Source organism: Pangasianodon hypophthalmus, chromosome 5 (assembly GCF_027358585.1).
Source record: "Pangasianodon hypophthalmus isolate fPanHyp1 chromosome 5, fPanHyp1.pri, whole genome shotgun sequence".
NCBI lineage: Eukaryota > Metazoa > Chordata > Actinopteri > Siluriformes > Pangasiidae > Pangasianodon > Pangasianodon hypophthalmus.
The window spans coordinates 10,793,763-10,844,282 of NC_069714.1; the positions used below are offsets into that span (position 1 = coordinate 10,793,763).

General features: G+C 41.1%; 1 protein-coding gene across 4 annotated transcripts; it reads right to left on the reverse strand.

The window, feature by feature from the left end:
* Positions 1-14,209: 14,209 nt before the first annotated feature.
* Positions 14,210-45,076, reverse strand: tbc1d4 (TBC1 domain family, member 4). Of its 4 annotated transcripts, XM_026948049.3 has the most exons (20): positions 44,015-45,076; positions 34,698-35,243; positions 33,901-33,990; positions 33,374-33,478; positions 31,749-31,881; positions 31,571-31,662; positions 31,379-31,489; positions 30,729-30,839; positions 30,396-30,446; positions 28,556-28,761; positions 27,583-27,729; positions 23,510-23,658; positions 22,747-22,953; positions 21,253-21,414; positions 20,918-21,076; positions 19,941-20,185; positions 19,230-19,389; positions 18,904-19,073; positions 18,351-18,527; positions 14,210-17,550 (listed from the first exon to the last, which is right to left on the reverse strand). In XM_026948049.3, exons 1-20 carry the CDS (start codon positions 44,396-44,398, stop codon positions 17,329-17,331), a joined length of 3,627 nt encoding a protein of 1,208 aa, XP_026803850.3. In that variant the 5' UTR covers positions 44,399-45,076; the 3' UTR covers positions 14,210-17,328. The 4 variants fall into 4 exon arrangements, with proteins under 4 accessions (XP_026803850.3, XP_026803866.3, XP_053090239.1 ...); XM_026948065.3 differs by lacking the exon at positions 27,583-27,729 and having other exon boundaries at positions 44,015-45,075; XM_053234264.1 differs by lacking the exons at positions 27,583-27,729; positions 30,396-30,446; positions 30,729-30,839; ... (5 more) ...; positions 34,698-35,243; positions 44,015-45,076 and adding an exon at positions 29,141-29,707.
* Positions 45,077-50,520: the final 5,444 nt, after the last annotated feature.

Consider the following 50,520-nt stretch of genomic DNA (forward strand, 5'->3'; position numbering starts at 1 on the left):
TAGATAATACAGCACTGTGCTAGAATATTTGGTCAGCTATTCAATGGAGACAAAGCTCCTGGACTGTCTTGAGGTAGACAGAGTGTCAGAGATATTGCTGTGGAATTTTAATGGCATTTGTTTTACTCTGGGCATTGGTGAAGCAAAGCAAGCACACACCCTTTTGCCCATGCTGTGTAAGTTAATAAGTCTCTTTCCCAGCACTGAAATAAACAGTTCAAGGGGAACTATGTGGAACAGTGGTATGCTCTTCAGCAGCAGTGTTCAGATTTATAGTCATGCAATGTATGGCGGAGTCCACATAAGGCTTGGTGCTGAATTTAAGTCATGTTTGCATAACCCTGCATGACATCATTCTATATAAGGCTCTTGGCTTAGCAAACATCTTCACCAATATATAGACTACATATGAAAGCATGTCCATAACCTCACAACCCCCCCCCCCCCCCCAACCCCACACACGCACACACAAAAAAAAAAAAAAAAAAAACTGTCATTAATATGATTACGTATATAAAATAGTGACTAGTTGGCACGTCCGCCCAACAGACTAGGTGTATGTGCGAATGTTCACTGATAAGTTGCTAGGAGAAGCTAGTCTTTCCTCTCCCTCTGTGTGTCAGTGTGATTTTCTTTATCTGTCAGTGTGCAGCTTGCGCATGGAATCTGCCCTGAGTGTACTGCTGCTCCAGCGTGGGAGGGGAGTGGGCGAAGGTGCACGGCATCTGCCACAGTTCACAGCCTGAGGAGAAACAGCAACACATCACATTCAGTCTCTCTTCCATGGCAGGCTCTGCACTGTTAAGCAGCAGAGATAGCAGCTCAATGCCATGTAGGCTAGGTTTCAATGAATCATATTTTGGCAAGGAGTTTTCTCCTCACAGCTCCCTCTTCCTTGAATACATTCAGAATGGATAAAACGAGGCAGAAAATGCATCATAAAGGCTTCTTGGCAACTATCAGGCTAAAATGAAAAAAAACTTTAGGTATGAATGCAATTAATTATGGCTAGTTGTATTTTTTATGCATTTAACCAAATTACTTTCTTACTGCTATTTCCAACTTTAGTTAATGCTATATCATTACTATTAAATTAGCGATATTTCTAATTAGTATCTCTACACCTTGTTAACCTTTTTGCTCCCTAATTTTTAAAATGCCATTGAACCATATGTGCAATTAGCTGTGTTGGCCAATTACTGTTGTCATTATATAAAGAAGTCTGGAAGGCAGCTTTGTGAAATAGGACATTCTCTATTCCAATATACACTGTTGTTTTTCTCTTATGTTGGCTTTAGCATTGGTCTTTTACTGCCAGAATACCTCTATAAACACTCTTTCTTTCTGAAGCACATATCCTGCAGGATTCACAAAGATAGAGAGGTCCTTTCCCCTATCATATGACATATCATTTCACATGTCACTCACATCTCTGCCTATTTGTTTTATTGTTAAAATCAAGCTGAAGGGATATTGCAAGATTTTGGCAGCATTTTGTGTAAAATCACCTCATCAGTGCCATTAAATCTGCATGCTTGAACAGTCAAGCAGGATGAATCTAAAATAAATCCCATAATGAATTAAGGCTCTGTCTGTAGTTTAATTTCAATTTTCCCAAAGTCATATCATCAAATCATTTTTTAAAAGTTTTCTTAAGGTCTGGCATTTCAACAAAAATTTGACAAATTAGGCATTAGACAAAAAAAAAAAACACAACTACACTTTAAACTTCATTATGAAATCCAGATTTCTTAAATATATAAATTGGAGATGCTGCTTCCCCACATGTACCCAGCCCCCTTTCATGCTGTTGCATGGTCTGCATTTGCATACTGGAACATGATTGGCTGTAATGTATTATGACACAATAACACTTGCTAATGATCAATACAAACAGATTTCAACATGAGGGTTTTAGCTCACCATTGCAGTGACCGTTTTTGCATTTTCTCACTGTGCACTGAAATTATTTTTCCCTTAAATTGTCTTTTTTCTTTCCTTAATAATTCTTATCCTTAAATTACATCTTGTTTGGTTTCCATGGAGGTTTCCCAGAACACTGCCTGCTGCAGTCAGGTTTAACACCAAACACAGTGTGGAGTGTGTGCTATTTTTTGAAAAGGGCCTACTCCCCCTGGTCAACAGGTTCAGTGGACACTAATGGAGAAGGAAGAGCTACGTTTACGAAAAGTGCTGCTAGGTTTATGGAATTCTTCAGACTGTAAGAGATTGTTTGGTAAAGTGCCTGGAAAGATCTTCCCCACTGAATATGTGCCAATGTGAATCTTTAAGGACTTATGGTTTAAATTATGTGTACAGCCACATACAAAATGGTTTATTTGTGTCTACTCCAGCTGGGCTAGATATTGATTATAATGCTGTAAAGAATATATGGACTCACTGAAAATCACATTTCCTTCTGGAAATGAGTAATACCAACAGCTTCATCTGTGTACCTGTAAGGCTAGAAGCAAACATTTAAAAGTAGTGCAGTGTGAGAGAGCTGGAGGGTGGAGGAGTGTAAATGCAGTACACAAAGAAAGTTGTTCTGTCATATAAGAATTACATACAATGTTTTAATGTCATTTTCAATTATATGTTTTAAACCAACGCTTATGAAATTAAGTTTCATTACTATTTCTAAAATAAATTTGTTCCACTTATGTCAATCCACTCATCTACAAACAGAATTTACTAACTTTGAGTGAGATTGCCTTGGGATCTTTTGGAAAATTGAAAAATTTACAGTAAGGGAAGCTGTGTATACATATGAAATGATAGATGTGTGAAAGAGGATTCAAGAATCTACCAAGTAATTGTCCCACATCCATTAGCACACAACATAAACACGTGTGAGCTCATATTTATTGGAGTAGCTTGAAGTCCATTCAAGAACACCCCACACAGATGCATAATCCCCTTCAGTCTTTGGACAAAAGTTTTCAGTTTACTAATCATTGCATAAGGTGACATAGTGAAGGTCCCCAATATTTTTTTTTCATCTTTTCAGTGTAATACATTAATAAAACAGAACACATAATATAACATGGAAATGGGGCTTCAATCAACCTGCTGGAGTTCCTGTAACTCCACCTTACAGTGGGTTTAAGCTCACATTCTGAAATAGATGGTGGGGAACTGAATTGTACAATAATGTACTAATCAATTATTTACTCTAATATAAAGACTAATTTTTAATTACTTAGTTTACTACTAAATATGTGAAACCAAAGTGTATTTTTCTTTTGCAGTGTGACATATTTCCAAGTGAAATGGCACATTTGGGCGGGCAGGACTTGTCATCAAGATGTTAGTCTGCAGTAAATTGTTCAGGATGATTTACTGATTAAACGAGGGGGAGGCAGCCAAAATGTTCATACTGCAAGCAGATGCAGATTGAGTTCTGGGAGTAAGGCCATATGTATTTGAGCCTGTACTTGCAGCTAGGAATGAAGGTAACTAATATTGAGGGCAAAGTTTGTACTCACCACCACGAGTATTTCAGTGCACCTTTACTGATTTTTTGTTTTTGTTTTTAATCCCACTCGCAGCTGTCACAGTGACACAGTGAAAAGTCAGAGCCCATTTAGAGGTGGGAAAAAGTCACTGAGATTTAGTGGAAGATTACAGATAAAGAGGAATTTTGTATTTGAAGTGATTAGTACTGATGAATCATGCACAATCTGGCCAAGGGCTTGAGCTAACAGGGGAAGAATGTCAGTTTTGGTTTCAGAATTTCGTTAAAGAGAATAATTTTGGCACTTTATAACTGGTGAGCTGGTGCTGCTACCAAGTTTGACCATACTTAAATTCAGAAGCATGGCAACAGATCAACTTTGCAATTTGTAAATCCTGAAGAGTTTAAGTGACCCCACAGAACTTTACTCATTTAAACAGGAACAGAGGGGGTACTCCAGTCAAGCCAGCGAACCAAGGCTGAGTCAAATGGGGCCATAGTGAGACCCTTGAACTGGGCACAGTGTTGCCAGATTAGTATATATGCAACTGCATTATACTGAAAGATATGGCCAATTATTCATTATTAATATTGGGTAAAGTTAAGGTTACACATATACTGTTTGTGGATTTGCAGCCTATTGTCAATCCAGAAGTCTGCAATATCCAAATGAGCTGTTCAACCAATCACTAAATAGTTTAATATGTGTTGGCGGCATGCTGACCAACCTCAGTGGCCTCTTTTTCTCAGGGAGTTCAGTGAATCATGACAAAACAGGGCTCATTGAGCTGGAAATGGTTAATCCAGGGAAACAGTCAAACCTAGCGTGCGCTTGCATGTCTGGAAGAATGTTCTTGTTGTGCTCTTTTATAAGCATAGGAATGTCATCATCTAATGACTCAGCAAAAGAAGCTGTATTGGTCCCTGTGTCGGTTTTATTCAATTGTTTGGAAATTTAGTGCTTCTGTGAGAGACATTAACGGCATCAGAGACCTCTCATTGAGCCAGTGTATTACTGTATTACTAAACACTCCCAAAACTCTGTGAATAACAAACTGAGTTTGTAGGTATCACAGTGCTCTAACTAAGGATGTAATTGATGTAAGTCGTCCCTTGAGCATTGTCAATTTGAATGAACTGCTGTCGTCTGAAAGTCTACTTTGTGGGTGCAGGAAGGCCCGGGTGTCCCTCAGAGCCTTCAGTGAGGCAACCACTAAAAACACCGTGGTTAGTTAAATACTTGGACAATGAGAACATGTGGTGGCCTTGGCTCAAGGCAGACTGGACTGCCAGGGAAATAGCAGAACTCAAGTACAAACGAGCTAACAGTGGCGAATCAGCAAGAAACACACACACACACACACACACACACACACACTGACCTGGTTTTAATCACCATGGATTTTTATGAAGCTTGTGGAAAAAGTAAAACAGTACTGTAATAATAATGTTTCGTTTGGCTTGCTCCAGGGTAGAAGTATGTAGCCACTACGTCTGAGTATTTGGGCAACCTTCTTGAGATGTTTGCTCATGTTGCATAACATCATTACTAACAGGGTCTGCACATATTTGCCAGTTAAGATTGGTTCAACTGTATGGCTAAAATACAAAAATATGAAGCACAGATTTAACTGTAGAGCTACTTTATTAGTCACTGCCTACGTATATAACCTTGACTATTTTTTGCAGCTTGACTAATTACTTAAACCCAGGAAGTATAGAAGTGCTAAACTGTCACACAAAATTAGAAAGCAAATGAGTGCTGCGTAAATCAGTGCCATATGTTTTAATCAGTCTATTGTGAGATCATTTGACTAAATTCGGAAAAGAAAGGAACAGCTGTCTGATTGTCAAGAGTGCTGCCCAGTTGTTTGCCTGCTGTAATAAAGTCTGAGGTGTTTACTGAATTACATAACTGTTCTGGATAAGGCCTAATTTGGGAGCAAAAGTGATTGGGCAATATCATACTCCTAACATTTGGATTGGCTTGTGGCTGTCTTAATCCCTTCCCAGATTCCACAGTGACAAGACACTTAAAAAGTTTTTCCTGGCCACACTGAGGTAAGCCCAGGATCATCATTACCACGCACGCCACACTAATAAAAACCATCACTGCTCCAATTTTCCATACCTATTCTTGCTCATTTTTTCCCCTCTCTCAATCCCCTCACCCCATATTAATCTGAAAAATTTCGAGGTGGTATCAGGTCAGCAGGTCTGAAATCCAACTTATGTTTTATACCACATTATTATAAGTGGTAAGTTCATCAGGATAGAAAAACAGCCATTTTCTGAGCTCCAGTGGCTCCATGGAGAGACTGAGATTTTTGTAAAACTCTGGAGTTCCTGCAAGTCTGCTGGGGGGATGTAGGGTGGGGGGCATCATCCATGACTCAGTCTTCCAACTGTAATGTGAGCCAAGACATCTGCATAGCTAGAGAAAAGGGGATGGGCCACATTTTGTTACACACACTATAGAGAATACAGGCAAGTGAAACAACAAGATGGCAGATGAATCATATAGACGACCTATTTTTTGGAAATCAAACAGTTAAGGAAACATTAGGATGCTATATAGAGGAGGTTTTTTTGTAATGAGGCACTGTATTTTCCTCAAGTTCTTCCACAGTGTGTGACAAAGTCCACAGCCAGGTGACTGTGCTGAAGTTTTCATATTAGACATTATCAATGCAATTTTGCTGTAAAAGCAAGGAAGTGTTACATCACTTTAGTACTATTTTATTGTATTGTTTCCTTTTTTTGGGAGTTTGGGGTTGGGGGGGTGGGGGGTCTTTTGGTTGGCTAGGAGTGTCTGGCCATAAACAAATATAATACTAAATGCTTCTTTTTCAAAGTGGTAAAAATATACCAACATATGAAAGAAAAAAAAAGAAAGCAGATCTAAATATCATTGTTGCCTTACCATTGCCTTTGTAGTCAATACTGTTAGTGATTCACTCTCAGTGTTATATTTGTCTTTTGTTAATGAATTTCTGAAATTAAATTCATTTAATTTTAGTCATTTTTAATTTGTGCATAAATGAACAAAGGGGAATAAGTAATAAAAATAGCTATAATATGGATAGCTTTCCATTGCCAGCATTTGTCATGCTTGCATGTGTTATCAGTCCAACGATTAACATACATAAAAAGAGGGTTAATGATATTCCTGCATTCCTTATACGTGAGACATGTGAAGAGTGGAGATTGGAAGAGCACATTCTGTACTTGAAGCCTAATATATATTTCTTTGTCTGTGTGTGTGTGTGTGTGTGCGCGTGTGTCCGCGCATGTGTGACCTCCCATATCCAAGAGTGCCTGCCACCACACCCCCAAGCACTCACTGTGTATATTCGGCCTTAGACTGAGCCAGGTTGCCAGAGCTACACAACTCCCACCCATTAGCTGCAGGAATCCAACATAACCATGGTAACCAGTCTCTCACCCCCAGGGAGACGAGCAGCAGAACTGAAAGGCTCCATTCAATTTCCACATCCTCAGCCCACTAGGGCTGACAGGCTCACAGTTGCTCTTGTTGCACTGGACAGGGATATGTGCTCATTAAAAAGCCAAAACACTCTCCCTCTTTCCTGCATACACGGGCACACATGCACTGATACACAGTCATGTGCACACATACATCAGGTAATCACTATATTAGGTCCCACTTACCTTTCTGCTTTTCATGCATTCATGAGCTGCATCAGGTCACTTAGATACCCTCACAGTAGATGTGCTCTGTTTGATGTCTGACCTCGCACACTAACTACCCCGTATTGTGTCTTTGCCACTGGAATTTTCTGGTCCGTGCTCGTGTTTTTCTACTAACAGAGAGCAGTCAAATAGCTGCATGATTGGTGGTAGCAGAGAAGCAATGGATCAATATATTTTTTCCATCTCTACTATATCTTCTCTTCAAGAACCCTGCCCTGCATTCAGATATTATTTGTACTGTGATTCTGTCCATAAAAATAAATGCCTGTTTCGGATGTAAAAGGATGAAATAAGATGGCTAACTAAAGGACAGAAAGAAGTACACCTGAGGCACACCAGTCTACTTTAAGTACACAAGACGGCATAATTGCAGGGCACATTATCAATCCGCAATTTGCATGTCTGCAATTAGTCACAGAGATATCAAGAGGCTCCATCTCCTCCCTCACGCGATGACGCAGTCTGAACCCTCGCCTCGACGCCACCATGATGAATCTGGCCTGATGAGCGCCAGGAAAGGTTAATGAAGCACAATGGGAAATCAGTTCTCCTCCACCCGTGTTCTGGAGAGATGCTGGAGGAGTGGGTGGAGTGGGAGACAACAGAGCCTGGCTCTCTCCAGCGAGTAGAGGCATTGCTGCCCACACAGGCAGTATTAAAGCCTGACCAAACCTCCTGGTGAAGCTCCAGAAGTGGGAGAATTATTAGGCAAACAGAGGACTGGAGATGGCAGGGGAGAGATGGGCAGGAGGTGGTTATAGTTATGAGATTACATGGCTGAGCAGCTCAATTTTAACCTATATACAGGACATAACGGACAAGAGTCAGTGTCGAAGCCTGAATAAGATCAAGGCTTTCATTGTTTCTAGAGTTCCACCCACTGCAGGTTTTCCACATACAAGGTATTTTTGGACAACACTGGGCATCTTTGAAACGTATTTTATTTCTGTATTTTCATTTGATATGTAAATTATGCACATTTTCTGTGAACATACATTTATTACTAGACCCTTACAAAGTATTGGTTCAGTCACCACACCCATTTCTCCATGTCCATATTAATTTCACTTTTTCAAACCTCCTTCCTGAGCAGTACCTCTCAGTGAACACCTCTCTTGCCCCACTTATAAATAGCGCTGGATTGCACTGGCACTCCCTTCTGATAGAGGAATCAGTTGTATAGTGAGACGAGATGAGAGAGGAAGAGAGAATGAAAGAACGGGCCCCCAGCCAGATGCCTGAAACCTGAGGGAGCTCAAGCACTGTTCCACATTGCCTCCTATAATCAGGCATAGTTTTCTCTCTCTCTCTCTTTCTCTCTCTCTCTCTCTCTCTCTCTCTTTTGCTCATTTCAGCAACTCCATTTGCTCTATCCAGAGAGGGCATTCGTTCATTTCACTCTCTCCTAGTGCATCTAGTCACCTCAGACAACTGCAGCAAGGAGAGGAGGCACTTTCTGTGCTTGTGAGTAAAGCAGGCTGCACAGTGGTGATATTGGGGGCTGGGATGTGTTTTTTTGTTTGAGTAAGGGCGTAGGCTGTTTGTTTCTAGTTAAGAGGGTGTGATGGCCGTGGTCTAAGATGGAAGGAGGTTGTGAAATAATCTGAGGGTGTGCCCACAGCCGAAGCAGTATGTGTGTGTTTTGTGTGTACACCCTTGTTACAAGTAGCACAGTACATGCTGAACACTGTCAGAGTAAGTTTGTGTAGCAGACTCACTCCTCCCAAACCAAAGTTCACTGAAGAGATGCAGCATGGGAGATGAGCAACAGTCCACCGGTGGTGCCACAGGCACCACTGCCAGGAATAAGGCAGAACAACAAATATTTGCCAGCAGCCTCCACCCCCAATGCCCCCAAATGCCCACAGAAGGGCCTCTTCCATCAACGTGTGTTTGTGCTGCTTGTGTGGAATATTCACACCCATCACACCATTTTCATTAAATTGCACTGTGTTCATCTCACACATCAGAGCACCACAGAGTCACCCTGTTCTCTCTCCACCCACTCCAACTCAATGGCTATGGAGTAGCACCACTGACTATGGGAAGTGCTGATGATCTCACATTCATAAACTTCTCTCACTGATGACCGACTAAATCTCCAGAGCTGAGTTCCTCCCTCCATCGAGTTCCGAAAGGAAGTCCTAAAAATGGCCTCCTCTGCTTTTGATAGTGATAATAAAGAATAATAATATGTAAATTTGTGATATATACTCTTGGGGAAAAAAAGAAGGGTTAAATATGTTGCATGTGCTGTGTATACACTTACAAGGTTTTGCCAATCACCACAGTTACTACCTGGAGCTATAACAATTGTTCCAAACATGTTTCAAAACAACATAGTGTTTTATATAAAATACAGCATGGACATCTAGAGTGGTCTATCCTTTCATTTACTTTTCACACTAGCTCACACAAAACAATGGGCTATGATCCAATCAGTTGCAGAGCACTATTTCTGGAGATCTTGGATTGTTGATGTGGTGATGAGGGGCCAACTGGGGACTAGTGTGTATGCCCCACTAACCCCAGACCAAGATGTGCTTTGTCTTGGCCCCCAAAAGGGAAGCAGGTTAATTTAGTGCTGTATCAGGTAAAGCCAGTGATTTTTCCAGCGATGCTGTAGCCGGTCCTTTGGGAATAGTCCCGAGCTTGCCAGGCAGTTGGGGGATGTGAGAAGAAGTATAGCTTGCAAATGGCCTCCAGGCAGGAGAGCAGCCTTGACAGGTACACCACCACAAGCACTGATTGCATTCAAAATCCGGCCCTGGCCGCAAACCATATCAAGGAAGATCTCTTGTTTGTGTGTCTTCCGCGTCCATCCAATTTCCCTAGTGTCACAGTGAACTGGACTGTTATTGTTAAATAGGTTAGATACTTTGGATGTTGGATTATACATTTGCCTTTTTCTTGGCTCTTGGCTTGATTGTTGGCTTCATGTTTTACAATAGTACCTAAACTCAAACCTCTTAAATTTAATACAGTGTATAATACATAATTCATGCACATTGCCTGTGTATATTAGTACATGAACTACCAATGGAGAGAGAGCTGAAGGCATTTGGGGGGCGACCAGGATGGGGTATGGAGGTCAGGAAGCCCCTGTGGGATGTAGGCGGTCTTAACTATTTGTCCTAAGCAGACGATGCACACCTGGGTCTCATGAATGCCAGTTCCCTCCAGTCTGTGTCTAGTACCTGCCCTTTATATGCTGAGCCTAAACAGCTCTACTATAGTGCAACTCTTAGACATACAGATCATTCAGTACCATACACTGAAAAAAAATAAATAAATAGATCTAGATCTCTTTCGTAAGCTTCTCCCTCTGGAATAACTCTTAAAGGTTCTATCTAGAGCACTACAACAAAGTGTTTCCGTCTGAGAGAGTTCCAAGTAGAACCCATTTATATGGCTAAGAACTATTAAAGGAGGCTTCCACCCTTTTTAATATTTAATATGTTTATTTTGAACTACTTGTGAGGTGCATAGGGAAGGTAGCGGTTGTGCATGATGCTGACATCATTGGGGGACATGCTAGTGCAGTTACAGTGGTGATTAGTAGGAGGGAAAATTTTCAACCATCTCAAACATAAGAGATAGCAGTCAGGTTCTGCTGTTAGCTCCTAAAAACAAGAGCAAGAGCTTCTTTTCTCACGTGCCATATTTCAGTGACATTCAATGTGATATTAATTAAAAAAATGCAATGTAGAAATGGTCAAGATAAACACTGGACTCAAAGTTCCAGTATGTAATGCAGCTATATATTGTATTTGCTCTGATTTATTGCAGAGACTCAGCTTGGCTAATTAGCAGTCTACAGGATCACAAGTATTGTGATGGTGCTGAATGAGGATGCTGATATTAGCGTGGAAGTTGAAGTTTCATAACCCTTTGTGTTTGAACCGAGTGTAGAGATGAGGAGGTTTAGAGATGAGTGTAGAGATGAGAATTCCGACTTGTGCCACAATCAGCGAGCAGTCAAACAGCACTGTGGGTAATGTAGGAAACCATTAGACAAAATAAAAAAAAAAAATAAAAAAAAAGTCAACTCAGAATTGAATCAAAAAATAAACCTCTCAAAATTGATCCTATAAATTGATATACAAATCATTAAAGGTGGATATCTAGAGAATATCCACCTTTAATGATTTGTATATAGGGCAATGAGCAAGAAGTGTAGCCTTCTTCATTGTTAAACCTTAAATTTTTAAGGCATAGAAAAAGAGCAGTGGTATTCGAGATGTAGATTTCTTCTTTTCAAGTAGAAAAGCTCGTGCTTTTTCAAACTTATTTAAATATTAGAATCAGGCCTGTATGCTTCGCAAGCTTAAGAAGCAAGAGTCTTGTTTAGGCCTCATAACACTATAGACACCTAGACACCACAGTAGTGTGCTGCTGAGGGTATGTCTTTTTCTTTTTTTCCACCATTCTTGCTTGCTGCATTAGATACCAGTCTACTCTGCCACAAGCCATGCAGTGTGAATTACCTTATAAGGCAGGAGGAAAACTTCCCTCTCTCCTCCTCAGACACCAAACAGCCTCCCCAACACAGACGGCTAGTTTCTAACTCTACTCTCATGACCAAGACCTTGATCTGGCTCTGCCCACAGACACAGACTTACTGCTGGGAGATGCCAGGCCCAAGACAAAGCCTGGGATTAGGAATCATAGGGGTAAAGCAATACAAAAAACCCACAAAGAATAGATCTTGTTCTTTCCATGTGTAATGTGGAAGTAAACATAGGTGTTTCTGCACCATTCCTACTGAAGATCCCTGAGAACAATAAAATGAGTCACCCTGAATGTTCCTTATAAACAGGAAAAAGAGAAAACCCTAATCTAAATCAAAAGCACAGGTGTCTGCTGTTATGCAATCAACCATGTATAATTTGAGGTAATGCTATTTCCTCGCTTGTCCTTGTAAAGAAATCTCATTTCTCACAAGCCTGGATGATCCACTCTGTTCCCAAGCACTCGAATGGCCTTTGACATCAGCTCCTGTGCTGTATATCTTTATGGTAGGGAGTGCAGACATGGTACCAAATAAACAGTAGTGATAAGGCTATGTAGAGGAAGTGCTGTGCACGGTAATCCTTTGCTGCCTTGCAGCATCCGTCCAGGCACTTCCCCTCCACAGGGAACGCCGTCGCTCTGGAATATGCATGGAATGTGACCTTTTGTTTGGAGTAGGATATTCGTTAGGATGCTGCCCCATGAGTGCCGCTTTGAAAAATTTTTACTCCTCTAAAGAAGAGTTTTGAAGTAGAAAAGCAAACTCTACAAAGGGCTGAACAGCACAATGTCTTGATATCTCAGGGCTGGTCTAATGACTCACGCTGGTCTACTTTCTGCAGGAAAATTAACTTCAGCAGCGACTTGTGACCATAGATTTTGGTGATGCAGCACAACATTAATAATGACAAAGCCTCAAAGCCTTATGCTTATGCTAGACTATCTAGTACTATCTAGTGAATTTTCAGAGTAAAATTTTTTAAAGTCAACAGCATACAGCAGTTTATTTTGAGCAGTGTTAGATGTACCTTTGTTCAACAATGTACAAGGTAATATCATTAACTAGGGTTGACACGTTCCAACCTAACTATATCTCAAAAACCACAAACCTAAAAGACCTAAAATTGGCTCATTGTCATTGGAAATGGGAGACATTTTTCTTCTTTTTCTCAGCCTTTGCACAGGAAAAAAGTACTTCACAGGTAGTTCTGATGTTTACAGACATTATCCATTCCATAATCCTCCTTTCCTTCCCCCAATCTTTCCAATACATCTTACAATAGAAATAGTTCTGTACATCATAGACGCAGTGTCTGCACCTTGATTTAATTCTGATGATTTGCTATAAAACATGGTCTTTGTAACTGTGGAATATTTTTAAACTAGCCCAGCAACATTAACTGTCATTTAAATCATTAACTGTCCTTTCCTCTACTCCACCCACAAGCATGGGGACGTGTCATTCCTGCCCCAATGGGCCTCTATTAGCGCTTGTTGCAGTTTCCATTTTTTGACCACTCTGTGAATTAATAAGTCCAGGGAAGCAAAGTGGGGCAGTGAGCACGCTATCCACAATTGTGCAGGTGAGCAAATCAATGGAACATTGGCTTACATCTGTCCAATAGCAATATTTTTTAGAATCACTTGCCACTCAAAAGAGGTAATTAGTAGTTCAGTGGAATTTAAAATGTATAGAGTTGTGAATGAGAACTTTATGAAGATTAACATTTGTAGTAATGTAATTAATAACTGTAGTACAAATTGTATTGCACATGACTGTCAGGGAAAAAATGTCCTTCCAAAAGACCAAAAAATAAAAAATAAAAAAACAGGTGGCTGAAGGTTATTTTTTTCAATGTCCCTGAGCATTTTAGTCCTAATTTTAAAAATATTCAGCACATTTCATTTCAGTGAAAATGTAAAAATAATAATAATAATAGTAGATTAAAAAAGAGGCCAGTTCATGTTTTTCCAATCATAATCATTATGATCTGATGATGTTTTATATGATCCATGATGGAATAAACAGCTTGGCTCATGTTACATGCCACTGAAATAAAGAATTTTGATAGAAAAAACATTGATATGTAATAGCAATCTCAGGCTTAGTTTGAAAATGGATAGTTTTTCACAAGAATCAACAGCAGGTGCACTCAATCCTTGTAAGCAAAGCTCAATCACTGCAGCTTAAAGTACTCAGGTTTTGGGAAAATTTTGCCCTGTCTGGAGATAAAGAGCAGAGCCAGTCTTGGCTATAGTCCCAATATACTCAGTCTAAGTTTCTTTTAACCAGAGGTAACATATTGATTGTTAATAACACAGTTCCATCTTAAACTGATTTCCATCCTCTTTCGCATATTGGAACAGCCTTTCAACACCCTCTCTTTAACAATGTGTATAGCAATGCACTACTATTCCACCCATGCTCAAATGATTTTCCATTCTTTACTTTATAGAAAATATGTATTTTGAAAAATATTCAACATTTTGTCCTCAGATAATATAAAAAAGTCAAAACTCATGATGTATAAAAAGCCAGTGAAGAATGTTTTAATAAGGCATCGGCTCTTGATTAACATACAACAAGTGGACCACAGAGTCCACAGATTTTTTTTTTTTTTTTTTTGCATTATTCAATTGTATTTACAGAGCAACAATCATTAAACATTGATGATTGACATTGACACACTGCAACTCCCCAAGCATGGACATGGTGGAAAAATATTCAAAATGTAACCTGGTGTCAAGTTTAATGAAAGACAAAGATTGCATTCTGGCATCTTCTTTAAAAAGAAAAAGAAAACAGACATTTTGTCATGTGCACCTTCATAGATTTAGTGATCTGTTTAACATCAGATTTATGCAGATTTTTCCTGCAAACACACGTCACATGCCATATAACTTTGCATATTTCACTTCTTAAAAGAGCAGAAATGTGTGAACTGGCTAAAAACCAACATAGCAGTTATGTACCACACCCATATCAGTGTTGGTGTGGTGTGTCTAACACAAGCAGTACTCGTGTTTACTGTAGGTTCAATGACGACAGTCAAATCCTTTGATTAATGGACAATTGACATTTTGGAAAATGTGCTTCATTTGGAGAATACACAAATAAATATGATAATACACTTTTGAACACAAAATGGGTCTCAATGTAGCGACACAGAATTTCTTAGCAGCTGTTTAGAACCGCAGCCAAGGAGACCAGGGGGATTCCAGGACAAAGATGCAACAAGATGCTTCTTCGTTGGAATAATTTGCTATCAGTGTTTTCTTAATTTCACCAAATGCTGTTAAGTAAATTATCTTTATTGGTGCATCTCTCAAGATCTTCTGCCACCACGGTGACGTACATGTCAAAACAGTTTTTATAAACTGACCTGAGAGCTTACGTACACATGGAGCTGATTTCACACCATCGTAAGAAGCAACTCCTGTTCCAAGCTTCCAAACAACAAAACAGAGCTGTTTTTTGGCCTTTAGCCGCACACAATTATCAGACCAATATAACCCACTTAACACCTACAGTGTCTGTCTGCATTTGACGCAGAAATGAAACCTTGTCAAAATGTCACTGGTGGCCTAGCACACCACTTTAAGACCAAACAAAAACATATGAAGGCAAAAAAAAAAAAATTGCTAGATGTGTAGATCCTGAGAGTTTCGAAAGCCTAAGACAGCTTTGCATTGATAAATGACTTGATAAATGCAGGAAAGCAAATAAAACAGAACTACTATCAGAACAGCAATCATCAGTAAAACCCCTGCAGAATTTCAGCTTTCTGGAAACAAGAGTAGGAGTAAGTCACCCTTTGAGAGATGACCAGAAGGAAAAAAGTTTTCAAAAAGTAGAGCGTAGTATCTGGCACACAGCCTGGATAGCTTTTGCTTATTGTTCTGCAACTGAGAATAGATGACTGTAAGTCTGTATTAGTAAGTTCATATTAAGAGCTATAGTGAATAGAGTACTGTGTATTATTTTTTGGATTCTTTTTTACATTTTGTTTACTAGCACAGGTTCTCTGCAGATTACACGTCCAATAAAGCATATTAAAAAAAATCTGTAAAAAAGCTGCACAATGCTTCAGCCAGCCACTGCAGAAATTTACCAGCTCAAATTCCAACATCTGAATCAATGCATCACTCTCAATATTTAATATAAGTAATATTCATTACTCTTAAAATGGTATGAAATTTTAATCATGGAACGCTACTTATCCCATCCTTTAAGGCATAGGTAATGAGAAGCTTTACACACATTTACTCAATTCATGCTATGTGAAATAGCAGCTCTTTACTGGCGGAGGATCCTTTCCTGCGACAGACCGCATACCAAATCACTTCTTCAATAGAAAAAAGAGAATTTTTTTCTATTCAGGTGCAACAACATTTTGCATAGCTGCAAGTTATTGAGCATTCATTAAAAACATGTGATACATAAAACATTCATTCAAATTTCATTAATACGCTATGTCTCATGGAAGGCTTTCTAGAAACTACTCAAGAGGAGAGTGAACATAAAAAAAAAAGTATCCCGCACATATGCTTCATATTTGCGCAAATTCCAGATACCGTTTTACAAATGAGTTTGTAGTACATGACACAACACAAAGATTGTTCATGTAAAAAAAAAAAAAAAAAAAAAAAAAAAAAAAAATGGTGGATTATAGGTTTTTTTGAGGGGGTTTTGTTTTTAAATTGTTTTTTTTTTCAGAATTTTCATAGCCCTGAAGAATTTGTACACCTTCATGGAATACTTTTAGACATTAAATGCCCTGTGCAAACAAACTTTTCACTGTGTAGCTTGCATAACTCATGAACATACATTGCAGCATTGTGGTAGACGGTGTGGTAGGCTCTTCCTGTCTTCAGCAGGCCTGATTTGCCTTGAAGCACATTCAGTAACTGATGAACTGCCAGAGAGGTGTAGGAGTTTGGAGAGTAGGTTAAATTTGGACGGTGCTGCAAAGTCAGAGGAAATTCAAAGAGAGTTTCATTTCCTGCTTGAACTTTGGGTTAAGCTCTTTGAGCAGAGTGTCGATCTGATAAGCTAAATATTTTGGTTTTTGGCGTTCGATGGCGTCACTGCCGCTTTTGTTGTGTTCCGTCAGTAAAAGTTCTCCAGCAAGCTCAAAATCACACTGCCTGCCATTCTCAAAGCATACGCTGACATCAAGGCAGCGATCCTCCTTACACAGCCATGAGTCACACTGCACTTTGGGGAAAAAAACTACATTCATCTTGTTTTCAAGTGTTTTCAACACAGCTGACACTGAAACAAAGTTTCTGTTCTATGCAGCAGCCATGATCCCTAAACCTGAAGTGAATTTAGTACAGTGGAGTAAAGCAAGTCTGACAGGACTTTTGGGGCATTTTGTGTAGGCGTGGAAGTACAGAGAAAGTGGATGCTAAAAGCAAGGCCTATTTTGCAGAAAGCTTAACATTTGTTACACTCCCTCCCCAGAATCAACCCTTTATCTTAGTCATGGTCAGTTTGACATTTGCCTAAAGTTCAACAGCCCCTTAAAAGCTTTGCTAGGGACTACCAAGGGAAAATTCCACACCCCCTCAGTACTCCACTATGCATGGATGTAATGTGCATGTTCTATATGTTCAGTCAGGACATGCCTGCTAACCCAGGGTTATTTGTTGGCTGCTTTGGTTTTGCTGTTGCTGCTCATCTTCAGCTGGGTCATCTCCACGTCAGCTGCGTCTGCAGGGAGGCTGCTGCGCATGCGCTCAATGGTCTTCTGGTAGTTGGCCTTCTCCTGCTCCAGCGAGCGGATCATGTGCTTCATCTGGCTCTCACGTGCCAGGAAGCTCTCTACACTGTTCTCTAGACTCTGGATTTTCCCCCGTGCTGCCTGCCACACACACACACACACACACAGATCTCAGAACCACAGAGTGTATGCAGGTTACTATGTGCCTCAATGTGCATTATTGCAGTATCCATCAAAAGGACAATGTGAGAGACTTTCCTGATGGCCATTAGCTACCACAGGGAGGACAGAGCGAAATATCAAGATAGATGATGTCTGGTTGAAGAGTGATTACCGGTACTGAGATTATCTGTCTGCTTTTCTGTTTTAGGAGATAAATCAAGCCCCATTCTTTTAATGGACACTGGTAGTTCTTATTACAATCTATTACAAATTTCTTTTATTACAAATTTGATCATTTCTATTAGAATCTATTACAAATTCTCACCAATAGCTTTTTAATAGTCTTTTAGTTCTTTACAATTGACTGTCAAAGCACAAAATCCAAGCAGTGTAATCTCCAGGTGCTACTCCAAGCTTGGCCACAGCAATGAAACAAAAACAGACTACTATATCTGCGAGTCAACATATATCTGCAAGTGTTCTCAAAAGTGTAGTTCAAGAGGAGAGTCTTTGGCAGATGCTTTGGCACAGATGTTAAGAGTTATATTATTTTTGTACTTTCAGAACTCAGCAAGAAATGATACTATGCTGCCACCTATTGGCAGTTATCAAACACAACCACAGGCTCTCATTTAAAGATCTATTTTTTCTATCTATTTAAAGATCTCATTTATAGATCTCTAAGCTTATTACATAATAAAAGCCAGATCCCAAAACATATTTAATAAGAACAAGGAAAGCAATTCTAAAAATTCTATTAAAAAAAAACAAAGCCACACCTGCAGTTTCTCTAGCAGATCCATATTTTGCTTTTTGAGCTGGGCATTGGTCTTCTCCAGTTTGTCCAGCCTGTCTGACTCCTCTGAAAGTGGAGCGGCGTCCACCATCTCGTCCTGTAGGACGTGGTACTCCACCTCATAGGCGTGCAGTTGCTTGGAGATGTCCATCTCTAAAGCCTGCCGAACAACAGTGCACTCCAGCCATTACTATGAGTGATCCAATACCCACAACAATCTAACAGAACTAGTATGTGGAAATTCAAAGGTGTTTAAGACAAACTAATCCTCATCTGCTATAGGAGCAAGCTAAAACATGACAGAGAATTATGGTTGGTTCCTGTTATCAGCTCAGGCATAACTAACATAACATGGGCAGTAAAAAATAGGAAATGCCCGTGAATAACTGTTAAATGTCCTGTGTAGTTCTCTATTTGTTCTGCAAACAGTCACATGATATTGTAATGCCTCTATGACTAAACCCTATGTTGACAGGGTGTGGTTTAATGACTTACTCTCCCATTAAAATGTACAGAAAAGTGATTTCTCTTTGTACCTTGGTGATTGTCTCTTCCATCTGGCTCTGTGTGAGGGCAGGTATGGTGGTCTTAAGGTAGTCTACAATGCTCTCAAAACTGTCACACTCCAGTATCTCTCCTTCATGGCTGCTCAGCAAACACAGGGCCACTTTAAAAATCACCTCTGTGCCCTGGACAAATAGCAGGTCTGCCAAACACAATGCACACGCATTCATAAAAAGCACAGACAGAAACAAGTAAGTGACTGTAAACGGAACTAGCACCCTAATCTCCACAAGTGGTCTAAGAACTGCCACTAAGTTAAACAGCACCACACACACTGCAGCTGAGAATGGAATCATACCGAAGATGCGGGAGACGAAGCCGAGGGGGAACTGAGAGGCGAAGAGTGTGAGGAACCAAGGAGCAGCATACAGGCTGGGGCTGATCTCATGCTCCTCCAGGTGCGAATACAGACCACGGTGGTAGTCATGCAGTAGCCGGGACAACTGGTACATCTGAATCTGCACAGACACAAGAGAGGGAGGGTCAGGAGAGTGAACTCTGATAAAGCAGAGAAGCTGAGAGCTGGTTGTGGCTGCTGATTCTTTTTCTAGGTTAAAGGGTTAAACATTAGCACAGCTGATGATGAATAACCAGAGAGCAGGTAGGAGGTGGGGTCGAATGTACAAGAGTCTGAAAGTTGAGAAGACACAGCTGAGAAGGAGATTTGGCATAATTTTAATGGATTACACAGAATAGACAACATTTCTGAGGAAATTTATGTAAAGCATTTAAGGCCACTCACTATATCACATCATCACAATATAGCACTTACTACAGTCCTCATATCATTTCTGCATTTTAGAGTTTTTGCATTTTTTGAATCTGTGGTTCAGCTGAGGTAAATCAGTAACTTATCTGCGGTATTATTTTTTCCATTGAGTCTTCAAAAAAAAAAAAAAAAAAAAAAAACTGTCCTGCTGCATTCTTCGTGTACATGGCAAACACACAATGGCATATGTAAGTGGAAAAGGTGTGGCATGAAGGACTAAAGAATGTTCACTGCTTTCACCTGCAGGGAGATCATGTCAGGCCGGTATTGACGCCGGAGCCCCAGATCGTACATTAGAAACTTTAGCGTGTCGAAGGCCTGCTCCTCGCTCATGTGCAGCAGCAGCACTCCAGCCACAAAGCTGATGCCCTGGCAGTAGCCCACCTCAGTGTCCAGTAGAGAGTAGGCCTTCAGCAGGTTATAAAGAGACAGTTGGCCTGCGCCCAGCTGTGCACTGAAGTACTGATGCGTGGGGAATGTGCGACCTGCAGGACAGAGGAGAATAACCATGTCACTGCAGAGGAAAGACTAACTGGACAAGCCAGACATTTATTTTGGCTTCATTAACCACACAAAACAGAGAAACACTGATTCACATTCCATCTTGGGGAGAATGTGTATATTATAATCTTGTAACTGTCATTATTCATGTCATTTCTTTACCCCAAATACAGTAACGATGTGCACTGAAGTAACAAGAATAATGTAGCTATGAAGTAAGGGAAACTAAAGTTTACCAGTATAACTGCATGTCTAAATCCCAAATGTTACTCAAAATACATTGTTTGGCAAGTAATATTTGTACAATTTCAGCTTCATTAAAATTAAAAATAGTAATTCATTTTCTAAAATTCCATTACCCACAATTGTTTTAGTGGCATAATTATGGTCATTTTTATAGATAAGTGTGTAACGTAGTGTCATAAACCATATAAACAAGTCTCTTTGAGATACTGAACAACTCCACCAGGGCTGAGACAAGCATGTGATGATTTAGGAATGCAGTTTGCATTAATACTACAAGCTTCACTTACTTGTTAGTTATATTAACCTCATATCCAGTGCAAAACAAAAGAAGCAAATGTGTTATTATCTGATTGACATTTAAGGTACAGATGAAATCGAGTAAACTTCATTTTTGCAGTAATGTATTGCCAATTTGGTCTATATATTTAATTTTCTTAAACGTGAACTTTAAGGGATCAGAAAAGCAGTACCCAGGTCCACCAGGATGGCATGCTGCTGTGTGGTGAGCTGCTTGAGCAGATCCTGGTAGGGCGTATCAGGAGGCTGCTGCCGCTGAGGTAGATGATGACGCAGGCGATACTGCTGAGAGAGGAGGAGCCACACCTCACCTCGCCGACATTTTGGGACACCTTCACACAAACACACACACAAACACACATGCGCATGCATACACAAAAGGTTATACAGTATGAAAGACTTATTTCTGTTGAATGGACCAGCAAGAAATCTGATGTTGACAGATATTATAGACACTAAAACAAAAGCTTCTGTATGATAATGTGAGTAGGGGGAATGTTGCAGTTACCCTGGCAGAGAGCAGTGTGGATCTCGTCTTTGTCCCACTGCACTTTGGTCCTGCAAGGCACATTTAGCTTTTTCTCCCAGAGAGCTTGCACCTCTGTAGGACACTCCCCCACCTCCTGGTAGTCCAGCTTCATCTTACGGATGTGTAGCTCATCTCGGCTTGCTGAATATGCAGCATACACACACAAAAATCTCAGCTGCCAATCTCTCACCCTAATTTCACGGTGATGCTGAATAAGATTACAGTTGTTTAGAAAAGCCACTCAGATCAGATCAGTTAAAGCAACAGAGCTAAAAATAGGTACACAGCCATCAGTAGGCCTGTTAACCACTGTCCCTGTAAGGACAGAAAAGTTAGAGATGCCACAGCAATTAATGAACCCCTTGTGCTCTTGCTCTGGCATGAGCATTTCTACTTCCAAAATTAGCAAGAGAAAATGGTACTTAAGCAGCTACGGCAGCTCTACTAGCGTCTACAATAGGCAAGGCAAATAGAATGCAGTAAGCTTCTACTTGAAACATTCAAACTGTCCAACAAGACACTTTAGCCACTAGGGAAGAGACAAGCAAATGACTAAAATGCACTCTTTTATTTGATTATTTCACATTCCATTCTTGCTGTTAGTTAATCTGATTAAGATGCATTGCAGTCTTTCTTGCCTCTGTTTGTGAGTGAATATGTTGGCATGCCACTGATTAAAGGCGCTGCAGACTGTTCATACATAGCCAAGCCTTTCCTCCCTTTCTTACCTTCTGCTCAAAACAAGCATTTTCAGTTTCTGCCATCCTTGACATAGGAGACTCGGACACAAACACATGAAGTGAAGCACAGAGAAGAGGGGAATGGAAGAAAGTGTGGCTGTCACTTGAGAAGAAATATTACTGTGACCTTTTGTAGCCAACAGAGGGCAATATTTTACAAATAAGAGGTATTTTAAAACTTTAAACCTAAATCAAGACTTAGCCTGCAAAATGTAATCTATGACTGTCAATACACTTTTAACTGTAACATATTAAATCTTCTTCTGTGCAAACTCTATGATACAGTACAAACTGTATTATGCAGGTGCAGGTCAATGAAAATGCTTTCCTAGAGATATGTAAACTTAACCCAAGCTTTCCAGGCTAAATATATCTTTGTGGCAGAATCTCAAACAGATGTAACAGCACTCATGCCAACACGAGAAAGCCAATCAACTTACTGAAAGTAACTGGGCCCCTGTTATGTTGCACCCCGTGAGGAAAAACAGACACTATAGTGATATCAGCATATATGCCAAGCCACAAATAAATATGTAGAAATTATGTGTTAGTGTGTGTGTGACAGGAAACATTGGCAAATGGGCAGGCACAGAGTACACAGTGTTTCTAGTGCATATGCCTATGACTACTACGTAATATATACATATAGTAATGTGTAAATATGTGAGGGTAAAGGAGGTCCTCAGGCAGTTCGGGCAATATATATGTGCAGATGTGGCTGTGTGACACTAACCCTCCAAGCGCTGGTTCTCCTTCTCCATGCGGATAAGGAGAATCTGTTGGTGGATGGCCTTCTTCCACAGAGCCCTATAATCAGCAGTGGTGCGGCGTCCGTTCTCTCCTCTCAGGCTCTGAGTGGAGGAGAGCAGCCCAGATAGGGGGTTCTGCTCCTGTTGTAAGGCACGGGGAGAAAGCGGCAACAGCTCACTGCCATCCATATCTACAAAACACAACCATTATACACAAACACTCACTGTACAGTTCAGATAATGGGATACTTTAGTGTTTAATCTCTATCTACAGCATCTGTAGTCTAAGTGTGTTTACCACTGACAACATCTTTCACATGCTTCATGTTACACTGTCATCCATTTTAACTGTTTATTGAAGGAATCCCAAGTCTAACATTTTCAAGTAAAAAGTTTTTTTTTGTTGTTCTTTTCAAGTACTGAGTACTGTGTTGAAATTATTGTCCATGATAACTTTCTAGACAATACAAATGGGGTAAATAAAAACTAAGATGAAAAACACTGGAAGTATTGCCTTAGAACAGGTCTAACAATCCAGTGTGGCTGCATTCCTGTCCTTGAGGAGATGTGCAGTGTTTCTAAGTTGATACACTGCTTTTATACACTTTTAAGGTGAGCAGTCTTACAAAAGCAAAAATTCAACTAGGGCATAACAAAGCACAATTCACTGTTTGTGCTGGCTGTTAATGATATATTTGGGAGAAATGTTGTGTCTGTATACACATTTGTTTGTGTATGTTTACACACCAGCCTTGTGCATAGAGGCTGAGGCTTTGTTCATGGGTGACGCCACCCTCAGGAAAATCTTCTGACGCCACGACACTCTGCGTGTAGTCACTGCAGTCACCGAGTCAGTGCTGCAGCCAGACAGCCTCCTGCTTCTGTCCTCTCCATTACTGTCACACACACACACAGACACACGCGCACACACACACGCACGCACATGCACACACACGGGTCAGTGAGTACACAGCAACTAATACTATTCAAGTGGAAGTCTTATTTAGAATATTGGACACTGATATGATGAAGAAAAAGCATTTTACACTTTGCTACACTTTCCAAATATTAATTTTGATGGATCCACAAAAGGAATCCACAAATATGATCCATTCTCATCATCAATCTAATTCAAAGTAAGAGACAAATCTTTAATTTGGAATGTTCATTAAAATACAAATTGCTTTTCCCTCATTTTTACAGCAGACAGGAATAAGATTTTGGATTTATCTTAGTAGAAAAATGTGACATTAACAGCAAACATGAACCCAAAAGTCATGCATTATATGAATGCTGGAAAGAAAGAGATTTTCTCTCCAAAACATATTAGCAAAATATTTTGTATTAGCAAAGTAACACAAAGCTCATAATGTCATAGTTTAAATATGTACAGCACACAAAAGCAACGATCAAAAGATAGATATTAGTTATGCAATTAACAGAAAAGGAGTAACAATTTATTAAATGGCTTCATGTGCGATTCGCTAGAAAAAAGCCTACAGGTTGCCTACAATGGGAAGGATTAATATGTAAGTATACACTGACTAAAGCACATAAGCACATTCAAAATAGTTAAGACAACATTTAAGACATCAACTATACAGGCAAAAGACATCCAAAAGACATAGGTACGAAAAGTGAAAGTATATGTTACAGACAAAACACATCTATCCTCCAACATCCTCAAATATCAATCGGAAACACCTGTACACCTGCACATTCATGCAGTTATCCACACCACAATGCATGAAATCATGCAGATACAGACAACGAGCTTCAGTTAATGTTCACAGCAAACATCAGATTGAGGAAAAACATGATCTCAGTGACTCTGTCCATAGCCTGGTTGTTGGTGCCAAATGGGCTGATTTGGGTATTTGAGAAATTTCTGATTTCTTGGGATTTTCACACACAACAGTCTCTAGAGTTTACACAGAATGGTGCAAAAAAAAAAAAAAAAACCCTTCCAGTGAGCAGCAGTTCTATGGGATAACATGCCTTGTTGATGAGAGAGATCAGAGGAGAACGGCCAGACTGGTTTGAGCTAACTGGAAGCCCACAGTAACCATGCTTTACCACTGTGGTGAGCAGGAAAGAATCTCAAATTGCATTACACTCCAAACCTTGAGGCAGAAGATCACATCAGGTTTCACTCCTGTCAGCCAAGTTTCTGAAATATTCAAAACTGCTTGTCTGGTGCCAACGACCATGTCTCTGAGATCACATTTTTCCTTCATCCTGATGTTTGATGTTTGGTGAACATTAACTGAAGCTCTTGACCTGTATCTGCACTGTGCTGCTGCCATGTGATTGGCTGATTGGATAATTGCATAGATGGGCAGGGGTGTTCCTTTTAAAGTGGCCAGTGAGGGTATTTATGTGTATACCTTAACCAAATAGCAAATAGTGGACTGAAGAAAATGGCATGTCAAAGCCCAACCTAACCTGAGCCCGAAATATGAAATTAGAAGTACCAATAACCAAGTGTTATTCATCCTCCAACACCCTCACATAAATTTCAGAATAGTTTTCCTACTGGCAATCTTTGAAAAGCAAACAGAGATTTAAGTAAAATAAACTGTCATCAGATATGTTGTAATATTTTTTAAGGAAGTTCCAACAGTTCTCTGGCTTTTCTTTGGCTCTCACTGTGTTCCACTTACTTAAACTGTCAAACAGAAGAGAACAAGCACCGTAAAATAATTAATTTCAAGAAGTCATTTTGTTCAAAGAATCAGGAATCCTTAGTCAAACATGGCAGTTATGATTCAGGAAAAGAGCTTCAATATCCTAAATAATTTTGTTAATATTAATTTTGTAATTTTTTTTGTAAGCCTGTCTGAATTCTGTTCAGATATGAGTAAAGGCTCCGTCAAGCCTGGAAGTTTCAAGGATAACTACACCCATTCTGCATTAAGCCTCTTATTATTAATGTCTTACAGTATTACTATTCTCTATTGTATAATAAATTCATTACTGTTACTTATACCACAGCACCACTGAACTCTCTGATTGTGAAGAAGCATGTGATTAATTTTGCATTAATAACAGCATATCTTTGACAGTAGTCCCGGCTGCAAGGCAAATCACAGGTTTATATTAATGGACTCATTCTTATATGTAATGGCTTCTATAATAACAACATACACATGGACATGTATGTGAAATGTGTGTAATTGTTGACATGATGACGTTTTCAAGGAAAAGACATTTATTCAGCATTTTTGGAAGGATTCTCCAGTGGCAGTGCTTTGCTGTCAGCGGTAAAGCTATTCCTTTAATTTTTCTGAAATTAGAAAGTCTTTAGGATTTCTGGGGGACTTCAAGATTTTCTCCACAAGGACTTTCTGGTTTCTCAGTAACCCGACAAGCTGCAATTTTTCTGTCTGATTAACTTTAAGGGAGTAAAAAGGAGGGTCCGACATTAGCTTGGCTGTAACACAAGCACAGGTTTATCATCTCATCCTGTATTTACATCTTACATGTAATCTTGATATATAGTTAAAAGCCCCAATAAACACATCGACACACTGTGTGCATTCAAATACATTATTGCTTCTAGAGTAATAGCTCATTCACACTGACCTGTAAAGAAGTTGATTCACATCTAAGACTGATAATAAATGGATTTTTTTAAAAAAAACATTAATAATTATTGCTATTTAGCAAAGAAAAGCATGTAATGTTTATATGATGATGCTTTCTGTAAAGAGACATTTATTTAGGATTTATGAAAAGATTCTCGGGTGTCAGAATTTTTTAAACAACCAGTAAGTTTTCTTCAGGACAGGGGAGTTTGCTCTTTCCAATTTCTCGGTAAAATGATGGGCTGTTTTTTTTTTTTTTTTGGTCTTATTATCTTCAACAAAGACAGAAAAAAGAAGCTGGTGAGGGAACGGCTGTTTACAGCTGCTATAAAGTGATTACAGGAACTTTAAATTTAACTATAATTGGTTAAATGGTTAAAAGCATGATGTTTGGGTTCATTAATAAACATTGCAGTCATTGGCAAATCGCTGTGATATAAGCAGAATAACACATTTTGGACTGTGCTGTTACAGGAAAATAATCCGCTTCAGAGTATCACACCACCCTGGCGTGGATTATCTTCTTATAACATGCATTATTTTATTATTTATATATCAACTTCAAAGTAGCAAGGAAACATTACATCACTTCAGCATTGATTCTTTACCTATAACAAGCGCAAGGGTACTGTAGTTATGCAGTGAGCAGCCTTAACGCAGAGATAGATATTGCGTGATACCTGTCATAGAACAAAGTTCTTAATGTAAAATATAATAACTATAAAATCTATATTAAAATGTTATATCATGTGATACATTTAGGCAGGTTGCTGAACTAAATTATCACAAAATTCAGCATTTTAATCTTTTAATCAGTAATGAATGAGGACACTAACTGAGATAAACACAGTGAAGCCTAGATTAGTAGAAAGCTGTAGCAATTTGTTATTCTGCTAGCAATATGAAGCTGGATTTAGGTGTTAGTGCTATGGTTATACTTCATGTTTAGAGCACTGTACAGCAGACTGAGAAGCGTCATGCGGTTTAACGGAGGGAGGCTTCTTGCTATCAGGTCTCCTGGTTCCTGTAGATGCCAACAAGTAGTCCAGCAGTGAGGAGCAAGAGAAAGAGCTTGAGAGAACAGCAATTCCTCTCAGAGAAAACGGCGGAAGATTGACAAGGGGTTAAAGGTCAGACAGACACTGCTGCCAGCCCAGTATTACTGCATGGCATCACTGCCCTGCTCCTGTCCCAGGGGCAGTGGGGGGTTTACAGCCAGCGCCCCCCTCTCACCTCTTGGGGCTGTCCGGCAGGGAGGCCAGTGAGCTGAAGGAGCCCAGGTAAAAACTTTTCAGGAAAGTGGTAGTGGAGAAGGAGGAGGGAAGGCTGAAGGAGGACTCGCCCTCAGAGACACTGCGTTTTCTTGGCACGCGCACCGGGCTGAAGAGAGATTACAGGCAGACAAGAACACCGCTGTGGCAGAACAGTTAGGGACAAAAGATGGCTCATTGGTATACGTTCCTCAGAATGCTCAAATTCCTCAAATGAGCAATTAAAGGTTGTCCGGGTGAATATTCTTTAAAGGAAAAGAAGTGGCTTTAAAGACAGAATTATTAACATACCTTAATATCCAAATTGATAAAGAGCGTCTCAATAATTTCAAGAATCTTGTATTTTATTTATTTATTTTTTAATTAGAGATTAAAACAATCAAAGGTTGATGGATTTAGTTAAAATCAACAGGGCATTCAAAGAGTTATAGAGAGAATAATTTGTGCCAGTGATTTGATCAATTATCTGAATTAGTATTAAATTTAGCATTACACAGCAACATGCCTCATATTTCATTAACAGTGTTAGCATGCATGCTATAGGCAGTAATAGTTTACTTATCATCCTAATCGTTTATCTATACAAGCATATTCGTCCTCTAACACAAGGAAATGAACTTAAAGCCTCAGAATTTGTGTAGTACCAACTGACATCTGCATCCTTCCTAAAACCTTGTTCAATTTTCACCAGTGCAGACACTCCAGATCTAAATCAACACATCATACACTAAGTCTTATAAATAAAAATCTTAAAATGACATTTGACATTGCCCCTGAGAAAAGTGTCAGAATGTCAAGAGTACACCACAACCTCTTGCCTGAGGACTTGCTACTTAGACATTAATCTGCATTTCTAATATGACCACAAGTGCTGAGTAGACTCGAGATAAACACAGCCATGTGCTGATCATGTGAGACAGGAAGTGATGTGTTACCTGCTCTGCAGCAGCTCTGGTGCAAGAGACTGTTGTCTGTGCAAAGGAACCTTGTTCTGTGTCGGCAACTCTGTGAAAGAGATCCTCTTCTTGATTGGAGGGTGGCTAAAGGTGTGTGCTCGGCGGCGGAACGGAGGGGCGTCAGGGTCCTCTTCCAAGGTAGCAGGGGGAGTCCCTGGAGGAGAATCACCAGGAGACTCGTCTTGCTGCGTGACCAGAGATTAAACAGACTGCTTAGTGACCCATTTATAAAAATGCAGATAGTTTGTGCTCGACAGCAGGCAGATAAAGAACCAAGGTCCTGAAACTTAAAAATAAGTGAAGCTTTACTAGACACACAGCACTGCACTTGAGTTTTTGAGAAATTTTACTAACCACAAAAAATTAAAAACTAAAATAACTACACTAAAAACACTACCAGCCATACAAGATTCTATGCACAAATTCCCTCCCATATAAAAAATTCCAACAAAAAACACGCACACACTCTAATGAATCCTCTACAGCACCGCCACCGTCACCACCAACCCACAAACACAGTGAAGCCAAATACCAGATGCGCCAATGTGAACAATGCCCACTCACCCAGAGACGTCTCTCGGCGCTCTCAGTGTGTATCCCAGACCTTTATCCCACTCTGAAGTGGCAGAACTGGAGGCAGTGTGAGTGCACACATGCTCTTGGATCTATTGTATGCTAATATCCCATGTCCTGTGACTACAAACATCACACATGCATGATCTGGCCATGTTTACTACCCTGGTTATAGGAAAGGCTCATTCTGGCTCACTTCCTTGCTCTGTTTCCTGCCCTTGCACTCTGGGGCCTAACCTGGTGCTCTCCCTTTACACAGCTTTCAGCTAAGCCAGGAAGCCAGCAACGGCTGCACAACACTCTCCACCAGTCTATTTCTGTAAGCCAACCCCTCCCCCTTCCGTAATTCCCCAGCCAGCCTGCCACTGCCAAGGCTAAATTTGGGAAAAACACTGATTATCTACATGACGAAAGGAAAACACACTGCCTGTAGTTGCAGCTTTCTTAGCAATGTCCTTAAGGAGAGATACCACAGAAAGGTGCTTAGTGTAGTTCACTTAAATAGTAACAGAAATAACAGACAGAAAGGCTTCAGGGTGTATTTAATATTTAATATCTATAAACGTTTTAAAATATTCTTCTAATCAATAAATTACAGCATCTGGAAAATAACTTCATTTAGCTCTCTGATGGGCTTAGCTCTCATGTAGTGTGTCGACCTAGCCTTAGTAACCAAAACTTTTCAAAACAAAGCACAAGACCTGATACAGGCATGTACGTGAATCTTTCACCCCCACCCTCACTTTCAGGCGTGGTGAGCAGGATACACTGTGTGGCAGGACAGTTAAGCAGCAGGCCTGATGTCTGTGAGATGGGATAGCAAAGATATGTTTTTTCAGCATGACCGAGGGGCCTCACAGCGATAGCACCATTTGAGACGTGTCATGGTTCTCTAGGAACAAAAACTTTGCAGATCAGCAAAACACAGCAAGCAAGACGCATGACCAGGGACCATCATCATACTCACACACACTTCACATTCCACATTCAAGTGAAACAGAGTCATTACGAAACATCTGGCTCTGGAGAGGGAATGCTAACATCTTAACACAAGCTTTTATTATGTGGATGCCAGCAAACAAGCTGCACATCCCAGAGAGCCTTCACACCACAGGGAAACCACACACTGTGTGATATGGTCAGTAGGAGTGTGTGTGTGTACTCATAGTTCATTGTAATGGAACTACGAGTTGCTGGAATTCACAAAGACTATGTCGGGGGAGTAGAGTTCAGAAAGGATACTCACTCGGTCAAAGCTGCTCATGCTTCCTAGACGCATGCGCATCCGGTTTGCACCCTGGAGGAGAGAGGGAGAGAGACTAAACTGAGCTTCTGTTTGTACACAAATTTGCCCATTGGTATCACTGGAAAATAGCATACACCAGTCAAGTCACACACAGACCCACACATATGTGAAGGAAATAAAGCAAATTTCAAATTGTTATGATCAGCTCTTTGGCTGAAATGACGTACACTGACACACTTGCGCGCACACAAACACAAAAACAAAGTTTTATGGTCAGCTTTTTGGCTAAACTGGCACACACTGACTGACACACACACACACACACACACAGACCCGTGAAAAGATGTTCTCCAGGGAGCTGGTCAGGGAGCTGCGTGCCTTATTTTTCAGCACATCCAGCTTGTTGCGTCCAGCTACACTTGATCCCTCTGATCCTACTGCATTCTACAACACAGAAAGAGATGGACGATTGGGTATTGTAAAATATGCAATGCATATTTAAACAATAATGTTCACTTTAGCTCGGCAAATAAATGCAATGAACATTACTCAAACCAAATGCAGTTTTAATGATTACTGTACACTGTTAGTGTCCAGGGATACAAATGGGCTTTTGAACACAGAATGGTAAAAGTGACACTGAGTCCTGAGTAAATGTTAATCTGTGAGCGGAAGCCACCGCTGAGACTGCTAGAGTTACTCTGAAATGCACTTTGCTTCCTGTGGGTGGACTGGAGCATGACATCTGTGCTATGTTTGGAAAAGCTCTGACTGTTCTTGCTCTAACGCATACCAAGAAGGAGGCACTCATTCGTTTTTCCTAAGGACAGGCCAGATTATCAGAATCATAACCGCATAGTACGCTGTATTATAATCCACACAGATTAGAAATTTAGAATCTCTCTTATCCAATTAGAAGCAGGACACAGCCCGAGTTGTCCCTCAGCATGAATGGGATGTGCGCTATGGATTGGGCGTTGTACCTGAGGAGCCTCTCCAATATGTACATGTGTCTTCTGCTTGGTCTCACACAGCTGCCTGAGGTGAAGAATGACCAGCTCGTTCTCCTCCTGATCACAACTTGGCTTCATCTTCTGCACAGTAGAAAACAATGAAAGGCAATTAAAATGAGCATTACATTTTATGGATGTTGGAATTTCCCTTCCTGTGATTACCTGTACACGTTCAAAAATGTCTGCCTGCTCATTATCGCTCAGCAGGGAGAGGTATTTCTGAATGGCCAGCTTCGCTCTGGGAGGGTACAGCCCTGTGGTTATGAAATAACAAACAAGTTTTATTTCAGCAAATAAATAGTTTGTTTGCGTGTGTGTGTGTATGACGTGTTGGCTGCACCTTCGATTCGCTCACAAAGCTTGTGCAGGTCATGCATTGGACAGGCCTCACATAGCTTGATCTGGGTTTTGGAGCTCTGCAGTGCCGCAGCTGTACTGAAGGCCTGCTTCAGAGTCAGCATCACCTCATCCACCTGAGAGGAAGACAACAGTCCCACTATAACACCACATTACAATGCTACTTGCAGCACACAAGAACTTTGTTAAATATGGTGTTTCCATTCACTGTGCAAATTTTATGCAAATAGAGCGATGGAAATAGACCTTTGGAATAAATGATGAAATTGCAGATCTATGTTCTACGCTCCTGTCTGGTTAAATCCCAAACTGCATAGTTCCATGCTAAATAACATGTTATAATGGGACACCACCATTATATAGTAATTAGTCCATGTTTTTGGACAGGCAGCAGTTAGTTTTAAGGTACACTATATAGCCAAAAATATGTGGACACCTGACCATTATACCCATATGTGCTTGTTGAACATCCCATTCCAAAGTTGGTCCCCCCCTTTGCTACTATAGCTGCTTCCCTTCTTTTGGAAAAGCTTTCCCCTAGGCTTTGGAACGTGGCTGTGGAAAATTTCTGCCTGTTCAGCCACAAGAGCATTAGTGAGGACAGGTACTGATGTGGGGTGAGAAGGACCGGTGCACAGTCAGCATTCCAATTCCTCCCAAAGGTGTTCAGTGGAGTTGGAGTCCAGGCTTGTGCCACTCGTGTTCTTCCACATCACCCTTGTCAAACCATGTCTCTATGAACCTCACATTGTGCACAGGGGCAGTGTCATGCTGGAACAAGTTTGGGTTCAATCCCATTAGTTCCAGTGAAGGGAAATTTTAATTCTACGGCATACAAAGGCATTCTAGACAATTGTGTGCTTTCAACTTTGTGGCAATAGTTTGGGGAAGGCACACATATGGATGGTTAGTTGTCCACATACTTTTGGCAATGTAGTGTAACTGAATGATGTGCTTTCTAAATGTTTAGCTAGTACCTTAGGCCAGAAATTACAGCCTTGACCCTTGTGTTTCAGTTGCAGACAGACAATATCATCACAAACCAAACCAGTCATAGTTCCTGCTATCAGTATGAAACCCTTTGTTTCCATTGTATTACCAGAGCTGATAAAATACAACTGTAGTTTTCACACTTCTCAATAAGACCTGAGTGTTATCTATAAGAGCTAAAAGTCTCAAACATATGTAAATGTTCATTTTGTACATCACTCAAAAATAACTAGTCTAAATATGAAATGAGAGCACAAGAAATGTATTGATCAAAGGAACAGACTTTGTTAATTTATTCATGATGATCGTTTTCATTATTCAGTCTATTTAGACACCAGTAGTTGATGGAACACAAAACTATTTGCATTTTCTTTTGCATGATGATTTCTTTCATGATGATTCCTATAAACTCTGGATAGCAACATAACCTTATAATGTATCAATGATCTCAAGTCCATTCAGTTCAGTTCTGTGGGTCAAATATTATGTTCACACATAATTAGCATGGCACATTTATTGTTCTCTCTCTACCTGATAATGAATAATAGATCATTGGTGTGTGTATGTGTGTGCGTGTGCAGGTGGGGCACAGGCAGAATAAAACATCGAGCTGCTCACCAGAGACTCACTGGCACACTGGAACACGTAGCATATGTACTGGTTGGGTCCTGACTCCAGCACATCACGACAGATGAACCCAAAGTGGTCTGTCTGCTTCACTCCCTGTGTGTGTGTGCCACATGTTATATAAATAAATTACAACAAGCATTACTATGCATGCATACACAAAGGAAAACCTTGCAATAAATCAATTTACTGCAAGGTTTTCCAGCACAGGTTCTGTGCAATAGGTGAAAGCTGTGCAATAGGCATAAACATGGTAAAAGGTTTACAGAATTTAACACAAATTAAAAAACCCTAACCTCCTAAATACTGACAGGTCACAAGCCATGCAATAACACTGAATGCAGGGTAAAGTAAACTATTCTTGTCAGATTTACGCCACTATAAACAACTACCTCCACACTGCCAACTCTGTAGTGTAAAAACCATATGCTGGGAAAGCGGCTTGACATTGAACCTGAGCTTGGGATAACATCAACATGAGCGTAAACAAAGCCTTGAGGCAAATCCCGGCTACAAACCTGGGAGCAAAACGAGATATCTTTGAAATTCTTCTCCAGCACTACTGTCTTGCTGTCAGGGCTGATGATATTCACCTCGAACCGCCCCACCTGAAGGCACACAAAAAAAAACTGCAGGTGTCACAAGTGACCTTTTCTTGAAATAGGGATCTGGCAGATATGAAAATATGAACACAGCAGCTTCTGATCTCATCTTATGATGGGCCTGCTGGCTTTTGTGAGAGTGAAAACACACACACATATCAGCAAGGTCATGTAGCATACACAAATGATTTCTCAGAGCTGATTTTAGAGGAACAGCTCTGAGCTCTCTGTGTGAATTTTTAGCCTTAGGTGGCCATTTAAAGACCAGTTCAGTGACTGCTTAGCTGGCATGCACAATAATTACACTGAGACATACTAAGTCCTTAATTCTATTAATGTCACAATCACTATGCACATTCAGAAGCTTAATTTTTTTTTATAAGGAACATTAAATTAGGGACAGATTTTGTAACCGGCAGCTTAATCACTTTAAAGTGATTTAACAGAGGCTTGACTTATTCCAGATGGCATCGCTGAGAGAAGAAAGTAACAGGAAGTTCAGTCCATTCAGAAAATTTGGCATGTTTTACTTAAGCTAGACATTATGTGCTAGAAGATCAGAGCACTTAAAAAGCTTTCCACAGAGTAGACATTTATAATATTTCCAACATTTGACACAATTGAGACAGAGTTGTACAAAGAGATCCGTATGCCTTGAACAGATGTACACTGTGTGTGTATATATATGTGTTCGGGATGTGAATGTGTCATACCTGAAACAACATGGTGCGATTCTTGTCTGCATCAGAGGGCTGAACATTGTTAGGTGCGCTGGCATGTCTCCTACGTGTTGGCACTTTGGCTCCCGTTTCTCTAGGAGTCTTCTGTAAGCCACCTGCCAAGCTGTTGCAGCGAGTGCGGAACTCCTGCTGCTCAAAGCCTGAGTCCTCCTGGATGCACTCGGGGAAGGCACTGCGCGTACCGCCTGCTTTCTCATTTATCTCTGTGAGTGAAGCTTCAGAGAGCGATGCACTGAGTGGGTCGTCTCCCACGCTGAACACCACCGGGGTCTCAATAGAGCGCTGGCCATTCAGCAGGCGCAGACGCCTGCGCTCTGACTCGTGATGCCGAAACAGGTCGATGCAGTCGTCAATCAGGGTGGACGGTGCTTTTTTGTGGTTCACTGTCACCTTGCCACAGTAAAGCACTTCAAACTTTTGTGAGTTGTAAAAGGACTCCTCAGCCTCCTGCCTGGGTTTGTTTTCCTCTTTGAGTGCGCTTTTGGAGGCCTGCCGGATGCTGCTGATGACCTCAGACACCTGTGGATGAAGAACAGCCTTCATGGTTCATCGCTGACAAAGGTCAAACTGGGACAAATTTCCATGAATATACCACAACATGCAAGTTCAGTGGTGACACGGGGTGTTTTCAGGGTCATCTATCTCCAGAGTGACGTAGCTAAAGTGATGAGAAATACTGAAGCATTCACATACACATCTAGATGACAAATTCAAGGGAAAACCAAAATAAAGTGTTTTAGTAACAAGCCTCCTGAGCAGCTTCAATGTGCTTTGTCACAGATTCTCCAGATTAAAGGTGATCAGTCAGAATAACATTGTACTGATCTGCAGTGAACCTCCAACTAACAGGATGGGTGGACCAAAACCACAGCATAACAGAGCTTCCAGTTTTCCCTTTAATCTGTCACCCATCTGTAGCAGGCTGGAGCTTGACTGTTTTGCCTAAAAAACAAATGTCAGGTCATTTTCACATGAACCAAAAAAACGTGTTTAAAACACTCTAGTGCCTCACAGTGCTCATAAAGCCAGTCATTGAGAGTTAATGAATAAAGAATGAGAGTGCCCAAATTAAATCACAATATTAAAAAAGCAACAAAACGAACCTCACATCAGGCTAATATCATATTTACACCCCATGTTAGACACATTTTCTCTGTTTTAATCTTGATTAATCTATTGGATTAACATGCTGAAACCTGAAGCTAAATTATTCTTATTTTTCTTTAAGAAAAATAAGAATAATCTTGGCTCACTGATGTTGTGCCCTCTGTCTAGGTTGCTTAATAGTTAAGCAGGCATGTAGCAGTCACATAAAATTGAGAGCAGGCAGCCAAGTCAGATTTTCCATAAAGACAAAGTAAAGAAGACAGGAGCACTGTAGTAAGCGATAGTGATAATGGCCTCATCCAACTGTCTTTCAATGAGCCGGAATGCTCCTGTCACTTCTACAGACAAGAAGCACAGACAAGGCTTTGCAAACAAATGAGACTGATTTACATTAGCTAGACATGTCTCACTGGGAGAACACAAACAGCGCTCTGGTGACAGAATTGGGCCAGGTGCCAACTAGCCTTGGAGGTGATAAAATAAAATGCTGGAGGCACCAGATGCCAGAACACCCTTCATACACAGTGTACAGATGCCCATTTTACAGTCCTAATAAAGATCAATGTGGGATGTCCAGTCTGAGCTTTATCTTAATATGCCAAAATCAGTGACTGGAAAGTAATCATATTTCATTAAAGAGGAATAAATGAGAATCTGTCATTAAAACACTCAATTAATTTGGCAGACTTCTGGGTAAATATCAGACAAAACATTCATACTCTAATGGACATGAAGTCCCTGGAGCTGAGAAACACAGAGCTCCGGTCAACACCAAGGTCAAATGGATTACTTGTTCAAGGCGGCAATCGAGAGTAAACCAAACATAACTCCACGCTGTGCACACTCTTAAATCACTGCTGAAGATAACAGGCTGCGGGCTTGTTTGCCAAACGTATTTAACGTCATAAAAAAAAACATTCAGCTGTGTATGTTAAAGTTTGAATTGTTAAAGAGTATATTATGACTTTCAGAAGTGTGACCATGACAACCTCTTGAGCCACAGAGCCATGTTAAAGGCCATGCAATGTGAGAGCTGATAACCATTATACCACACCTCAGCAAGAATATTCGAGGCTACATATATCATTCATAGGCAGGAAACAAGCAAAACTTGGCCTAAATACAACATTTCACAAAGGCTTTATTTCAAATCCAAGTAAGACCTGCTGAAAATCAACACCTGACATGTCAGAACTCTCACAGAGAAACTCACTTGTGAGAGCACGAGAAAGGGCGTTGCTGCTCATATTTAACTGACAGATAGCTTATTTCCAGATATTACAGAAAGATTTAAAGCAAATCTCTGACATTACAGCTCATGGAAAATGGGAAGGCTGAATTATGAGTAACAAAAAGATTTAAAGGGAGATGTGTTTCCACATTAAATTTAAGCCTGAATGCAAAGATGTACAGAAAATTATTCATGCTGACTACTGTTGCTGTTTTCTGTTGTGCTACAGTCACACTTCCAGTCCTACATTAAGTCATTGTTTGTTTTACCCAATGTTCTCCCTATTTAGTCTAAGTGGAGCAAACCAGGACACTGGAAATTGGAAAGTCCCAACTTATTCATTAGGCCTCCCCATCACACAACAGTACCAATCCAGAGGTCAACACAAGCTTCCTCCAAGACACTTTTTGAATTGCTGCTCAAGCAATGTCACAGGCAGCGGAACACTTCTGGGGGAGCACAGTAACTGCCTATTCTGATAATGTGAACAAACACCAGTGATTAGCTACGCAGTTCATGGATGTCTGTGGCATAGCTTGTTTTTCAACAAATCCACAATTAATTTGAAAAAAGAAAAAGAAAAAAAAAAAAACAACAACAGAGGTTTACATGAACATTGTGTTTTTCCAGAAATGTGGACCATAAGGTGAAATAATCTTAAGGGCTCAATTAGACGCCAGCTGGATGCTCCCATGTACTGTTTGACAGTCTCTCCCATTTAAACTTTTCTAACTCAGACTATTTAAACCCTCCGTGCATCAGAATAGTTTATTTAAAAAAAATCAAATGTACATAGTGTGCTACATTTTTCACAATGTTTGTGACCAACGGCTGTTGTTTAGGTGACTAGGGCAGGGTTTTGGCCAAGTTTCTTTCATGCTCAGTTGCTGCTGCTCATTGTAGTCTGCGTCTCATGTTTCTGGGCTGTGCACAGGTCCCAACCACACTGCAGCCAGACAGAAATCCATGCTAAGGGTCATTATGTAGACATGACTCAGATGGACAGCAAACACAACCAGCAGTCTATTTATGGAAACAAGATGAACTCTGTGTCTTCTATACATAAGTTATTGACAAAAGCTCAAGTAAATTGTGACTTGTTTCCAACTTGGCTGTGACATGACTGAGGCTGTTTGAGGTAGATGATAGGCTCATGGCATAGGTAACCTGATGTGTGCAAATTCCCAGTGAAGCTCCATTCTGTCAGAAGAATGCCGTCACCTTGAGAGCACTATCTGATCTTCTGTACTGAAGTGTCACAGTTGCCACAGTTCGTTTTTATTGAGTATTGAGAGTTCTGCTTCCTATTCAACCACTCTGTGCAATAAAAGTTTTAAATGAGCCATGCAACACATTTACAGTAGGATGTGACTGATAGACATTTAAATCATGTTCATCTATCAACTTCTTGTTGTCAGTGAAACATCAAATTCTGTCCTTATTACTGAATGCAGGTGCCAACTCACCTGCATCCAGTGATGAGGACAGAATGTTATGTTATAAATGGATAAATGTTGTGAAAATGCTTTTTAGTCTTGCTTAAGGGCCCTGATTTCTTACACACTTATATTTAGAATTTCATCAGTATCATAGTTGGTTGGTCTATATATATTCCAACATGCTAGAAGGGGAGCATTGAATCTGTTCTGCTTAGGCTAGCTTAACCTTACTCAGACCTGCTGCCAAACAACCAGAGAAGCTGTCCAAGCCCACGTGGTGGGGGGCCCAGGAGGGTGTAGTAGTCCAATGACATGCAAGATAAAACCATCTGAAATATGTCTATTTGATCAAATTATGATGGTCAAATATGTAAGATTATGCAACATTTGCAACTCATCAAATAAGTTAATATTTCTCCCATTTTGTAAAAATTGCATGGTCTGCTGTGTTTTCATGGTAAGAGCTTCCATGCTTCCACATTTTGTGGCTAATGACAGAGCTAATATGTCACTTAAGTCAGGCACACAAAACAGAAAAGAAAAGAAAAAAGAAAAAAGGAAGGACTGGTTAACTCAAGGCATGGCAAAGTTCTTAAAGCAATACTGAATTACGCATTAGAAAGAATTATACTTGAATTATGAGTTACAGACGAATATTTACATTTTCACAGTCTGTGAGTGTTTGTGTGTTTCTTTGGAGAAGCTTTTAAAATAGTTTGTCCTGGGCCCAGGCGATATGCCTGGTGAGCCTCACCTTACTAATAATACAATCAAATGGAATTCTTACTTTTAAAATAAATCATTCATTTATGCACTCTTGTATCTAAAAAGTGTTTGATAAGGACAAATGCTGAATAAATGTCTTTCAAGAGAATTAAATGGAGAATTATTTACTCCAATAATTATTATTGTATTATTAATTTGGCATGAATTTATAAGTGCAGTCAACAATGGGCCTCATTTATCAAACAGATTTTGAACAGATTTATTCGTAAAACATTCATAGGGACATTTACACAAAAAACTTTGTGTAATTCTGAAAAATGTTCGTATACTACTCGTACTCCTGAGGGTCTATAAATTTATGCATATGAAGACTAACTAAACCTCAATTAATCAACTTCAATTCACATAATTTTCAAAGGAATTAATGCATGTTAATATATGAATTATGCTGTCAAGTTTAAATCGCATATTTATTTTCATTACACACACAAATTTCAAAAAGATGCCTTTTATGGAGTTTAGTGGGCATCAACAAATGCAAATCACCTGTGCTGTGCACATGCCTCTTAATTTATGGGTGACTGGAATTCATTAACATAGACACGCAAGTACAAAGAAAATCAGCATTTCTGAAACTTCTGTAAATCTGGCAGAAATTTTTAGTTTGGTTTGGCTAATGCAAACATTTACACACAACTTTACTATAAGATTGATAAATGAAGCCCAATGTTAGGAAATGCAGATAAAATTTTAAGCAGTATTCTCAGGTTCAGTCACTGAGGCAGACTTTCTGACAAATGAAGGAGAGTTGGAGAGATGATTGTGTCTGGGGTCCGCAGTATGACAGCATTGCAATAAAGGTGCTTCAGGACAGGTGTACTGCATGAAGTAATTAAACAATTAGCATCCTACTGTTGTATAAAACTAGTAGGCCCAGTTGATCTCATAAAGCATGCTAGCATTTCATTAGGAATAGTGACTAAGGCCCATTCACACCTGGCATTAACATGCATCCTGGGTGATAGGATCGTAAGTGGTCAGCGCTAAGTACAGAGAACGGGGTCAAATGCATCTCAAAACACACCTTGTGATCTGATCACACAAACCACATTCAAAGGTGGTCTGGGACGCACATGGCCACATCGCATTTGTGTGTGAACACAACTGCGTCTACGAAGGATCGCCTGATGGACTGCGTCACAGCCCTAGCCAGAGAGTACGTAATGACTGGAAGATTTTTTAGAAATCATGCTGAACTGATAATAACTGTCCGCTGCACTTTTAATGTGTACTCATAGCATTCTGTGTGGTCGTGTGATGAAAAGAAGCTGCCTTTCATTGCTTCTTGCATTGTATCATCTGATTCACAGAATATTTCTGCCTCAAAAAATGCAGACGAAGACTGCTGTAACAAATGTGAATGACACACTTACTCAAGTGGAAGCAATGTATGAAATCTGAGCGATAGTGGTCACAGGAAACGCATTCAGAACGCCACGTGTAAACAGCTATGTGTCTCTTTTGTGTCTCACTTGTGAGCCGATCATTTAAGACAGATGTTAATACCAGGTGTGAATAGGGCCTAAAGTAACGTTTTCATTTACAGCTGTGAGAAAGATGTCAAGATCTAGGGATAGAAACTGTGCTCTGAAGTGCACATTCAGTGACTGTAACGCTTGAAATTTAGTGGAATATGTAAGGAAAAACTGAAGAGTAAGTGTGGTGACTGAGAATGTCATTGCTGCACTTGATAAGACTGTCAGAAAGAACACCTTACTAAAACAACTTACGTTTGCTCTTCCTTTAAATCCACAAATCATGCAGAATGGCGACACAAAATATGGATAAAAAGTTAGTCAGTGGACCTTTTTCACACGTCTGTGTTGCAAACGCAGACGCTTAAATAGTGGTGTTACAAAACTTGCGGTGAGATAGTGAACAAAGGCAGCAAATACAGCTCGTGATCATTGCAGTATCCACACATGCACAAATAATTCAAACAAACCACCGTATTTAAGCTTTCCCTCATTTCCCACCAATGTGCTTGTGAGAAAGAAATGCCTTATGCTATTTGCTGGGATGAGGATCAGCATTTTAAGAGTCAGCACATATCTGCAGCCAGCATTTCAAAGAACCTGACTACCTGAAAAAACCACTGGCCATAAACACCTAAAATATGGGCTATACCCTCTTGATTTGAATGGACAGATGCAAAATGTCAGAAAAGCCAGGCGTGGCATATTTATATATGTGTGTGTGTGTGTGTATGAGCTGTATAAGCATTACAGCTCAATTACCTGGAGTAGGAACATTTGAGTAGTTGTGCTCTTCAGCAGGAGCAGGTCTTACACACAGTGCTGGCTTTATTTGTGCATTTGGGGACTGTGCAATGATTGCAAGCTGTATTTGCTGCCATTGTACCAGAGGTGAGATAGCTGGCTAATGCTAACCAGGCAAGCGCAGAGCTACCAGTCTATGCAGCTCACTGAGTATTTCAAATAGCAGAAGGGTCTCATATTCTGCCATATTCTGAAAGAACAATGTATATAAATTATTAGATCTCTAGGAAACACTCAATATGTACCTATTCAGAAACATTGGAAAAACCTAAACACAGGTCAACAACTCGTCCTTCTTGGGAGATCATTCTATCCACAAGTAATTCCCTTGTAATATGCACAGACCATAAAAATGCTGAGGACGCTCAATGACTTCACGGAAACCTGATGGAAAGTCTCAAACTTAATTCTTTCTTTGTCTTTGTTAATTAAGATCTAAGGCTTCATTCTTCAGATCAAAATTAAGCATGACTGAGTTTGCTCAAGTGGTGAATTCCTCTGGCTCATCTTAAATGAATTAAGAAAAGGAGGAAGAGAACACAGCTATCACATTTGAGATACTGACCAAGCACTGCTTACTCCTTTAGCTTATCTGATCACTCCAGTCTGTTTGCATTGCAGAAATGAAAGCTGAGATGTTGCTTTCCAGTGTACATCTGTGCTGCTTTTGAGAGATCATCATTTTTGTATTGGTTCTTTAGATCAGAAGCAACAGGTTTCTTCAGACCAGTGTTAGATTAGACAGTCACGACTGCAGCACTTTCAAGATGTTCTTAATGTCTGCACTTTGCAGATGAGTTGAAGAAGAAAAAAAAAAAAAGCTTTTGTATGGCAACAGTAGTTGTCCACTAGTAGCTAAGAACAGGGAAATTCCTCTGTCTATATGGCACACAGTGTTATCCAGCCAGTTTTTCTTGCATAACGACATGATCATGAGTTGCTTGTGTGGCATTCTTGAGTGCTGCATGCACTAACATGAGGCTCTTTTCCAGGAACAGATCCTCCCGACTCATATTCGCCCACCAAATGACTTCATTCATACAGAGACAAACACACTGTTCATTTGGAATCATGGGGTGCAGCGTAGCCTCACTTTTCAGAAGGCTTGGGTTCTCTGTGTACACGACCAGCTTAATGACTAAACTAGCAATAAAATCATGTGGGTTAAAAAAACATTTTCAAATGACCTGACCTTATGAATCAGCAGTGGCGTTTTCAGATATGGTTTTTTTCTATGTTGAGAGTTAATGATTTTGGCAAAGTCATGTTCTTCAATTAGGACTAACACAATTTGGAAATTTACATGCATGCATGCCCTGCACACACTCATACTTCTGTTTTATACCACAGCTACACTACATGTGAGCCTAGTATGGACTACTAACAAACAATACAGCAGTTGATGACATAACAGGTTGCATTACAGGTTGCAGGACTATAATGAATTTCTATGGACATGGAAGTCTGCTCATATCCAGAGACAACAGCCACATAACAGAAAAGATTTATGTGTTCATCATTAAACTGTCAGGAGACAATCTCAACAAATGGTGCCACTGACAGTTTGTTTTCGTTGTTTTTCACACTGCTAGGCAAAGAAGGCATACCAAGGCTTTTCTCAGAAAACATTCTCATTTCACTGAGAAACTTTCAATATTTAAAAACTGTTAGTGTTTGCATATAAAATGCATGCTTTTAAAGTGCGCCAATGCAAAAGAAAAAAAAAAAAAAAAAAAAAAAACAGGTTTCTGGTTTTGTTCTAATTTGATCTTGTAGAATCATAAGCATAACTATGGATTACTGATCAAATTATGAAAGAGTAATATTGTGTTATTGTATTCACAAAATATATTGTATTCTTCTTGCTATACATTTTTTGAAGAACAGTGTGTCCATGCCAAGCATCACTTCATTTCACAACTTTCAGTGGGTTTGGAAGAGCAAAAATCCCCAAGCATTTTGGTTTTAATAATAGCACCAATGGTACCTTTACTATTAAGGCAGTTTTGCTGTCTCATCATTTTCCCTGTGCTATATCTTATAGACTTTTGAAGCAAGCAATTTATACAAAAATAAATAAATAAATAAAAATAATTTTTGAAAAAATAATAACATAAAAAAACACCCCAAAATGGAGAAAAACACTGTGAAATGCATATAACATGGATCTAGAATGTTCATTTAATCCTGTGCAACGTACAAGTGTGTGTGTGTGTGTGTGTGTGTGTGAGAAAGTTGATGACGCGTCAATGATAAGTGAAGCATCAAAAGACCTCTTGGCTGATTTATTTGTGCTTATCTTCCTCTTGAGCAGTGCCATGTGGAAGCTACACTCGCACGTGCAGCGGCCATATATTTCTATGAATATGAGTCAGCTCTGATTATTAGGAAATTCAAACTTATGCAATGAGTAGTAATGGATAGTTTTGGCAGTATAAGGGCACGCACCTGGTCTGGGTCGCACGCCTTGAACACATGGCAGGCCATTTCGCACTCGGGGTCGTCCGGCTGGCTGCGGATGAGGTAGGCGAAGTAGGCGAGGTCATGGCTGTTGTGGACGAAGCGCGAGATGCACTGCGCTTTGTGCTCAAATATAAAGACGGACGAGCTGCTGCTGTTGGCAGGCACGCAGCGGATTACTGGGGGGGTGAGAGAGAGCTGGACCAGCCGAGCCTGAACCGGACCGGACTCGCTCTTCCTGCGGATTTCTGCCACCAGCCACGGCAGCATGGGCAGCGTGGTGCGCCGGTCCAGCGCGCTGCAGCCCACATACCACAGCGAGAAGCTCCTCTCCTTCCCTCTCCCTCTCCCTTTGTCCTCCGCGCCCTCCATCTCCACTTCTCAACTCGACAAAGAGGACAAAAAACAAACTCCAAACTACAGCTGGATCTCGGCTGTGCAACAAATCACATGGAGTGTGTGTCTGTGTATCTGTGTGTGTGTGGTTTTTTTCTCTCGTCCTGTTCGGCTGCTCTTGAACAGCTTTCTGCTCGGAAGTGTGCACACACTGTTAGAAGACGGCCAGAGCAGGCGTCCCGCATGGAGCTGGAACAAACGAGTTGCACTTTTCCTTACACAAGCAAGTCGTTTCTGGTTTTCTCCGCACACCTCGAATGATTTTCACGCGTCCATTGCGAGAAGAGCTGCAGTGTGAGCTGAAGGAGACAGTTGAGTTAGCGCACTGAAACGTGGCGGCTGAAGTGAGGCGTGTGTAAACACAACACAGCGCAGACACTGTGGAGCCTCCTCCTCCTTCTGCTCCTGTTACACACCTACAGCTCACACACACCGCGCTGACAACTCGTATACTGCAGTACAGACACTCACTCTCCTCTGTAGTCACTACTTTAGTTTGTTATTCTTTAGTGTTTTGGGCGTCGTGGGGTTTTTTCGCTGCTATTGACAGCAGCAGCAGCAGCGTCGTCCTCCTCTGCCAGGCTGCAGCTCCAGCAGGCGTGGCTCTGACAGGGGGCGGTACCCCTCCACACGGCCATGTCCCAAATCACACTCCATCCTACAATCATACTGTTTATAGAACTTTATACAGTCCTATTTAGCGCGGTAGTACGCTGTACTATTTAAACGTAACCAGCGCTACAGATGTGCACAGTCTCAGTTCCTGCACACTGTTGACCTTTTATGTTTAAACCCCGAATTAATAACCAAATTTTAAAATTTTAATTTTTAACAGCTATTAGCTACTAAAAGTAAATGAGCTTCCAACACACAATAACTTACAAACAATTTGTGGGTCGGAGGCGTGGCCATAAAAGGGCTCTGTAGTCTGGGGGCGGGGTCACGACCAGACATGGCAATTAATCAGGATCAACATTTTAAATTTCTAATGTAAATATGACATGCTTCACATAGTGAATAAACGACACTGCACAACACAAGTGTAATACAGTCATTTATAATTCATAATCTCCCGGATCTGTTTTTCTCTACTGCATTGTTCTCTTGTTTTTTTCACCCATCCACATTGTTTATGTAATTATTCAAATTGCTCATTTCTTTAAGGCACTCCATAGGCACTGTGAAGGATTTTATGCCAAAAAACAAATAAAAAGCTGATTAATTATCAATTTCAAAAGAAATTATTATCCATTTCAGTGTAAGCTTTTCCTTCATTTTTTTCCTTTACAGCGACTTGATTGGTGCCACATGGCTCCAGGGTCCCAGGTTCAATTCTGAACTCCAGTTGCTATCTGTGCAGGGTTTTGTGTGCTCTCCGTGTGCCCACATGGGTTTCCTGTGGTTTAAACCTGTGGAAGTGTGTGATACTTTGCAATGGATTCGGGTCCTGTCTATGTATGTCAGGAAGAACTAGATGGATTCAAGTGCGAATTCAAATGATACTTTATTCAGTGTAAACAAGACAAACAGAGTCACTGAAAATGGATAGTCGTGGGTGCAGTGATAGCAGGCTTCCTTGGTAGCGCTAGGCTGCAATGGATGAAAATCCATAAATGTCCCACTGAGAGACAATCGGGCAGTAAACAGTCCAATAATCCAGAAAGAGAAATGCAGTAATCCACCAGAGAGCAGGAACCGGAAACAGAGTGAGCCACAGGCACTGCAGAGAATACAGACATGGAACAATGATCTGACAAAGACAATACAAACACTGAGGCTTAAATAGAGCAGTAAATGAGCCCCAGCTGAAACTAGTAAACTAATCAACGGTAGTATACAGAACAGCCAGAAGAGACCGATGAACCTATGAACTGTGACAGTGACAGTGCCCCTCCTCCTAGGAGCGCTACCAAGAGAACTTACCCATCGATTGTAATCATTGATAAGGGAGTGATCCAGTATGTTCCTGGTAGGAAGCCAACTTCTCTCCTCTGGACCGTAACCTTCCGAGTCCACCAGATACTGGAATCTGTGTCCCCTCCATCTTGAGTCCAGAATACAGTGAATGGGCCAATGAATTTAGGAGCCAACTTACTAGACACGGAGTGGAGCGGAATATTCTTACTAGAAAGCCACACTTTTCGAAAAAACTTTTCGACCGACAACATAGACGGGAGGCTTCGACCGGTGGCGATTAGCCTGAGTCTTGGTGCTCGCACCCACCCGGAGGAGCGTCTGATGAGCGGTTCTCCAGGTGCGGCAGCACTTCTGGACAAAGGCGTGGGCAGAGGAGACCGTGACTTCGGATTCCAGACTCGGAAAAATAGGTGGCTGGTACCCTATGCTACACTCAAACGGCGAGAGGTCCGTGGACGACATTAGCAATGAATTGTGTGCGTACTCCACCCAACAGAGTTGTTGACTCCAAGAGGATGGGTTCTGCAAAACCAAACATCGTAACACCCGCTCAAGATCTTGGTTGGCCCGCTCAGTGTGCCCATTGCTCTGAGGATGGAAACCAGTAGAAAGGATAACACTCGCCCCCAGTAGCTGACAAAAATCTCTCCAAAATTTGGAAACAAACTGGGGACCCCTGTCAGAAAGCACATCTGTCGGGAGGCCATGAATGCGAAAGACGTAGTCAATGACAGTAACCGCAGTCTCCCTGGCAGAAGGTAACTTGGGCAGGGGAATAAAATGGGCCGCCTTCGAGAACCGGTCCACCACGGTCAAAACAACCGTGTTAACCTGGGACGGAGGTAGGGCAGAAACGAAATCTAGCACTATGTGGGACCAGGGTCTCGAAGGGACGGACAACGGTTGAAGGAGACCCTCCAGGGGACGATTGGAAGTTCAATTCAATTCAATTCAATTTTATTTGTATAGCGCTTTTAACAATGGACACTGTCACAAAGCAGCTTTACAGAAATAGTCTTACAAGTCTTACAACTAGCACAGACAGAGCAGGCCAAAACAAAATCCCGAATGTCACAAGCCAACAATGGCCACCAGAACCATTGTTTGACCAAAAAAGTGGTTCGATTAATCCCCGGATGACAAGCAACCTTAGAACAGTGGCCCCAGCAGATGACGTCTGACCTTAAACCCTCTGGCACAAATAACCGACCCGGTGGGCATCCGGACAGAGGCGTTACCCCTTGTAAGCCCATGCGGACCTTAGACTCAATCTCCCAAGTGATGGTGGAGACAACAAGTCTCTCGGGTAAAATAAGCTCAGGAGTGGACTGCCAATTGGAACGATCGAAATCGCGGGACAAGGCATCGGGCTTGATGTTTTGCCCGGAGGGTATGAGATGGAAAAGACGAAACGACTGAAAAAAAGAGCCCACCGAGCCTGCCTGGAGTTGAGATGTTTAGCCGACCTGATGTATTCAAGGTTCTTGTGATCAGTCCAGACGATAAAAGGCACCCCCGAGCCCGCCACCCAATGATGCCACTCCTCCAAGGCTAACTTAATCGCCAACAGCTCTCTATTACCAATGTCATAGTTCTGTTCGGCGAGGGACAGACGATGAGAAAAAAATGCGCAAGGATGCATCTTACCGTCCGCAGAGGAACGTTGGGATAGAACTGCACCAGCCCCCACCTCTGAAGTGTCGACCTCCACCACAAACTGACTCTTGAGGTTGGCAAATGCAGTGTGATCACCTGCACCTTCACTAGACCACCTGAACGCAGTCTTGGTGGAGGTGAAGGCGGTCAGAGGGGCGGTTAGTTGGCTGAAGTTGCGAATAAAACACTGGTAAAAATTGGTGAACCCCAGAAATCTCTGCAGGGCCTTGCGGGAGTCAGGGGTTGGCCAATCTACCACAGCCTTAATCTCGTCGGGATCCATACGCACCCCCTCGGATGAAACAATGAACCCCAAAAACGGGACTGATTGTGCATGAAAAATGCATTTCTCTGCCTTGACAAAAAGCCTATTCTCAAGCAGCCTCAGGAGCACTCGCCTGACATGCTGAACATGTTCCTGGAGAGAGGAGGAAAAAATCAATATGTCATCCAGGTAGACATATATGAACTGATCTACCATGTCTCTCAGCACATCACTGACATGTGCTTGGAAAACTGCCGGTGTGTTGGACAGGCTGAACGGCATAACCAGATATTCAAAGTGCCCCCTGGGGGTATTAAAGGCGGTTTTCCACTCATCCCCCTCCGTTATACGAACCAAATGGTAGGAATGACGGATGAGCCCGGCTGCCAGAGAATCAGAAATATATTTCTCCATGGCCTCCCTCTCTGGAGCAGACAGCAAGTAAAGCTTGCCTTTAGGCGGAGACTTACTTGGCAATAAATCTATAGCACAGTCATAGGGAAGGTGCAGAGGGAGAGAAGCAGCCCGAGACTTACTGAACACTTCCTTCAGGTCCATGTGCTCTTTGGGCACGTCAGACAGATCCACCAGCTCCTTCTGGAAAACAGAACTAGACACAGACGAACAAGCAGACACAAGACAAACAGCATGACAATGTTCACTCCAAGATAAAACAGCATTGGAGTGCCAATCAATGTGAGGATTATGGAGTGTGAGCCAGGGGTGACCAAGGACAACTGGAGTGAGCGGGGAGTCAACGAGTAGGAAGCTTATTTCTTCAGAGTGATTCCCCGACGTGATGAGAGTTAACAGACTGGTGGTGTGAGTGATAGTAGGGAGAGTTTGACCACTGAGAGCACTGACAGAAATGGGCTGGTTAAGAGTAGACACAGGAAGGCGAAGTTGGTGAGCAAGCTGATAGTCCATAAAATTACCTTCAGCTCCAGAGTCCACTAGGGCTTGACAGGAATGAAGAGTGCTTACCCACTGCAGCCAAACCGGTAGGAGAGTGGTGGAAGAGGCTTTACCCACAGACATCCCACCCGACAGTAACCTCCGATCTACTGCCGGGCCATGGCTTTTAACGGACAGACCGAGGCAAAATGTCCCGCCACTCCACAGTACAAACATAATCCTCCCGACCGACGACGATCCTTCTCCTCCCGGGATAACCGAGGTCTACCCACCTGCATGGGCTCCGGATCGTGTACTGGGCTGACCGCATCACTGGAGAAAGGAGCAAGGAGATCCGTCAAAACCGGAGCTGCACATCGTAACACCCGTTGTCCTTGCTGCTGTAAGCGTGCGTCCACACGAATGGCAAGAGCAATAAGCCCATCCAGGGTCGTTGGGAGTTCAAGCATAAAAATCTCCTTCTGAATGCGGTCCACCCGCCCATGCAGGAACATATCCCACTGTGCTTCCTTGTTCCAATTGCACTCAGCTGCCAGGGTGCGGAATTCGATGGAATAATCAGAGACAGAGAGAGCGCCTTGGCGTAGATCACTAGCCGCTTCATGTCCCGTCACCGTACAGTCGAAAACTCTCTTCATCTCTTCCGCGAGTGCTTGGAACGAGGAACAGCACGGATGTTGGTTCTCCCACACCACTGTTCCCCACAAAGCTGCCTGTCCAGACAGCAGTGTCAACACCAGAGCCGCCTTAGACTGTTCGGTAGGAAAAGAGAGAAAAACAACGAGCATCTGGTTAAAAAGGCTCGACAGAGATGAGTCTCACCAGAGTATGAGGCAGGAGGTGGTAGACGTGGCTCGTGTTGAGTTGTAAGCGGTGATTGAGGGGGTAACAGCTGTGGAGCTTGCGCAGTGGGTGATGTTGCAGGCTCGGTCCTCAGATGTTGAAGCTGGGTAGTAAGCTCAGATACCTGCGCTACCAAGGCTTGCACCGCATGACCCATAGAAATCATTTGCTCCTCTTGTCTGTCTAAACACGTAACACAGTTAGACAGGAATTTGCTGACGTCAGAGGCACTTGCTGAATCCATAGTAAGTTCAGATCGTTCTGTCAGGAAGAACTAGATGGATTCAAGTCCGGATTCAGATGATACTTTATTCAGTGTAAACAAGACATTTTTTATTTATAGATTTTTTTTTTTTTGCAATTTCATCTCCTATCTTTCCTTCTGTGTGCCCTCAGTTATGGCTATGTGTCTCTTTAGGCAATATTTAGCAACTTTGCCTTTGAATGTAAAGTTTTTTTTTCCTTCTGTTTATCAGTTTTATTGCCTGGCTTCACAATCACA

What these genes read in the sequence shown, in the direction of transcription:
- tbc1d4 (XM_026948049.3), bottom strand. Translation starts at nt 44,398, where the DNA reads ATGGAGGGCGCGGAGGACAAAGGGAGAGGGAGAGGGAAGGAGAGGAGC. An exon ending in ATCGCACCATGTTGTTTCAG is followed by an intron (nt 33,991 to 34,697) that starts GTATGACACATT and finishes GTGTGCCTTCAG; the next exon opens with GTGGGGCGGTTCGAGGTGAA. An exon ending in CTGCCGGACAGCCCCAAGAG is followed by an intron (nt 23,659 to 27,582) that starts GTGAGAGGGGGG and finishes TGTGTGTGACAG; the next exon opens with TAATGGAGAGGACAGAAGCA.